General features: G+C 33.5%; 3 protein-coding genes across 5 annotated transcripts; 2 read left to right on the top strand and 1 right to left on the bottom strand.

Annotated features, from left to right (window-relative positions):
- Window positions 1-3,623: 3,623 nt before the first annotated feature.
- Window positions 3,624-10,122, bottom strand: NUFIP (GATA zinc finger protein). Of its 2 annotated transcripts, none has more exons than XM_012213112.4 (9): window positions 9,948-10,122; window positions 9,129-9,239; window positions 8,449-9,033; window positions 7,542-7,648; window positions 7,376-7,452; window positions 6,640-6,709; window positions 5,323-5,413; window positions 5,182-5,244; window positions 3,624-4,442 (listed from the first exon to the last, which is right to left on the bottom strand). In XM_012213112.4, exons 2-9 carry the CDS (start codon window positions 9,207-9,209, stop codon window positions 3,867-3,869), a joined length of 1,650 nt encoding a protein of 549 aa, XP_012068502.1. In that variant the 5' UTR covers window positions 9,210-9,239; window positions 9,948-10,122; the 3' UTR covers window positions 3,624-3,866. The 2 variants fall into 2 exon arrangements, with proteins under 2 accessions (XP_012068502.1, XP_020533824.1); XM_020678165.3 differs by having other exon boundaries at window positions 9,129-9,203.
- A 29,654-nt stretch (window positions 10,123-39,776) lies between these two features.
- LOC105631109 (disease resistance protein RPV1) lies at window positions 39,777-45,118 on the top strand. 2 transcript variants are annotated; one of them, XM_012213110.4, is made up of 5 exons: window positions 39,777-41,157; window positions 41,722-42,817; window positions 42,926-43,222; window positions 43,314-44,264; window positions 44,358-45,118. In XM_012213110.4, exons 1-5 carry the CDS (start codon window positions 40,679-40,681, stop codon window positions 44,907-44,909), a joined length of 3,375 nt encoding a protein of 1,124 aa, XP_012068500.1. In that variant the 5' UTR covers window positions 39,777-40,678; the 3' UTR covers window positions 44,910-45,118. The 2 variants fall into 2 exon arrangements, with proteins under 2 accessions (XP_012068500.1, XP_012068501.1); XM_012213111.4 differs by lacking the exon at window positions 43,314-44,264 and having other exon boundaries at window positions 39,779-41,157.
- Window positions 45,028-46,172, top strand: LOC119370046 (protein VACUOLELESS GAMETOPHYTES). The gene is made up of 2 exons (XM_037637305.2): window positions 45,028-45,033; window positions 45,388-46,172. Exons 1-2 carry the CDS (start codon window positions 45,028-45,030, stop codon window positions 45,724-45,726), a joined length of 345 nt encoding a protein of 114 aa, XP_037493233.1. The 3' UTR covers window positions 45,727-46,172.
- Window positions 46,173-72,089: the final 25,917 nt, after the last annotated feature.

Below are 72,089 nucleotides of genomic sequence, written 5' to 3'. Positions count from 1 at the left end.
ATAATACAAATAATAAATTGATATCATAATTAGAGTTGGATTAAAATTAAAAATTTTTAGTTACAATGACATTAAATTTATAATATTAATAAAAAAGAGCCTCCAATAAGGGATTAATAAATTTAATATCTTATCTTATAATATATATAAAATGAATCAATTAATTAAACATATATATTTTTCTCTATTATTTTACTATATGTGTTAAGTAAATCTTTTATAAATAAATTTTTTCTATTAAGTAAAAAATGAAAATATTAATTAAATATAAGAAAAAATATTAACTGCTAGTAATCTAATTACTGGATTATTGGTTATGTTTAATGCTATCATTGTTTATTTTTCAGATGGTATTCAGAATTACAACAAGTAAATATCAAATTTAAATCATTTAATTTAAAGATAACATTAATAAAACAATGATGTTTTAAAATTCACAAAATACAAATAAAGTTAAATGTATATAGTTTTTAAATTATTTTGTTTTATTATATTTAATGGCCTTATTAGCTAGAAAATGACTACTAATAAAATCTTCTATTATAACTGTAATAGTAGATCATCAATGATTGAATTAACTAGAAATGAGAAAGTTTGAAAAGAAAAATATAAATGGAATTGCGGAGAGACATAAGTTCGTAAATAAAATAATGAGCAAACATAATTCTTTAAAATGTAATTTTCCCTGTAAACAAGTAATGGATGGGTTGAGTTAGAAGCACCTTTTAGGGAATATATAAAATGTGATTAAAGTCAACAATATACCTGCACAATCAGGATATTCACAAACATGAAGATAACTGTTCCATAAATCACATTATAATATTATTAATTTATGAATAAATATAGTTTAGTAATTAATTAATAAAATATGGTGAGATATTGGATAAAATTAATAATTATACTTTAGATTTTTTCTAGCAATATTTGTATGACTTTTTGATATCATGCAAAACTTACATCCAAGCTATTTGTGGATGATAGAACTCACAAATTTTGTATTATAATTTTTTTTTGGTATGTTCATATCCACTATATAAATACACATAATCACATGATAATGCTATTAATTTATGAATATATATAGTTTACTAATTAATTAATAAAATTTGTTGAGATATTGGAGTAAAATTAATAATTATAAAATGAATTTAAATATGTATACAATAAAAGAGCCTTTATGTGCTTTACCATGTTAAAGAAAGAAAAAAAAGATCCAAATAACAACTGATTACAGCAAGTTTTGACAATGCAAGATCTGATAGTTTCTTTCCGTCTATCTTTCAAAAATTTCTCCTTAAGAAAGGCTTCACTAGAGCCAAACTGGTCATATCAAGTATGATGGAGGATGACTATAACTGTATAACAATTCATAAAATGCAGTCGGTGCTAATCTATATTGTTGTTAGCCTGGCCATACACCAAAATTGTTTTCAATCTATAAATCCTCAACCATCCGTGCTTATATATCAGTGTGTCAGTATAGAAAAATGGATTTTCATAGACAATTAAGAAAAAAAGAAACAGAACTTTCCTGGAATACAAGTGTAAAATGTCATTTGCTTCTGATAGTGTTGAGCAATGGCAGCCACCTTACGATGATGATGACGACGACGGAGTCTCTTGGCATCTTCAACCTTTGTCTTAGTGGTCGCTTTCGGCAAATCCATTACATCGATAATCTGAATCTGCTTCTGCCTTTTAACTATATACCAAATTACTCATCAAAATCCATATAAAGAGAAAAATATGCACTGTAAAAGAAATATTAAAGAAGCAAATAGAGAAAAATATATCTTACCTTTATCAGCTTCTTGATAATACGAATGCAATTTTCTTTTCGTAGACTCCAACTTGCTACAATAAGAGGCCTTATCTTCTTCACGTTTTCTATGTCGTTTGTACATAGATAATAGGTTCTTCAATTCTTTGCTTCTGCGTTCAACCATCACTGGCTGATCATCAGCTCCTGTGAGAGAAAGTTTAATTAGTAAACAAATGAGTTGATTTAGGGTGAGAGAATTTCTGAGGAAGAGAAGCAATAGTAATCGTTATGTGCCTAAGAGGAGTGAATGGAAATAAGCGGCAATGGGATGTATACAGAAGAAGGTTGATTCTTATTACCGCCTGGTAGTAATTTTTGAATTAAAAAATAGTATATATTAAACAATTACTCATACCAATTTAAAAAAAAAAAAAATTATTTTCATCATTACCATGAGAATTAAGAAGTTTAATTATGTTAAATGAAGAAAAATTTTATTTACCACCAACAGTAAAAAATATTTTATTTATTAAATTATGTATAATTTAAAATTGAATTTCAAATACTAGAATAAAAAAGTTGGATTTAACTTACAATTAAAACTATACACAAAATGTGTTAATAGAACTTTTTACTTATGTAAATCAAGTTGAACTCTCGTTACTTTGACTTTGCTTAGATTTGCTTCTAAAATCTAATAAGCATTTAAAATAACAAATAGACTAGTTGCATTTCTGCAAAACACACGGATCGTAATATATGTTTCCCTTATATATTTTTTCTGTTATATAATCAAACGAAAACAATAATTATCTAATCTCTATCGTAATAAATTAGAAACTGTACTCTAATTTCTCACATATAAGATAATTATTTATTAAGGTAAAACAAATTGCAAATCTTTTTCAAGGCCTTAATTTTGAAACTACAGCATTTTCTCTTTAGATTTATTTGGATTACTTGAACTGAACCAATTAAACTAAACGAACTAAACCGATTATATTGAAAAGACAAATAAAAATTAACCAAAATAACCAGAGAAACCTATTTAACCAAAAACTGAACTGAATGTTTAACCAAAAATTGAATCGAATGTTCACCGCTAAGTAGGGCTGCACAGGCTTGTGTTCGATTGGGTTTACTGATTTAAGTACCTGACCCGTATGTACAGGTCGATAATTTTTTAGACCCGATCGAATCCATTAAATGCGTAAATCTGCTGGTATAAACGGGTTGGATTGAATATGGATTCAACGTAAACCCACAGGTCAAATAAACGAAAATAATAAAAATATATAAAATAAAATGCAACTGTTTAAGAGGATTATTAAAAAAATAAAATATACTTTAAACTTAATTATACAATAATTTTCATAAACTACAAATATATTCCAATAACAATATTAAAATTAAATTTCTTAACATCATTGTCATCGTCATCAATGGAAAATTAAATTTCTTATACAAAAGACAAGTAATAAAATTAAAAATATTTAGTAACGTAATTATATAATATGTTTTAAGCTACAATATACTCCAATAACAAAGGTAATATCTACAAAATATGTAATTAATTTATTTTTAAATTCAAAATTGCAAATTAAATCAAATTAACTAAATAATTCATAATTTATTTACAGATTAGATCAAATCTGTGGATTTATCTAATGAACTCATGATCCGATCCAATTCAACCCGTAAATTATAAAGATGATCCTCCTAATCCAACTCATTATATTTTCAAATCTGCTGGATTAGATTGAGTTGGCTTGGATTGCTCAAGTTAGGTTGAGTTATAACAGATCATGTGCAACCCTACTACTAAGCAACTCTAGATAAGCCCAAATTATGACTCAAATTACCAAAAAAATTGTTGCAGATACTCATATATGAAAACTTGTACCAAGCATTCCTTGGACTCCAACCCAAACTCAGTCCCAGCTCAGCCCGTGAACCGGTCTGCTCGTCGCTACAAAATTTCATCATTAAACTCTTCATTGGTTCTGACCCAATTCATGTTGTTAAGCAGAAAAGAAAGGAGTAAATAAATAAACAGTTTCTAATATAATACAAGAAAGCAAGTGATGGAAGGAAGCATTCATTAGTCAATGATTTCTCCCTCCTCTTCTTCAGTTCTGTTGATTTGTTCCACTCTTTCATAATCATGACTATCATCGTCTTCATCTCCACCTCCAGCACGACCAAAACTTGTTACTTCCAAAATATCCTTCTGAGCAAGTGAGGATGTTTCTGCTACCGCTAAGTCCTCCCTCTCATCTTCTTTGACTGCTATCAAAGGAAATTCCAATGGTTTCTCTGGTAGGTCATCAAAGAAATAATTCATCACCATGAACCTAAAAGCCTGCAACAAGCGGTGCTTATCTCTCCTTACATCCGCACTTAGAAGCTTCTGCAAAAGTGTTGGCTTCTTTGTGTTGAAGGAAGAAATTTGTGATGAGTCATTGTTCATTAACTTTTGCTGCTTGGCAGACCGATCATTTTTGTTATATCTCCCTCTTCTATCATGCTTGTTCTGAAATCTACCCTTCTTGCCAACAAACCTATGATTATTTTCCCTTTCATTTACTTGTTTCTCTGAATCTGACAGGTAGTATGGTGGTATTTCTGCAACTTCAACTCCCAACTCAGCCTGCTTTGCTAAAATCTCCTTTAGTTGCTGCATGGAAGGTTCACAAATGTTTGATTATGTCAAACTAAAAATGCATTACATTATGGTGTATGAAAATTAGTCTTTAATGACACTAATTTGACAATTTCAATCCAAACATACAGACATATTATACCTCTGCGCAGAATATAACCATTGAGCATATATTGGTCAATTTCAAATGCCAATTTGACCATTAAAATTATGCGTGTTGGAGATGGCCATCATTCCCATAAAGTTAAATGGTATTTAAACAAGAACGACTTCAAATACCAAGATTATCACCATAAATCAAATGTTTCTATGAAATCAAATTTGCTCAAATATCCAAGATGCCAAAATCTAATTTTGGTACCAAATGGAAGATTGAAGTCAATAAGAACGCTGAGTTGACATGCTTTTACATAAAGCTTTATATTCAAGAGACATATCCAATAAAAATTATTAATTACCAAAAGTGTTAAAGGAGAAAAACAAAGTATCTAGGACTAGCCTTCAGCAAAAGAAAATAAAGATGTGGCTAAGAAAAACTTTCTGCTAATAAAATGTTAAAAATAGGTTATATTACAGGATGGAACTATTCACCCACATCATGCAGTGATAGTAATATGATTGTCCATTTCATGCCCTTACCAACAGCTGTGATATTTTGAAGATACAAAAAATAAAAATAAAAATAAATAAAAATTCCAAATAAATTTCTGATGAAAAGGAAACATTTGAAGTCATTGCATATATACATAAATACCTCTCGGCGTTGTTTGGCTTCTTTTCTACTGACCTCAGAGTTTGCTTGTCTTTCACTACTTTTCTGTGGAGTTCAAGTTAACCATCAGGATGACCATTCAAATACAATTATATGGGAGATAAGTATAGCAGGAAATCAAACCTTATCAATCTTGGCTTTTGACGGGTAGTTCTTCCTTCGATCTTCACGCCATTGTTTGATTTCTTGTTCCGTATAGGTCAAAGCAAGAGGCCTTAACAATGTTTAAGGAAAAATTTCAAATTTGAAAAGAAATAAAAAATGCAAGACTTACTGTTAAATAAAAACGCAAGACTTCATGGAGAATTAGTTGCAGAAATTAGATATTATATAAGCAACAAAGGAACAATGCTAAGAGCTTGTTTAGTGTAAATGGATTCTACAAAATTTTGTGCTAAATGGAATCACACATTTTAATTTTAAGGAATTGATATGCTTGGACTAAATTATACCAAAATTGGTAGATTCACAAATGAATTCTAGACTCAAAAGAAGTATAAACTACTAAAACTAATGAATTTTAAGTACAAACTAGTAAAGCTACATATTCAGAATGAATTCCATGGTTGATCCAAATATGAAAATTTATTTACAGACGAATTTTATCAATTTATTTACAAATGAATTTTTTTTAATGAAATTCATTTGCAAATGAAATAAATTTCACATGGATTTATTTCAAACACTATATAAATCACAATTATGATCAGAACTAATATTCCGTTTAGAAGATGAATCAGAAAACATGACATATATATTGTCTTCTATTCCTTTTTCTGAGCAACTGGCATAACAATTTTGCAATTTTAATCTTTTTGACATTTTTTTTTTCCTTTCATTATAAGGTTAAGAACTTATGTTTCTTTGGTGAAGAAAAACATGTTGAGGATTTCATATAGGTGACCTTATGGACCACGAGCAAAAAGACTGTTGAAGTACCACTATTCAATTAATTCCACAGTCCAAAAACTGGGCATTCAAGCAAAACAATACCTATAAGGTTGCACATCTACATAAGCATTAAATTTTGAACTGTTATAAACAAGGTTATGAAGCAGCATTCATGCATCCCCAAAAGATGACTTTGCATTATTGTTGAGAGAAGAGAAAACATTTGCATCCAAAAAACTCTTATTCCAATTGAAAAGTTACTGTCATTACTTCTTAGAGAATTGATTTAACAAGCTAAAACGAATAAGAACATTTTACAGTTTCAAGTTATCCTTCATCAGGTTAAAGCCAAATGGTGCCTACTAAAAAAGACAAGCAAATATTGTCAATATAAAAGTTCAACTGCCTCTTTCTGTGTCTCTCTCCATCCCCAAGCATTCCTAGCATCTTGCTTTTTAAAAGTTTTAAGTGACAATAAGAGATTAAATTAACACAACTTTTTCTCTAACAAGGAAAAATATTTTAAGATGGGGATTAAGCAGAATTTACCTTTTCTTTTCCGTAGCTTGTTCTGCAGAATTAGTGCGAGCATATTTACTTGCCCTCTCATTGCCATACCCTATTCATTTTTTGAAGGAAAAACATAAATATCAAAACACAGCAAAACAGACATCAAAGTATAGATAAGCAATTTAATTAAATATCATCAGACAGTTATTACAGGTTTACAAGTTTTCACGTTAAAAATGCACAAGCTAATGATTTTTCCTTGAATTTCTTCAAATCCCATTATTCTTCTGATGTAAAGAGAGACGAATATGCAGTATCAAAATAATACTCAGTAGCCAATTAGCCTCGTAAAAAGTGATTCTCTAGTATAATGAGTGAGATCCAACAGGCTTCTTTAATGTTTTAATAGGGCTCCATTTTACCATGCAGACCCTAACAACAGCAATAATGGATACAGACCCAGTCATATGGATGAAATAGACTGATTCAACACCCAGCTCAGGTACATTAACCAGGTTAGGTTTCATTACAAATCTCCATGCAGTGGGTAGCACCAAATGTGGAAAAAACATAGAACCATGACCATGATTAATCTCATCTATGGTTTCACATCTTACACGCATCCCTCACTTTTTCTTTCCTTGTTTATATGGAATACAATTACACAAAAGGATTTTTAAAAACACAAACAAGTTGAGACTTCATGTTCTCCCTTAGACTATTGTCTTCTCTGCAAACATGAAAACAAATTTTTAACTGAGTGAGATTACGGAACCTTTTCCCCTGTGTTCATTAGAAGACCCAAACTTCCTCTTCCCATTATTCATATGATGGAATTGAGATTTCTGATATCTGCAAATATTGGATTTAGGATGATTATAAGCCGCAGATCCAAATCTATAAGTAGAAAAGAATCTAAAAAAGCAGGATAAAGTATGCACCCCAAGTTTGATGCCTCTTTATTTGGATTCTTTTTGAAGTTTTTGCTGGCAAAGTTTTTCCAATTGGGACCTGAAGTACTATTTTGGCCATTATTAACAGGATTACCCTGTAACAAATGCAGAACTTAGATTCACCATTAGTTGCAGCAGGGAATTAGAAATACATCTACAATAAAGAATTAAATCATAACTACTGAGCAAACACAAGGTGTGGACAGAACTTCAGAAAATTTCCAACATAGATGTCAACATGCCAAAATGGCAAAATAATTACCTCACAAGATCTAAAGATTTAAACGCAAATTTAGTTGTATCCTCATATACTAGACTCACCTGACACAGTTGTGATAGTGAAATTTAAAATGAACGATGTTATGATATTAACAAAAATGCATTGTTGTTAGCTCCACCAATAGTATTATTGAATTGAAACAAAATTTGAAATATCATCAAGAACCCTACCATCCTATCTTAAGTTAGCCACATATTGAGGACTTGTGAAGGTCAATTTAGTATAAAATATGAGGAACTTCATTTCTTATTCAACAATACAAAAATGGGAATATCAATTTAATACCACTAGTACATAGATCTAGCAGCTAGAGGATATACCACAAACTGCAAAGAGTGGTATAGTGGCAGCATACCATATCATGCCCGTATGATATAAAACAAACTAATATTATTGCATAAACATGAAGTAATATAGCATCAAAACCACTTTTTTCATTTATAGCAGTCATATGGATCATGGACACAAAAAAAAAAAAAAAAAAAAAAAGTAAACCAACAATTTTCGAACAAAAATTGGGTTTCTGTTATTTTATTTTATTTTATTTTCAGGGGGATGAGTGGTTGTTTGCACTAAATGGTTACCAGTGCTTCATTAAGCATCAAATGTAGTTACCTGCCGCCTAAATGAGCCCAAGGATCTTGAGTTCTGAGTTTGTGGCATTATGGATGAGTTCCCTTGTACTTGTTCAGTTCTTTTATCCTCCACAAAGTTCGGCTGATTTGCATTGCCATGCTGCCCAACCATGAACAAAGGATTTGCGAAAAAGTTGGGATTTTGTGGACCATTGGTTACAGAAGGATTTGGCATTGGGATAGGCATGACAGCACTCAGATTTTGCATTAGATTTTGTAGATTGGGGAAACCCATATTTTGGTTATGATTTTGAGGCAAATTGGAGAAATTAAGAGCATATGGTTGGCCTTGAGGTTGACCCGGGTTTGCTTGATTCACAAACATGGGGATAGTGTTTATATTGTTTAAATGATTTTGTGGAGCAAAACCCATTTGGTTTATACCCATATGATTACTGAAACCAGGTTGTTGAGTCATCAAAGGGGGCATATTGGGCATAATGACATTGGAATTGTTGAAAGGAACTGGAAGTTGAGGATTGATGATGCCCAGTTGAGGTTGCATCGGCATAGAATTTTGTAACATGTTGTAGAAATTTGCTAGAGAAGGATTTGTAGAGAAAACCTATCAATTGAGCAAAAATTAAATGAATAAAAAATGAACATCAGAACAGCCAGATAATTAGATAAGATATAATGTTCCGAAAAAGAGAGATGCACCTGTGCCTGAACTGGAGCAGTAGTACCATTGGATTGGATTTGATTGGAACGTTGAGGATGGGAATTATAATGAGGCTGCATCGCTAGAGCATCAAGAAATAATCTACAATTCTGAAGTTGTTTGAAAAATTGAGTGAGAGAAGAGACAGGGAGCCACTTTTACCCAAAAACCTAATATTCAAGCCATGTCCCCATTCTTTCCCTTAGTTTTTCAGTCAGTAAGTTGGAGATTCTCTTTTTACAAATCAAAACTCTTTATTTTTCTTGTACTGTAAACATCAATTACTAAATTGGGAGGAACAGTAAACAAAAAAACTCAACTAAATGCTCACTTATTTGAAGTGCATTCTAAAACACCAAGATTTGCCATTTCAGTATCATGAGGGATAAAAATCAAGCTCTCCTTACATATTATCAGAACTTTCAGAATTAAAGAAAAATCAAAACGCAATTTGGATTCCATGAATCCACAACAGACATGTAACTTCTAGTTCGCTTCTCCAAGTTTAAAATTCTGGATATTCAATCATCTAAATCAGGGCATTAACTAGCAATTTGCACAATCCTAGTCTTGCTATTTAAATTCACCAAAGAAAGCACAGTCAACCTATCCAACCAATATTAAAAGCTTAAAAGCAATAGCGCAGCTCAAACACCATTTAACGAATTTAAACCACGAAAGCGAAATTGATTTCTCATGAATCTAAACCATTGTATTCAGCACCAGAGATTCAAGTGAAACCAGCGAACCTTAAAACCTACAATGGCTTCCTTATGAAAGAAAGAAGAAAATAGACTCAGAGAGAGAAGAAATCTCACCTCTAATATGAGAGACGAAATCTGTGAGTGAAACACATAAACAGCTCTGCCCTCTGCTCAATCAAGGAGAAGCTCTCGCTAACAAAAACCACCCTAAAACCCTCGTTCTTACTCCTCTGTTCTCTTTCTGCTCTCTTATTTTCCGGGAAAACAAAAATAAAAACCCAATAGGTTACTTTTGGCTTTAGTTTTTGATTTTTTGTTTTTCTATCTTTAAAAATAAATACAACATGATTGTTTAAAATAATTAATTTTTTTTCTAACTTTTTAAAGAAAGGTTTAAAAAAAATTGTATGAAACTATAAATTGTGATTTAGAAAATCTAATTTTCACTTTATATTCTTTTTTTAGGATATATCTTTTTTTTTTCAAAATTTATTTTAAATTGGGTTTATCTTGCTAACTCTATCTCGTTTTTATTATACTATGTAAAAGACTCAGCGTTTTGTGCGGATTGCTTAGATAGTTTATAATTTATAAATACGTATTAAAAATTTATTTTTCTAGCAAATTACTTTATTGTTAAATATTTTATTTTATAAATTGTATTTGATATATTAGTATATAAAAGATTTATTTTTCCTGTGGTTTACTTTATTAAATTATCGTGTTAGAGAAATTTTAATAAACTAGGTAAAGGCCCACGCTTTGCGCGGATTTATATTTTATAAATTATGTTTAATATATTATTAAAAGATCTGCTTATTAGATTATCATGTTATAGAAATTGTAATGTAATTAATTTATTTTAAAATTAAAATTCAATTAATTATGTCTAGGTGTCGGTTAAAGTTTATAATTCAAATGATTTAAATATTGTATACTATCACAGATAATTCTATATAGATAAAGTTTTACGATTCAAATAATTCAATAAGGATAATACATAGATAAATACTATTTTTAATTTAATTACTTAACAGTAAACTATAATTTTATTATTAAATATTATTAAAACATAAAAAATAAAGGAAAAATAAAAAAAATCTTTTATTGATATGTATTGATTCCAAATATAATTTAAATATATTCAAAAATAGCAATTACTTACCTAGACCCGGTGTATAGCCACGCTTTATGAATCAAACCAATAACAGTTAGGATTCTTTAAAATTGTTCCAACTTTATCCTTTTTTTTCTCAGTGTATGGTCAAAAATACTCTCGTTTCAATAAAAAAAACCTTATTCTCATTAGTTTGATCAATGAGTGAGCCATGGACCCATCTAGTTAAAATTTTTCATTAAAAAATGGGAACTTTTACATAAAAGAAAATCATATTTATATATTATTTAAAAATTGAAAAATAAATTTCAGAATTTTGAAGACCTCATTTTAGACCATATTGGCTCAAGGGTCAATTTTATCTTGATATTTTGATGATTTCGCAAAACAAATAAATTTAATATTCTTTTATGTGCTAAAATTATTTTATGCAGATTTTTCATATGGAAATTGCTAAAGAAGGTAAGTTCTTACAAATCCAAGATTCTTTGAAGATCATGAAGATTATTGAAGATTTTTCAATGGTTAGTATCTTACGGTATATTGTAGGATAGAGAGAATATTTTTTTATAAGCACAAAAATATTCTCTCTCTCTTAAAATCATTTTCGAAAATTGCCTTAAAAAGAAGAGTCAAATCTTGCTCTTTTAATTTCACTTACCTAAATGAAAAAGAATTTGGTTTAATTATTTTTGGCAATAAATAATCAAGTATTTATAAGAGATTCACATATCTTTTGTTTTCGAAAAATGCCTTAAAAAGAAAAGTCAAATCTTATTTTTTTAATTCTACTTACCTAAATGAAAAATATTTTTACTTTAATATTTTTGGCAACAAATAATTGAGTATTTACAAAAAATTCTTATATCTTTTTATTTTTTAAAAGTTTAAATGCTCTTTAAAGCTAAAGATCAACGTTTACTAAAAACGTGATCCTCACCCCTCTTATAAAAGACGTTTTTTCTTCTTTTGAAAACATGAGGTTTTTGCAAGAATAAGAGCCCATTGATTAAAAAGTGCAGATCTCTCAAAGCTCTCTTCAAACTCCCTTATTTCTTTTCATCTATTTGCTTCAAGAGATATTTTCAAAGAGAAAAAAAAAATTTAATAACAACATTTTTTGAAGAATAGTTCTGAACTTTATTTCTGTTTTCAAAATCTGTTTTTTGTTCTTTCTATGCTTATAATTGCGTTTCTCTTTGTCTATATAGATTTCGTAGTCTGTTGTAGACTAGAAGTCTTTTAAATGAAAAATTTTTGTGTAATAGCTTAGGTGAAAAGCTTGGTGTAATTGGTTATCAATTGACATTCTCCTTATGTGAGATTCTAATGTCTTGATGTGAGTTTATGTTCTCTGCAAAAACAGAAAGGGTTGAAGTTAATTAGAACCTTTGAAAAATCTAGTGGGATAAATGTTAGATCTAGGTGTTGATCTATTTCCTTGTAAAGTTGGTTTGTCTCTTAGCCTTAAAAAGAGATAACATAGTAGAAGATTTCAAGACGAGTCTTAGGCAGTGGATGTAGGTGAGCTAGTGCCGAACTACTATAAATCTATATGTTTATCTTCTTTTATTTTCTAAAGTTCTGCTTGATTATATTCTGTCTATACAACTGTTAATTCTTTTAGAAATGCAAAGTTGTTAATGAGTTTTTGTTTCTAAAAGTGCATAAGCTTTATCTCGGTGGAACATTAGAACTCTGATTTCTGTATTGTGATTATGCTGAGTTCTAATCTGCCCTATGACATTCAGTACAAATCACAATACAAGTGATAATCAATTTTCTAATATTGCTTAAAGTTTTGTAAAGCAGTGCTAAAATGCAATAATTGTTTTTCATAGAATCTTTCTAAACTAGCAATAAGCTTTGTGAAACAATTCTAAATGCAATAACTATTCTTTACAGAGTTTTTCTAAATTTGCTTAAACTTTGTGAAGCAGTTTTAAGTACAATAACTGTTCTTTATAGAGTCTTTCTAAACTTGCAATGAGCTTTGTCAGGAAGTTCTAAATTTTATAACTAACTCTTATAAATGCTTTCTAATTCCGCTGCAACAAAATTCTGATTTTATTTTTGAAAGTCAAATTTTTAAAAAACTCAATTCACCCCCTCTTGGGTTGTGCCATACATAAACGAGACCCACATACCGTAAATAAAATTTTTTTAAAAACAACTTAGAAGATATGACTTCTAGAATTTCTTCTGCTTATTAATATTTTTTTAAATTTATTCTTATCCTTATTAGTTTTTTTTTCAACCTTTTATGAATTTATGAATGTATTATATAAAACTCAAAATACAAATTCATAATATCTAAATAAAAACTTTAATTAATTATTTTATAATTTCTAAATAATCAACATTTTTAATTTTTGAATAACAATAAAATTAATTCAAAAAATTGCTAATAATAACTATACACAAAATGTCCAACTAACAATTTTTGAATCAAATAAAGAAATAGATAGATATTTTTTTATGACGATTGTATTTATAATTTCACATCACTAGTATCATAGAAAGAACAAACGTATAAAGGAAAAAAAAAAATTTCAATTCATTTCACTGAGAAAGTAAGGCATAGCCGTCCCCAAAAACTGGGCTGATTTGTTGAAACGACCCGAAAATTTAATTTCGTAGAATTTTCATTTAAAAACTAAATTTTTTATTTCAACCAATGAGATTATACCAGCTAGTATTTTATTATTGCTAAACTGGACCCGTAAACCAATTTGATTTTTCGAAAACCAAGCGAAAAACTCAAAAACCAAGCAAATTGAGCCAAATCGTTGAATCAGATCAAACCGGTTCGAATCGAACCGGAATGATCTAGAAAACCGACATACTTTCTTTCTTTCCTTTTTCTTTTTTTTCCTCTTTTCTTCTCCTTCCCTTGGCAAGCGCGAGCGACCCTCCTCTCTTCTTCCTCCCTCCACTGATTTTCCGGCGACCTTGTCACCACCGAACGGTTCCAGTCCTCCCCTTCATCGACGGTGAGCTTCTCCCTCTCCTTCTTCGTCTCCGATTCTGGCGAAGCATGGGAATCACGAGCGAGTCGCGATTCCGTTTCACTCGAGATAGTCGCGTCATCTGCTTTCACCTTCAAGTTTCCGACATTTTCCAGCTGAGTAAGTCAATCCCCAACATTCATCAGTTTAATTTATAAATTCCTTGATCAAAGATGGAGGTTTTGAATCGTGAATAAAACTATTGCATAAATCTAGACCCTAGCTCCTACTGTCATACATTTTTTTTAAGGAAAAATTTGATTCTCTAATTTAGTTTAAATTAGCAGCTAAGTTAATGGATAAGTTTAGCATGAACAAGGGAATTTTAGTTAAGAATAGATATAGCATGATTATGACAGCAACATTATCGCTAGTGCTTGATCTATTGCAGGAATTTATAAATTTAGCTACTGTTTAGGCGAATGTGAATAGAAATTTTGAATTTTTGCTCTTGAAATCGGTATATAAATGATTCCTATATTGGGATGGTTAGATTATTGCATTTATTATAAATCCTTGCGAAGAATTAAGCATTCTTTAGGTTAAAAATAACTAGTTAGCTATATGGTCAAGTTCTCGATATCCTAGGAAGGAGGAATTGAATTGTTTCCAATTTGAATGAGTTATAAACTGAATTTTTTTTTAAAAAAAATGTACAAACCAGGGGATATATTATGGGTACTAAATAGGAAATCTTGAATTCCTTGAGCTAGCAGTAATTATTTAGTTGATTTCTTGAATTATAGTGTTTGGAATGAACATGCGAAGTCATAAACCAAGTTCTTAATGCGATATGAGCTCAAGTTTAAGGAAAAATATATTTTTCTTGGGCGCAGTAGCTATTTCAGGTACTTCGTACCATTTTAAATAATTGGTATGGAAACAGATGTATGTATATATATTTATATTTTCAATACTCTTATGTTGGTTAGTGTTGGTTACTGCTTGATAGCAATATTCTTGCAAATTTAACGATTCAATTGTAAAACTCTTTAGCTATATCTAGAAGTGGTATCTTTATGTCAAGACGGAGAAATTTATGAAGCTTTAGTTATATGTTTAAGTTTCGAGCTGGGTTATCTAGTAGAAGTATTTATTAAATTGTAATTTAATTGAAATGTCAGTTCTTAATAGTTAGTCTAAAACTTTAATAAATGTTTAATGATATTTTATATAACTTAAGCAAAGAATTATTGATAATATTCCTAGATTAGTTGAAGGTATTTTAATTTGTAAATTATGGTTGATTGGTGATATACTATTGGAGGCGGATGGGTATTTGATTTGATCGATTGCCCGACGGATGGGTTGTGTGTATTGATTGATAAATATATAATAATACTGTGTTATCTAAACAGGTGGATAGTCCAAATTATACGGGGGATGCTGCCGAAATTTCGTTAGAACTTAAACTAGTTTTAATTAATAACATAATTAAAAAGTTTATTTAGATTAATTCTATAACCTAATGCATAATAAATAGAGTGCTCTAATTATTTATTTATTATCTTTATTATTCATTTAATTATTTAATTATTTAATTATTTTCATTGTTATTGTTTATTATTATCATTTATTTTATTGTTGTTGTTTATTGTTAATGGTATTTATTTAATTATTTAATTGCATTTGAGAATGGATGTCTAATTGTGCATTGCATTACGATGTTCAACTGATCAATATGTCTGCATTTGATTGCAATGTTTGATTAATTGTGTTGTGAAAATGCTATGCTTTGTTTGTGTGGAATTGGGATGAAGTGGACCACCATGGGTTTGTGAGGACGGTCTGTGATATGGATCCTGAATACGATATGATACTTGACCGTCGGCCGGGAAAATGGGAGATCGGCGCCCCCTTGTGCACCTGATGATATAGATTATATGGGATTTACAGCATGGCTTCTTATTGTTGCGCACCTGATAATCTAGATTTGATTGTAGCCCGTAGAGTGGCCTCCTGTTGTGAGCACTTGATGATCTAGATTGGATGGAGACCATCGGGTTGCCTCCTGTTGATATGGAAAAGAAACAAGAGAGTGGAAAAATAATGAGAGGACTGGTCAGTGAGGATTAGACCAGTTGGCCGTATGGGGGATCGGCTCCCTGGTGCACATGTACGAGAGGGCGAGCCATGTGTGAGGACGACTCGTTGGGGTTTCAGGTGGTGCCACTGACTAATTACCACTTGCTTGATTACTTGAAGGTGACATTACGTGTGAGTGCTGGTATGTGCCATTGGTGTGACTGGCTGCGTGAGCATATAACTAGTCGGATGACTAGATTGAAATGTTTACATATTTGTATGACTGCGTGTGTTGTGCAATAATTATTACTCCTTAGAAAACTCACATGTCTTGTTTGATTTTTCAGGAAGTAAGTTTTTCTTTAATTCGATTTAGGCTATGTTTCTTCGACGCAGGGCAATAGAGAAATTTTCCTAGTTCCATAATTATTTTACTATGTAATTATGTGTATAAAAAACCATGTATACCAAACAGTTAGTGACTCCGCAGTTGTAAGATTTACATATATTTAGTCGTGTATTAACATAGACAAATTAATCCTGTAAGCCCATATTAGAATGTGATGTATTGTAAATTGGGCCTGAACTATGGAATGCTGTAGGAGATAAACTTGGGCCGAGAAATAATAAAATATTGAGGTTTATTTTTCATAATCATATGGGCTGAATGTTGAAATTTATACCGAGATAATAGATTCTAGTGTTTCAAGCTGACTACGGGCCTCGGGGGCCTTAAGCTTACCTGAGCCCTAGTGCCGGTCCGGCCCATGGAATCGGGTCATGACATTTGTTGAGAACAGAAGTCGTGCCTATATCTTATCTGTTATAAAGACTCTAAAATGAAAGGAAAAGAAAGGGTTTAGACTTAAAACAAATACACATCAACAGAGGAGATGACAAAGGCATTTAATTAAATGAGATATCTTCAACTGGACAAAGCTATAATGTATCAAAGTGAAATATTCGCATAAGCACAAAGTCTGCCTCCTTCGACATTGATGGCCCATCCTTGCTCTTCTGCAAGCTTAGCTACCTATGATATAACATAATCAAAATACCCAGATTATCTAAAAACTATGATAAAATATTAAGAGAAATTGATGCTTGCACCTGTTTGTGAAGTGGAAAAAGGAATTTGTTGTACTATAAAGTTCGAAAATGTGGCAACCAGAGGTACCTGTGTTTATGGTGTTTTGAATTAGTGAACGATCGTAAAAAGATAGCACATATGATTCTTAATAGATAAATAGATAAGATAGATAGGGAAAAAAAGATTTTAAAAAAAGAGTGCACATTTTTCTTTCAAACTAAATATACGATGCAATGAAAAAAAAAAAAAATGAATACATAAAAGAAGAGACCATGAATACACAAAAATTATAATAAAAGAAGGGACCAAGAGATTACCTCAATGTCAATTCTCAGATCCACTTACAAAGGAATATCAGAAAAAAGAAAACCAATCACATCCATATAAAAAAGATTAAATCAATATAAATATGAAATGATGAACAAATGATATGAGACTCCCAACGACTAGTACAAAATGGAAAACTTTAAATAGAGAGATTTAGGATGGCATATATATAGATAATATAGATATTATATAAAAAAGAAAATATTTAAAAATTCAAAAATTTGAATAAATATCAAAATTTTTTTAAAAAAAATATATCCAATCAAAATAAAAAAATAAAGAGAAAAAAGAAAAAAAATCCAAAAATTTATAAAAAAAGAAAAAATAGAATACCGAGAAAAGAGAGTGCCATGTCAATATTTTGATTTTTTTTTGTTTGAGGATTATATATATATATATAATGTATTCTCGTGTTATAGAAATTATAATGCCATTAATTTATTTTAAATAATTATAAAATTTGATGAATAATGTCTAGATTTTAGTTAAAGTTAATAATTCAAACAACATCTTAACAGATAAAGTTTTAAGATTTAAATCATTCAACATGGATAATATATAAGTAAATAATATTTATTATTTAAATTATTTAACAATAAAATATAATTTAATTATTTATATTGAATATTAATTCTATGCTATAAAAAAAAATTAAAAATTTCTATACTAGTATATATTAATCTCAAATAAAAAATAATTTCGTTCAAACTTGACATATATCACTTAAATGATTTTAAAAATAGAGTTAAGTAGAGAGATATAGATAATCAATAATTCAAATTTCAAAGCCTAATTATTTTACAGAAATCTAAAATTTCTAATAAAAAACAAAAGAGACATAGAAAAATTTGAAAAATGAAATAGATATATGGATAAAGGAAAGAAAAAATGAAACATTTTCATAAGATAAATATTATATAAAGAACTTTTCATTATGACTCTTTAATACATGAAAAAATAACTAAAACACCCCGTAATTTTATTTTCAAAACTTTTAAATTTTTATTAAATCAAAAATCTGGATTTTTGACTATATGATATGCAAATACCATATAATCCTAATCCGCGCCAAAGTTTACCGGATTGGGCTCAAGTCCAAAATATATTATCAAAATCTTGGATTTGCGAACCTTTAAAATTTTCAAAAATAAATATGAAGCTCTAACTATTAATCTATTATGAATATATATATATATATATACACACACACACACGTGTGTCTACTATTTAAATTAATTATCACAAAAATCAACTATTATTATTATTATTGAGTAAATTGGAGAAATATTCTAGGATCTAATTTACATCGATTAAAATAAATCAAACCAATAGAAATAGGTTAAGAAATCTAGAATTTTCTATTGAATTGAACCAAACCTGAGTTGGACCAAATCAAGTGAATAAACCAAATCAAATGAGGAGAGGGAAAAAAAAAATTTTTTCATCTCCTTCTCCTCTCCCTGACACCGACAGCCCCCTCTCCCTGGTCAAATGGCCATTGTTTTCGGCGAGTTAGGGCTCCAAAATCATCTACGCATCGCAAAGAGGTTGATTCAAGTCTTGGTTTGCGCGATTTGAGCCCGAATCGAGAGAAAAATTGATCAAAATGGTTTGGCAATGTTGTAGCAATTTTTTCGACCATTCACGTCGTTTTCGGTGACTTGAGGCTTCAAGGTAGGCGTCGATTGATTCCTCTTCTCTCCCTCTTTCATTTGACTGTTTCGGTGTTGAGTATGGTGGTCAGAATCGAGAAACCCAAGGTGGTAACCACCAAACATTCTAGGCCAATTTTTCGGCGAAATGGTTCACACCCACCTTGATTTGATCATATATAAGTGATCCCCTTGTCAAGACGAATAAAATGACATATTGTTTCTAAATTTTGGTGAAGGTTCGGTTTTCACGATGGTGGCGGTTCGGTGACCGGAAGGCAACGCTCCAGCGAGGACTAGGAGGCAAAATCATCTTCTCCTGGTGCAGATCGTGGAATTGTAATCCGATTTTCGATTGGTATGCTCTAAGACCTAGTTCCTCATTTTCGACATAAATTCCAAATTTAAAATTGTTAGTTGATTAAGTTGATTTCGCTTAAATAGTTAACTGATTATGGTATTATAATGATGGAGGATGAGCTTTAGATTGGATGGTCTTGCTAGATGGATGAGCTGTGTGTATATTGTTGATATTTGTGATGTGTAAAGTACGGATAACCCAATTTATATGGAGATGTTGCCGGATTTTCGTCAACATATATTTAGATAATTAGATCAATTATATTATTGCTATTATTACTTTTATTTTTATTTTATTTTCATTAATAGATGTTTACGGAAGGTTGTTTGGTTAAAGAATTATAATGAGGTTAGAATAGCGTGTATAACATATAGATTAGAATAGGTAACTTAGGTGTAGGAAACCAAAATAAGGAATTTATCTTAATCTAGAATATTTGGATTAGATGATTAGGGTAAAATGGATACAATATTAAAAAAAATTAGAATTTAGAAAGGATAGTTAGAATTCATGAATAATAAACTTATTTTGATTCTTTCTTTAGATATTATTGCGGGTTATAAGGAATTTAAGGTTGGGTAACCTGATAGAGAGAGAGGATCACAACTTCTAGCTAAACTATAAAACTGTGAGTAGTATTAGATAATTCGCATCATCTACTTGCATTTGCATCCATGCATACACGGCTAAATGCTAGACATGCATTACTCATTAAATTGTTATTTTGTATTGCATTATTTGTTGCTATTGGAAATAATTTGATTAGTTGTGATGTACTTCATGTTTACTTTGCTTGTGTGGTGTTGGGACGAAGTGGGTCACCGTTGGGTTTGTGGGGACTGTCTATGATACCGTCGGCCATGTATGGGGAGATCAGCGCCCCCGTGTGTGTTTGATGATATATGATCTGGAAAACCACAGGGTGGCCTACTGTTGGTATGGAAAAGAAAAGAGAGTATAAAAAAAATGAGAGGGCTGGTCAAGCGAGGTTGAGACCAGTCGGCCATGTGTAAAGGATCAGCTTCCTGGTGCACATGTGATAAAAGGGCGGGCCATGCATGAGGACGGCTCGTCAAGGGTTTTGGTGACGCCACTGACCAATTTCCACGTGATGTGATTATGTGAAGGTGTTAGTATTTGTAATTGCTGTTGTTTTGTCATTTGTGTGATAAACTGCATGATCATATAACTAGTCGAAGGATTAGATTGATTTATTTATGCATTTGTGTAATTGTGTGTGGTAAGAGGGTTATCTAACCCTACTCACTGAGTTTAGCGCTCAACCCTACCTTCTTATTTTTTTTCAAGTAACAGGAGGAAAGAAGAACTCTATAAATCCAACCGAGATGAAATACAAATATAGAAAAATTTTAATAGTTGTATTAAGTATGTAAATGAGAAGGACCGTAAATTATGGAGTTCCGCAATTGTATTCCAAATGAGTTGTAATTAAATAGTATGGATACATATATGAATTATGTGAATTGTGTTTTGATACGTCTGTGGAATACAGTTAATGGGTCTGAAGCCATGACTATGATTGGAATATATGCTGACTACGGGTCTAGGAGGCCTTAAGCCCATGCAAGTCCTAATGCCGGTCAGGCCCTTGAAAATGGGTTGTGACAATACCTATAAATTTAAGCTAAAAATTTAGTTAGATTACTATTCCTATTCTTTAATTAATATATAAAATAATAGGTTTTAATGTTTAAGTAACTCCTTTTATTTAGTTTATTAATGTCACTTTATTTTTGCTATAAAAATATAAGGTCGAGTCAATAAAATAAATTTTCAATAAAAAATAATAAATTCAAATATAAATAGAAGTATAACAAATGACAAAAAAATCCATCTCAATTAAAAAGTCTAGGTTTTTGGAGTACTAATCTGCATATACAACCTCAGCTTCAATTTGCAAGCCAATAAATGTACTGTACAATACAATAGTACTAAAATATATTTAGTTGATCTATTTTTCTAAATTGATACAACATCTATTTTTTACTACTCTCTCAGATTCTACATCTAATACACTTGTAGCCTCATCTAACGGTAATATCTTTGGACTCTTTATTATAGCATGAGTTATGACTACTCTTTGCTTCTATCCCTCGGATAACTGTATTCCTCGCTCCCCTACAACAATTTCCTACCCCTGCATTTTGGATTGACATAGCAATTCCAATCATGCTTAAGCAAAAAATAAAAATAAAAAAGAAACCTTAATGATTATTTTTCAAAGGAAACTTTCGGTCGCTGACCAAGTGAAATTATCTGCTTCTTCTTTATTTACTACATGATCAACATTAATTAGTGACAAAAAAAAAAAAAAAAGAAAGAAATACAAAAACCAAAGAAATACAAAAACCATGGTAAGAAAGGTTTGTTTAATCACCATTAAATAGGATATTGAAAATTACCAAAAAAAAGGGACACCTTCAAAAGACGAAAAAGGGGAGAGATTAGAGAATAGAGATCACTATTTATATATTTATTTAACATATAGATAGTTAAAACAAAATAATAAACTAAGCCTTTTTAAAATCATAACAACATAAGATTTTCAAAATCATAAATAATTTATAATAAATAGTTTGTAAATTGTAAAACTAAAAAAAATTGAAAGAAGTACATTAAAAATGTAGAAAATTTGTAAAAAAAAAAAAAAAAAAACACAAATGCTGAAAAAGTAAAGCGCCAAGTCAACATGTTTAAGATGTTTTTTGTTTCAGGATTATATATATATAATACAAGTTATTTATTTAAATTATTGGAATATTAATCTTATCTTCATTGACAATTCTCTACTCCTGTTTCATTATTTTCTTTATTTATATAAATTTAATATAATTTATTTATTTAAATTACTAATACATTAGTAACGCATTTTGAAATTTAAAATTTGAAGTATAAATTCTTTTTTATTATTATTTTGATATTAAATTAGGAACTTTTTTTCTTGAGAAGGTAAATTCTGGACTTTAACTCTTGTATTATTAATTAAAATTATCTATAGTTAATAAAAATAATAAATTTAATTTACATAATAAATTTGATATATTAAAATTTGTAAATAAAGTATATTTATACTTATGTTTATGTGTCTACGATGTGATAATAATATTATGGAAGACAATGAGTTTGATTGATTTAGAGGAAACTTTGGGTGAAAACGATGTTTTATGAAAGATTTGGAGTATATTTAACATGGAAAATTGGAGGAGAGTAACATTAACGACCATTATTGAGAAATAAGGGTAGTGATGGTAGTGATAACGGAGAAACAAGGGATGGGATATTAGAGATATGGGTAGAGGAGAAGATTAGAGTATAAAAGGAAGGTTGATTACAGTGTGAGAATGACCTTACTAATTATAAAGTTAAAGTGGAAAGAGAGAGAGAGAGAGAGAGAGAGAGAGAGGTGGCTTAGGAGTAAAAATTTATTAAAAAACTCCATGTGTGTTGCCACGTAGCATTTTGGTGAACAGAATGTAGGAAAAATGGTCAAAAGTATTTTTTAGTTTTTGGACTATTTATTTATAAACCCAAAGTCCTAATATATTAATTAAAACAATTAAATTGTCTAACCACATGTGAAAAAAAATATATATTTTATTATAATTAATTTTTTTTAGTATTAAATTTAGTCATACTTTATTCTTTTTTATTCAAAATTATTTATTAATGTTTTATTCTTTTTGTAACCGCCAAATTTGAAACTATTTTTTATTTGATATCAAAGGTTTTTTTAACCTATATTTTTAATTTATTTAATAAATATATTTTAAAATATTATATATAAAAATTTAGTTGAACCGTATTGAATCCGGTCGAACCCTTTAGTTCAGTGAATTCCAACCTTCACTGGTTCACTGATCCGTCCGGTTCTCAGAACACTAATCAAAAGTATTTTTTTTTTATTCATTAGGAGGTCTAACAGAATGAGATAACATGATAGGCTACACAATATGGGTAGTTCTCCCTTGACACACTAATCTAGAGGACGCGAACTCAAGACCTCTCACTTCGCATACTAGTGAGAAGACCAACCAGATTACACCTGGTTGGCTTATAACAAAAATTTTAATTTCTCACATTCATGATTTTACAATTTCATTTTTGTTTTTGTTTTTATTCTTCACTGAAAAATCGATTTTTGTTCTACAATTTTCGTTTTCATCTTCTTTCTGTATTATATTCTGTATGGATTTCGTTCTTCTTTAGCTACTATACAGTCGATTTGATTTTGTTTTTCTTGTGGTCTTCTCCATTAGTGTTGGCTGCAATTCCAGATTTTTGTAGAGTTTTAGGTATCAAGTGGATTATTTTATTATGAATTTTATCTGCATCTATATGCATATATATATATTGCTTCATGAAAGAACAAAGCACATAGACAGTTGATTGTCATGTGCTTCATACTCAATAGGTTGGTTTAATGTCCATTGTTCATTTTACTTCTAAACAAGAACTGGCAGACGTGTTTATTGAGAACTTGAACTCTCCTTTGTTTTTTAATCTTCTTTCCAAGATGGGGTTGGTAGACTTCTCTCCAACTCCATCTTGAGAATAGGGTGAAAGCATAATGATCAATATTTCATCAAAATTTAATTTTGATCTTGTGGTCATAATTTATTCCTGCCAATTATCAAGACAAGTTGTAAATATCTTAGCTAATTAAACCAGTTGATACATACGGTTAATTTTAAGGATTCCACCTCATAGCTCATTAGATAGACTACTATATAATTTAGATTTGATCTCCTTATCATGTATATAGCATTTTGATTTGTATTCAGATTCTTTAAGTATTGAACTGAATCTTCTCAGTCTATGAAAGTTTGTTTTGATTATCATGAATTAGTTCATAATATACCATATTTAAAGAGTGACTGGTTTGTCTCACTGCCACCTCAAAGAGGTTCCTTGACTGTCGATCAACCATTCCTTAAATTCCGATCACCAAAAAACCAACGAGTGAACTACACACTTTGCCTGAAGTTTCTGCCAACAATACATGTGCCGGCGCATGGAGGAGCATACGATGGTTTTCGATGATCGACTCTTAGTTTATGGCATCGACTTGAGGAGTTTAAAGCAACCCCGTGATTTGTTTTTTCATTTTGCTTGAGTTTAGTATGTCAATTTCAATTTCCTCTTGCCAAATATTATTGTTTATCTTTGTTACCTAGAGTTGATAAATGGCTATGTATCCCTTTGATTTAGTTCATTTTGATTTTTGGGATCCATTTCCTACAACTTCAAAGTCTGGATTTAAATATTTTATTACTTTTGTTGATATTTTTCTCGAGCAGCCTGATTATATTTAACGAAGAATCATTCTACGTTATTTGTTTATGTTTTGTGCTTTTTGTATTGAAATTAAAACACAGTTTGATATTCATGCATGCATATTACGTAGTGATAATGCAAAAGAATATTTCTTATAAACGTTTCAGATATATGTTCGAGAATGACATTATTTATCAATCATCATGTGTTGATACTCAGTCTCAAAAAAGGATTGCTAAAATAAAAAATTGTCATCTCTTGAAGTAGCACAAACACTTATTTTATAATCAATCATATGATGTCTTCTTTTCTTAAAGGTAATATTCCATACACTATTTTCTTTTCATCTCAGCCTTTATTTCCTAGTGAACCTTATATATTTGGTAGTACTTCCCTTTATTCCCTGATTTCGTAACAAAAATAAAAATTAGTATGAAATTTTCTCTTATCTGAAAAATAAATAAATGTTTTAGACATTGATGTAAAATAGTACTCTATAAGTGAAATTCACCTTCTGTGATTTTATTGTTTTTATTAATTAAGTTTTTGATTGAGTTTATTTTTTTAACTTTTTAAAATTAGATAACCATTAAAATTAACGTTTGATTTGTAAATATTGAAAATTATTATGATTTTAGTAGATCCAATTCCGAATATTTTTTAAAATTCTATTTTTCCGAACCACTTAACATTTTTCAAGTTCACAAATTAATATTATTTATTACATATTATCCATATTAGATTATTTGAATTGCATAATTCTATCTATATAAGATTATTTAGAAAAAGAATATTGTGCTTGAGATGTTTGAATTAGGAATTCTAGCTAAAACCTAACTAGGATTAATTGAATTTTATATCTACATTTGCATTTGATTTTTTTCTTTATTTTTTATTTATAATTTGCACTATATTTGAATATTTGAATTTCTTCTTTATTTTCGATTATTTGATTGGAGAACTTAAAGTAATTTTTCAAGCTAGCTTTATGAAACATTAATTTTTTTTGATTTCGTACGATTGACTTGCCTATGTCGATCTATGGGCCATCAACCAGACTAATCAGAAAAAAAAAAATTTCAGAAGTTGTTCCCTGTGATGTACAAAAATATGAGAGGAGTGAAGTTTTTGATTTTCAAAAATATTTTGGAAATAGAAATGTTCGGAAACGGCTCGAGAATGTTTCGTTCTCATTTTTGTAAATTGAAACATTGGACATCCGTTTTCTCTCTTCATATACGTTTCTTTGAAGAAAAAAAAAAATAAAAAAATAAAAGGCAGTTATTAGAATCTAAGTTGATTTTGGATGATTTGCAAAATTATTACTGATTTTGGAAAAGGAAAATATAATCTGACTTTTTATTTTGAAATTTCAATTTAATAGAATTATGTATAAGTAAAGACTAAATTAAAATTTCTTACATACCTGTTTCAAATTCAATTGATTGCTTGAAAGCCTTCAATGTAGAGGCAGAGTAAAGAACAAGAAGTATAATTTTAATTTCTAAACTCAAAAAAAAAAAAAAAAAAAAAAAAGAACAGTAGCTCTTTTGGAATTTTAAAATTGAAGGACTTTATTCATATAAATTGACAACTTATTGTGCCCTTAAATACACTTTATCTAGAAATTGAAAATCTCTAAAAATTAGTCCATATTACTAACAAATAGGAGAAAAATAAGATACTGCTAAACTAACTAAAATAAACCAATTCAAAAAACAACCAGCAGTAATTTTGAATCTATTTCCAACGTTCTCCCTTGATTCAAAATTACCAATACTAAAATTTTTGTGTTGGAGCACTTCTCTCCAAATTTCAGATTTTTGAAGCACTTAACTTCACTACATGATGCACTTCTAATCATCTTTCAATTATTGAGCACTTCTGACTTTTGATTTTTTAAGACTTAGAGATATTAAAAGAGAAAGATGAGTTATTGTTTATTGAGGAAGTGACAAAAAATAGAGGAAATAGGAAAATTTTAATCGCAAAAATAGAGAGAAAGTGATATCGAGAGAATTTTTAAAAGAGAGAAACAAGAAATTTTTGTTGTTTGTCATTTGTGAATTGTTTGGTAGAATATTATGTCTGCCCTTCATTAGACAATTGGTTATTTAAATTGATAGAGGTGTTTATGTCAATATTGATAGTGTTATTTTTATAGTATTTTTAATGTAGTTTTTGTTAGGATTTTTAGTATTTTTAATTACTTTAATAAATTTTTGTTTAGATTTATTTATGTTTTTAATTAACTTTCCTTGATTCTTGATAAGCTTGATTTGAAGGATTTTTAATAGGAAAATGGCTAAAATTTGCATCAAAGAGGGTTTGAGCTGAAACATGGAGATAAAAGCTCAACAAGTCAGTAAAGTACACTGTCGTGTCTCCAAAAAAGCCGAAAATTTAAGTGGGCCAAATTTAATTATTTAATCCGTATATTTGAAGCCTGGGCATATCTTGTGCATGGAGCTGTACGAGAATAATATAAGACTTACCTTGTTTGAGTTCCAGCCTTATTTGGTCAAAGAAGACTTACCTTAGAAAGAAATACAATACAAAATCAGTTTCCTACTAAAACAATATTTCTTCCTAATTAGGCCAGCTAGTTTCCTACTCGGATTCAAAGACACCCTACGAAATGTATATAAAGAGAAATCTCTACACTAAAAGAAGGATTCACATCACATCCATTATTCCATATTCTTTTCTCTACATCGTTTCTCTTTACAAGACTTAAAGCAATCAAGTTGCAGATCGAGATTCAAGGAAGCGCTACAAGCTAATTGTCGACTACTTTTTTATTTCTAAACTCTTATTCTTGTTTCTATTTTTCATTATTCATGTTGATTATGATAATATTTATAAGTTTATTTGGGTTTAATTTATTTACTATGTCGAATTAAATTCATATACTAAAGATTTGATGTCGCTTAATTTCGATTTCAATTTATAATATTAGATTTGCTTTTCCTTGTTCATGATATAATTTATTGTTGAACTTAATGCTTCCAGATAGAATTTTTCCCCTGAATTGATTTATTTTATTAATCACTATCGGGAGAAAGGTTTTTTGATATGAAAAAGGTAATAAATTACCTTTTTATGCAATTTATTGATATGTATGAGTTATTCACACTTACTAATAGTAAGATTAACTAAAATTAAGATGTTAAAACGGTTTTAATGCAATTTTTAAAGACATATCAAGCATGCAAACAATCTCATACATTGTACATAAATTAAAACATCCATAAGAAGGGGGAAAGGAGAAAAGATTATAAACCATGACCTATGGCCACGGTTCCGGAACCGGAACCGAACAGAAAAGGTCTGGTTCCGGTTCCGGTTCCGATCCGGTTACAAAACTGACGGTTTCGATCGGTTTTCCGGCGAATCGCATAATTTTAAATTTTAAATTTTGAAGACCGGTTTAAAAAAAAATTATTTGAACATAAAAAATTAAAAAATACACCTAAAAAAATTAAAAAATACTTCAATTAAATTTATTTTTTTAAAGACTTGAACATAATTATTTTTTTTAAAAAAAATTTCAACTTATTTTTTTTTTTTTAAAGTTTGAACATAATTTAAAAAAAAAAATGGGCTTGAACTTAATTTTTTTTTTGTTTTAAAAAAAAATTAAGTTGCCTACGTATCCTCTTGGGGTTTAGAGGAATCAAAGCCCACGTAGTTCTTACTTACCTTATACCAATTTCACCCATTTTACCTTAATCGCTATTTGCACCACCGGTTGATGTTCTCGTTGAGGACCCATCGTATAAATCATATAAATCTTCATTTTCTTTTGGATTTTCTTGGGCTCTTAGTTCGGCCTTGGTCCAATCATCTACGCATGATTGTGCTTCTAATGAATCGGGTGTCATACGAGATCGTGTTTCATCAAGTATGTTTCCTCCTTGACTAAAAGCTTGTTCAACCGCAACAGTGGAGACCGGAGCTACTAAAATTTATTTTGCAAGTAAAGAAAGAATTGGAAAAGTATTTGCGTGACGACTCCACCAATCTAAAATTGGAAAATCAGTATCTGTATAATCATCACTAAACTCAAAAGAAGTTGTTAGATAATTATCAAATTCAGAAATAGAACTGGATTCCCTTGTTCTTTTTTGTCTTTGTAGTAAAACTTGTTGAGCAACACCAACACTACTTACCCTTTGTGTTGGAAATTGTTGAATATTAGATTGAGAAGAAGTAGAAGTAGAAGTAGATGAACTAGAAACTTGAACAAATTCATTATATAATTGCATAATATTTTGTTTAACTTCATGCATTACTACATTTATATTAACATTATCTTCTACATCAAGATTTAATACTTCATAATAAATAGTCAAATAATCACATAAAACATCCATTCTACATCTAGGATCAAATACAATAGCAACAAGATAAAGGGGTGGTAAATTTTTAAAGTAAGATAACCATTTTTTTTTTTCATTGAAAAAATACAATCTTTTAATAAATCATCATTTTGAAATTCTTAGAGTGCAGTAACAATATTAATACTCATAGGTAAGAATAAATGAGATGTGGGATAATAAACCCCACTAAATTTATAGGTAGCATCATTAAAAATTTTTAAAATATCTAAAATTTTTGCACAAATCTCCCAATTTTGTGGATATAAATTAATATCCTCAATATTATTAGTAACAAAAAAGCATAATAATTCTTTATAAGAAAAAGACTCGTTTAGTAATTCATATGTTGAATTCCAACGAGTTGGGACATCCCTTGGAAAACGTTTTGGTCTTTTATTATTTTCTTTACAAAATTTAACCCAACTTTTTATCACTTGGGGATGTGTCCATAAATATGAAATAGCTTTTTTAATTGGAGAAATAAAAGATTCAAGAATTTTTAAACCATCTTATACACATAAATTTAAAACATGGCATGCACATCTTATATGAAAAAATTTTCCACCAATATTTGGTTCACAAATTTTTTTAAGTTCAATAATTGATCTAGTATTTGCAGAAGCATTATCAAATGAAATTGAAAAAATTTTTTTTGTCAACTTATATTCATCTAAAATTGAAACAATTACTCTATAAATATTATTTGCAGTATGTTTATCATCAAAAACACGAAAACCAATAATTCTTTTTTGAATTTTCCAATCATCATCAATCCAATGACATGTAATACCCATATAAGAATGCATTTGCCAATGATCACTCCAAACATCACAACAAATTGAAACACGAATTTTCATTTGAGAAAATAAAAGCTCTAACTCTTTTTTTCCTTTATTATATAAAGAAATAATAGTTCGTTTTACAGTATTTCTTGGTACTCTTTTAGCAGAAGGATTTAAAGCTTTTTGACAATAATTATTAAAACCTACTTTTTCACCAAAACTAAAAGATAAATGTTCTATAGAAATCATTTTTGCTAATTCTTCTTTTTGTATTTTTTCAGAATATTTAAATAAAGAAATGTTAGAAGCGTACCCAGAAATTTGTGTTTGAGACCGATCAACTCCTATTTTTGTTGGATGTTTTGTCTCCAAATGCTTCCAAAATGATCCATAGCCGCCCACTTGTTTAAATTTATAAGATTTTCCACAATAATTGTAAATTACATCGTACATTTTCTCACCTTTGAATTTTTTCGTGAAATGAATGGCGAATATGTCGGAACTTTGTCTTGCTCTTGCAATAATTTGTGCTCGTTGCTCTTGCTCTTGCTCTTGCTCTTCATCTTCTTGTAATTGCTCATTAAATTCAGATTCTTGAGTTGAAATATCCAAATTTTCATTTTGATAATCCTCAAAATTAAATTGGTCGGGAATCATATCATAGATGTCGTTTGTAGGGATAGTTGATTCTCCAATCTTTCCCTTGCCCTTACCCGAATTTGAGTTTCCTCCACTTGCCATTATATGATAATAAGATATAATTTGGAAAATTGAATAAAAAAAATTAGAGAGAATAATAACTTAATAAGAGAGATTGTAGAGTAGAGAAGAATAAATGAATAATATAGAGTAGAGTGTAGTATATTGTAGAGAGAGTAAGTAGAGAGTGTAGTATATTGTAGAGAGAGTAAGTAGAGAGATTTGAGATTTTTTTGTAATGAATTTTTAAATAAAATGAGGTATTTATAATAAATCCAAAAATTTATTTTTCCAAAAATACCCTTGAAACTAGCCGTTATGTAGCCGTTTATGGCTGTTGGGAGGGGTAATTAAGAGATTTCACAACAAAATTTAAAAAAAAAAAAAACCAGGTCTGACAGTTTACAACGGCTAGAACCGTCGGTTCGAACCGGCGGTTCTAACAGGCCGGAGAGCCGATGGTTCTAACCGGCCGGAGAACCGGCGGTTCCAGTTCGGTTCCGACCGGTTCTCTGGAACCACCGGTTCTGGTTCCTAATTTTCTGAAACTGGAACCGAACCGGAATTTTTCGGTTCCGGTTCCGGTTCGGCCCGGTTTCGGTTCTCACCGGTTCCGGTTCTCACCGGTTCCGGTTACGGTTCCGGGCCAGTCCGAACCGACGGTTTCGGTTCCCGGAACCGTAATATGGCCATGTCTAGTTAGGCATTTTCTTTAGGGTAATATGGGAGATCAACATCATGTTCATCTTGTGAAATGGGAGTGTGTTACTAAGCATGTGGATTAGGGTGGACCGGGAGTTCGCACATGTCGTATGATGAATGATGCCTTTTTGACAAAGCTGGGCTGGAAATTACTTTCTGATGATAGTGCTTTGTGGGCTGTGCTATTATGGAATAAATATATGGCAGGTTTGTTTGGTTTGCATCATATGGTTTCATGGGCTAATTCTTCTAATCTTTAGCTGTAACATCCCTTCCCGGTCCACCCGTGAACCCAAATGAACCGAGCCGAGACGCTACAATCTGGTTGAACCTATGTCCTGTTATGCCGATATCATCCTGTATGCTAAATATTATGTCATGCTGTTGCTTTATACATAATTTCTATACAGACATTTATTTAATATATACAAGACATTACACTATTTTCCAAAATGAAATGGGCCCAACTATGTGCCTTGTACATACCACATAACCAAAATATCAAAATGAGTAGTTATCCTCAACACTGGGTCTTCAAAAGATGAACTGCAACAGTCGTAAAGATGACTCTCTACGCTCTAGACCCAAAACCTGCGAGTTAAAATACGTAACTCGCTGAGCAAATAAAGCTCAGTGGATATCTCAACTTAATAAGAATTAAATAAATAAGCATGTAAGCACACATATCATTATATTTTCATGGTCTTACCTGCTATTCATTATGCTGTTTGAATTATGCAATTTTTTTATTAAACATCGTATAATTTATAAATAACACAATTTCATAACTGTATGGCTCCACAAGGTTACAGTGAAATCGAAGTGATAAGAAAGACTGTATGAAACTGGATGAATACTGTATGGCTGAGCTGCTATGACCCGTACATAAATCATATCCACTCAATGGCCTGTAGCCGGAGTACCAAACTGTATGGGACGCAGATCTGCTATCCTATGTCGCGACATAGCCTTATCTATGTGGTTTCTAACTAACCTCAGTGGAGCCTATTATCTTTTCATGCTTTAAAAGGATTTCATAGACAACTATAAGTAATATCGAATGAGTAATAATTCAAACAATTGATAACTTATAAGCCTTAAAATCTGCCAGGGCAGCCTGTACATGTTTCACAAATTCTAGCATAACTCTTTCTTCTTAAGTCCAATTTAGGTCATTCTAAATTCTATGGTTAGCTAACACATTAGGGTACAAATATGTCTTCTATCCCCTCTATGAAATATAGTGGTAAAGTAGTCAAATATTGAATTAAAGTAGCAACTTCCAGTCTGCCCAGCTGTTGGTTTCCAGCCTGTACAGTTTGTACCATATTGGTCATATCTCTCAATTTATAAGGCCAATTTAGGTGATTCTAAATTCTATGGTTATCTAACACATTCGGGTACAAATATGTCTTCTATCACCTCACTGAAATATGTTGATAAAGTAGTCAAATATTGAATTAAAGTAGCAACTTCCAGTCTGCCCAGCTGTTGGTTTCCAGCTTGCACAGTTTGTACCATTTTGGTCATATCTCTCAATTTATGAGGCCAATTTAGGTGATTCTAAATTCTATAGTTAGCTAGCACATTAGGGTACAAATATGTCTTTTATCACCTCTCTGAATTATGTTGATAAAGTAGTCAAATATTGAATTAAAGTAGCAACTTCCAGTCTGCCCGGCTGTTGGTTTTCAGCCTGCAGAGTTTGTACCATTTTGGTCATATCTCTCAATTTATAAGGCCAATTTAGGTGATTCTAAATTATATGGTTAGCTAACACATGAGGGTACAAATATGTCTTCTATCACCTCTCTGAAATATGTTGGTAAAGTAGTCAAATATTGAGCTAAAGTAGCACCTTCCAGTCCGCCCAGATTTTTTATTTCCAGCCTGCACAGTTTGTACTATTTTGGGCATATCTTTCAATTTATAAGTTCAATTGAGGTGATTCCAAAGCTCATAGACAGATAAAACATAAAGGAACAAATAACTCTCATATACCACTTCCTAATTCCATTGGTAAACAGGTTCAAATTTAAGTTGAAGTTACTGGTCAGTTTTCCAAGAAACCTGTTTCAGCATGAAATCAATATCCAATTCATTTATTCAGTGCATCTCATGCTTTATCAACATTCTCAGACCTATTACCCAACATTCAACAACATATCTTATCACTATCATCATACTACACATAATCTCATGCACGAAAATTTGTTAAACTAAAAGAGATATCAAATCTTCAACCAAAAAGCTTTAAACCTTCTTTTTAGCTTCCTTTTTCTTCTCACTTTGAGCTCACCTCTCCTATACATAATAACATCTTATTAATCATCCAAAGTCTCATTAAATTATGAAATTCAAGAAATTCAACTTACTTGGATAGAGTTATAGGTTGAATTTAATGCTTGAAAGGTTGAATATTAAGGTAGAAAATGGAGGAAGATTTAGGAGAAGATGGAGAAGGTAAAGTGAAGGAAGAAGACAAAGGAGAAGATGAAGAAGGTAAAGTGAATGGAATTTTCGGGTAATCTCTAAATATATCTTCTAGTATGTAAAAAATTATCAAATAGTACCTAAATTTTCAATATTTTACCATTTAATACCTAAACTTTATACTTTATTTCAATTCGGTCCTAATACTTATACTTTTATTTCAATTGAGTCTAAATCTTTATATTCTTTTAATGATTTGATTTAAATCCCATTCTACTCGCTCTGGACTCTAATGGCTCGAACCAGGTTCTGTTTTGGTCTGACTAGACTCGACTCTCTCAATGCAACGACTTCATTCAGTAGGATGTCACATTGGCAGCGTATCGCTCAGTCTGTGGTCACTCTATGGGAAGGTCTGTGTCAGGTAGTTGCTAATGGTAGGACAGCTGATTTCTAGTATGATGATTGGGTGGGAATCGGCCCTTTGTCTCCGGTTGCGCATTCTGCTATCCCTGTTGAGCTTGTCTCTCTCCCAGTGTCCTGGTTCTAGGGTCTGGATGGGTGGTGGTGGGAGTACATTAGACCCTATATTGCGGATCATTGTTTGATGCTAGAGGCTGTGCATTTGGATGATGATTTGTAGGCTATGGATGGTTTTGCTTGGAAATGGACCTCGAATGGTGTGTTTAAGGTTAGTTCAGCTTATAGATATTTGGGTAATTTTGGTATTTCTAGTGGTTATTCTATATGGCCTGCCTTGTTGAAAGTCAGGGTCCCATAACGTATCAAGGTTTTTATGTGGTTGGTGTCTCATGGCAAAGTGCTCACGAACTGTGATCGAGTTAGAAGGAATTTTACTACTGACTCTACTTGTGGCTTGTGTGGTTCGGCGGCTGAATCATTGCCCATTTATTTCGGGATTGTATATTTGCTCAGGGGCTTTGGCAAAAGCTTATGACAGGGGTCTCTTGGCGGCTTTTTCAGAGCTGGCATGGGTGGTTTGTCCAGCTTCCTCAGTTGGAGTTTGTATGTCCTATTGCCGCTTCTCCTCACTAGCTTTTGTTTGTTCCATGTTGTTGGGTTTGGAAATGGAGAAATGGGGCTGTCTTTCGAGATCAGTATTATTCTTTGGATGCAAAATATTATTCTATTTTTTCCTATTTGGATAATATTTTATCTACTTGGGATAAGAATGTGTGTCCTCTTCTTTCTTTACCTAAAACCATTAGGCATGTTGGATGGTCTTTTTCGGATTCGGAATGAGTGAAATTAAATGTGGATGGAGCTTCTGAGGATAACCTGAGTAGAGGAGGTGGGGGTGGAGTTCTGCGTGATAATGTTGGCAGGTGGTTGAAAGGTTTTATTGTACGGATGGTTACCTGTAATTCTATGCTTGCAGAGATTACTACGTTGTTTTTTGGTCTTAGGATGGTGTAGGATGCTGGCCACAGGAAGGTTATTGTTAATATGGATTCAATGGCTGTTTTGCAAATGGTGTTGGCACACTCTGTGTTAAATGCTAGGTATTCCTCCTTGATTTTGCATATTAAAGACATGTTTCAAAGATCTTGGCATCTCCAGCTAAGCCACTACTTCTGAGAAGCGAACAAGGTAATGGATGTTCTAGCTAACATAGCAGTTTCTACTGCGGTGCATTTTCAGTATTTTGATGTCCCTCCTGCTGAGGTTGCTACTGTTTTGCGGAATGATATGCAGGGTATTACTCGGCCTAGACTGGTTGGTTCTAGTTAGTTTTGTTTCCGGATGTGAGCCCTCCTTTTTATCAAAAAAAAAAAAAAAAAAAAAAACATTTATCAATGGATAATATTAAAAGATATAATTATAACATATATAATTAAAACATATACACAACCGATGAAACTCAGAAAATTCAAATTGATTTTCTTAGAATCAAGATCCTAATGTTCTCCTTAAGGACTTTTCTTTCTTTACTCTTTTTTTTTTTTTTTTTTTTTTTTTTTTTTTTTTTTGCTAGATAATACACAATAATATAAGCCAAATGTATAAATTCACTTATGTATTTTACATTAAAAAAAACCATGTGGCATCCTAAAATTTACAGTAAATCTATTATGTCATTGAACTTGTAAATTCTAATAACATTTGCTCTTCTCTATTGCAGTAATAACCATTTTTTGGTGTTTTTAACTTTTATTTGCAAAATATGATTTTTTGGTGTTTTAACTTTTATTTGCAAAATATTAATTTGATATGTGGTTAATATAATTTTTGAAACAATAATTTTTATATTTTTGAATATCAAATAAGCGTTTAATAGATCTAATTTTATAAGTTAGGGTATTCAATGAAATAATTTTGCAAATTGAAGTATTCAATAGGTGAAATTTTATAAGTTAAAGTATTTAATTGATCAAAGAAAAAGTTGAGAGCATCACAAAATTTTTTTATATAAAATAAATGGTTGAATTCATGCATTTGGTGGCATAAGAATATAGGAACTTTCGTATTACAAATTAACTAAGATTTTAAATTCTATTTACTGTGAGTTAGAATTTGGTGATGTAATTTTAGTCTTATAAATTCATTTTGCAAAGATATAAACTAAGTTGTGTTTAAATATCATTGAAAAGTTATTATGTATATAATATATTCGTAGATTGATTTTTTTTTTTTTTTTCTTTTTGACTGAAAAGATGGATTAATTATTAATAGCATCATAAAACAGTATATCAAAAATAAAAGATGGAGGAGTAAAGCATCTATTCCATCGGGTCAGGCCTAAAACTAGCAACTCTAGCAATCTCATGAGCTATAATTTTGAAGCTATAATTTTGCAGTCTTGAATAATAGATCTAAAATGAGAAAAATCTAAAGTTTCTCGTGAAAGAACCTGAACCATTAATAAACTATCACTTTCCACGATCAACTGCTCTCCCCTAAAGTGTTGCTTTAACCAGTTCAGTGCTTCACGTACACTTAGTGCCTCAAGGAGAGTAGCATATGTAGTACATTCCAGCCTTAATGCTTTTCCTCCCATGCAGTAACCTGCAAAATCCCTTACCACCCAACCTGCTGCTGTTCTCCCTGTTTGAGTATCAAAACTTGCATCAACATTGCATTTATATTCCACACTGGGTGGTTGCCATTTTTGCTGGATCAAAAGACTGTTAGATGAAGGCTAAGTTTCCTCCATAGAATTCGCAAGACACCATGCATTAAGATAGGCTTGAGCGTGCCTTATCACTGAGAAAGGAGATCCCACCTGCTGTTGCCATATTAGCTTGTTTCTAGCATTCCAAAGGTCGAACCCACAACACAAGCTTCTCCCACCTGAGCTACGTCAACTCGTTGAGTCAGTAGCTCAAACCGTTGATCAAGACATGAAACATATCTCACCATTCGACATGAAAAGATATTCACGCATCTCTTGCAAAAGAACATCCTATAAGGCAATGAAAGATAGTTTCATTACCTTGAAGGCAGCGAGGACAAAGCATAGGCACTGATATGTGCATAATTTGTTACTTTTTCTCAATATTTTTGGTATTTCTAAATTATTTTTAAGTTTAACTTAGTTGGTTAGATAATTTTTATCAATTAGACATGATCTTAGTTACTTTTGGAATAATATCATTAAATTAAGAAATTTCCAGCATTTTTATTGTCTTAACATTTGTTCGGTTTTTCAGGAATATTTGAAGTTGTAGGCCTCCAAACTAGAGTCTGTTTGATTCATTGGAAAGATGAAACAAAACTCTACAAATGTCTAAAAAGGATCAAAATCCAGTTCAGCCTCAATGTTGATCAAAAGTAGCTCTGAATCCAAGAGAAATGTTTAAAATGAGCATGCACAACAGGTTTCAGTGTTTATTTCATATCTGGAGTTTTAAATGTCACAAATAAACTCAGCCAAGGTCCATTTGAACCTTAAAAGCCAGCTCTACAATTGTTATGAAGACCACTAAATGAAATGACATTGTTTTGAGTGTTAAAAACGATAGACAAGTTGATCGTTCTGCTGTAACATATGTTGAATACCTATTTCAGTGTTTTTACCATATCTTGAGCTGTGAGTATCTGTTTTGGGCGAATGATAGCTCGTTGGAAAGTTAAGAAGGAGATCTTTAAGTTTTTTTGAAGAATTAGAGAGAGATTCAAAAAGGGAAAGGCTAAAAAAAAAGGGAGAGAAATTAGAACGAGAAGATTTTCAATTGATTGTTTTCAAAGTCCCTAATTAATTGGGGATTTTCTGTTGTCTTTTGAGTATCTTTCTTAATTCTTTTGTTTTAGTGATTGTAAGCCATGGGCATGAGTGGCTAATTTCTTAGTTCAATTCAAGGGATTCAACATCCATTTATATATTTGTGAGACATGTTCTTACTTTAAATTGATTCTCTTTGAATATCTGTTGTTTCTTGCATTTAAGGTGTTAGTTCTATTGAATGAATTGCTAAAAAGGCTTATTAGTCAATTATTTGGTATGATTAAATGCTATTTCATCTTCATAATCCGTAATTGTTGTGTAAGATTGAATGTTAGTAGCAATTAGGTTTTAATGATTATGTTCCAAGTTTTCGGTAATAATCTAAAGAAACAATAGGGTTGAATTAAACAATTTATGCTTTTTAAATTGTTATGCGAGTTTTACTATTTCTTATTCTTAATGCTTTTATTAGATTAAAAAGGATTGCTTAATTTCGATTCATTTAATAATTAGAGTTAATGAGGGTGTTGGGCTCAAATTAATGATAATAGGAAAGTCATGGAATTTATCATGCGTGTAGGTAAGTTTCAGTTAAGTATTCAAAGAATAATTATTTCATAATTTGTCTGTGATCATTTATGCATTGGATTACAAATCATCTTGAATTGAATGTTTGTTAGATTAAATTCCAATTTGAGTTTATTAGTTACTTTTCTTTTGATTACCTTGAATGAATTTCCACAAACCAACCCCCTTTTTCTCTTACAAAATAACACAAAATTTAAAATTTCAGTCTCTAGGGTTCGACCTGAATTCATCACTTCTGCAGTTAAAATCAGTAATTAATTTTTGGTGGAATCGACAAACATCAGGCACCTCCACATGTCTTCTCAAAACTGAAAACTCAGGGAGAATATTAGTAAAGCTCCCACATAAAATTTTTGACCTTGGGTGGTATCTGTAATCGCCATAGTTGTCTCCATATACCCTCATGAAGCTTTGGAGGAAGGTTTAGTTTATGCTACAAGACTTCGCACCACATATATGCCCTTTAGATTTGTGCTGCCAACACCACCGATCTGGTACTTCAAATAAACTTAAAGGAACATGCAAAATCTGCTCCACCTCTTTAACACTAAAAATTTGATTAAGAGCGTCGGTATCCCAACTTCTAGTACCTTGGTTAATAGGATCAGCTACACGAAGGTCCTCCACACCAGTATTATTAGGAGATGTGATATAAGCATGCTAGAATCTAGTAGCCAAGGGGTACCAAAAATCAAGGTATCTTTTCTATTGCAAATTTTCCGCCTACATCCCTCCTTCAACACTGCTTGACCAGCCATCAACCTCCTCCAAATTTGACTCAGGTTCTTTCCCAACATAGCCCCAGGGAAATCTGCATCTGGATGATATCGAGCCCGATAGAATCGACTCACCAAAGAATTAGGCTTGCACAAAATAAAAATCACTAAAGAATTTATTTTAAAGTGAATATATTATTTTTTATTTTAATGTATTAAATAAATTAAAATATTAGTTAAATTTTTAAAATAATATTTAAGAAAAATTATTAAATAATTATAAACAAAATTATCATAAAACATATTAATTGGAAAAAAAAAAAAATTTTATTAATAATTTTTTTATGAGCTTAACGAAATCCAAAATAATATAAATACGAATTAGTTACCGGTTGATAAGAAAAAGCTCCTGGATTAAGATGTAGTTTATAGAAAATACAGATGATTCAAACTTATTTGGACTAACAACTGCTAATTACAAAAATTTATCAAATACGTATTATTTAACTATTGGGTAAGAATATCAGCTTCATGAATCATCTAAACCAAACGCAACCTTAACCGTTGCAAGGTGAAAAAAACTATCCAATGGAACATCCTCCATCCAAATGAGCTCCTCATCTAACCAAGGGAGAGCATCTTTAGCAAGAAAATGGGCAACTCCATTACCAGTTCTCTTAACATGGCTAAATTGAAAATGCATATATAAAAGAGGAAGTTAAAGCATTCAACTTGAGCAGCCTTAGTACCATGACCATTGACAGAAATGAAAGAAGCTTTCAAACTGTTAATAAGAGTGAGGCAATCTGATTCAAGGTGCAGATTGCTAAAGCCAGTTGCATAGCAAGCTCCACTCTATAGATAGTTGCTTTGAGCTCTGCTTCTTGAGGAGGAAGATTTGATAGAACGTGTCTTACAGCTGCAGCCAGAACGAGCCCCTCTGAATTGCGAAAAGATAATACCCGTACCATAACCATTTGTCGAGTAAATTGCTGCGTCCAAATTCGCCTTCATTTTACAATTGCTTCTTGATTTGATGGAGGAGGAAGAGCATGAGAAACTCTAGGATTGAAAGACTGAAACTCATGGAGGAGGCCCAAAGCACAGTTTAAAGTAAGCAGGTCTGCTTGTTTTACCTGCTGGTTTAACCTAAGATTTCTGGATCTTTAAATCGCCCAGGCAATTGCATTTTCAAGTTTCAACTTGTCAAGATTTTTATATTAAAATTCATTTTTTATAGTTATTTTATTATAATTTTTCTCACTCACTGTACTTTATAATACTATTAATTTTCTTTCTCGTTTTTTCCACGCAAGAATCAGAATATTATGGCTGACTTTTACTTTATCGGTCGTCTATATCTTTCTGTTCTGCTGTCAGCTGTTTTCACTTAAAAATTCTGTCTTTCTCAAATAATTATTAATCATCACTGTACCATTCATATGTTCATTTCATACAACCTTGGTTCCTCTTCCCTATTCCATGGCATCTACTTCGTCCACTGCTGTTCGCAGAAAATGCGATGTGTTCCTTAATTTTAGAGGTGGAGACACTTGCGAGAACTTTGTCAGTGAACTCTGCAAAACTTTAAATCGAAATCTGATCGAGACTTTCATCATCGATGATAAATTTGGTGGCAGAGGAGGAGAAGAAGAGATTCTGCGAAAAATACAAGAAGCAGATATTTCTTCAGTCATTTTCTCGGAAGACTATGCTTCTTCTGCTTTGTGTATGGATGAGCTCCTAAAGATAGTTGAATGTAAAGAGACGAAAGGGCAAACTGTGATACCAGTTTTTTACCGAGTAGATCCAACGCATGTTCAACACCTGAAAGGAAATTTTGGGTTTGGATTTGACAAACTTACTCAAGAATTGAGGAACTCCTTGCCCAAAGTGGAGAGTTGGAGAAGTGCTTTGATTAAGACTGCATATCTCAAGGGATGGGATTCACACTTCACCAAGTAAGTTCTGGTTTTTTATTTCCTTGATTGCTTATTATTATTGTAAATTTTCACTTGCAAATTGAAACAGAGATTTAATTGCTTGGGTTGGGTTTGATTGATTTATGTATATTTACATTTCCTTAAGCCTGCTCATCTTGACCTAAATACCAAATAATTATATGAAAATTAGACCAAGATCTAGTCTTTGGAGGGTGAGTTTCATTTTGAATCACTCATTTGACATCATTATCTGTCAACTGTAAATTTTCCAAATTGTGTATTGATGGAGCTGGCAACAAAGGATGCAAGAAATGATCTCATCTTTGTTAATACTTTGGATATAGATTTACCAATTAATTAGGGGCATAGACTCAGAAAAAATTTATGGTTTGAGGAGAAATAATGATGGATGAAAAAAGCCAAAGAGACAGAACACAACAAAATCTTTTATTTCTATGAAAGATATTTATTTTATCTTTATGTGATATGTACTAAGATACTAATTAATTTTGTAATTCATTTCCTATGTTTCTAGTTGATTTCATGTCAAGTTCCTAAAATTTTGGTATCCGTGTTTTCTAGGCCTGAATCCAAGCTAATTCATGAAATTGTGAATGATATTTTGAAGAAGTTGAATCAAGTGTTCTTCAATGGTTCTGTCTTAGTTGGAATTAGTTCACACATCAGGGAAGTAGAATCATTATTGTCCATTGAATCACAAGGTGTGCGCTCAATAGGAATATGGGGAATGGGAGGCATAGGCAAAACAACTATTACTGAAGTTCTGTTTAGTCGAATTTCTGCTCAGTTTGAATGTCAATGCTATGTCCCAAATGTGAGGGAACAACTGGAAAAGCGTACGGTAGCTCATATAAGAGCTGAAATTCTTTCTAAATTACTGGGAATGGAAAATAGTATAGTCCGCATGCCCTATATATTTCCAAATTTCATTAGGAATAAGCTTAGGAAGAAAAAAGTTCTCATTGTTCTTGATGATGTGGATAATTCTGAGGTAGTAAGGGATTTAGTAGGAGACTGTCATTTGTATGGTTCGGGAAGTAGAATAATTGTAACGAGTAGAGACAAACAAGTACTTAAAAATGCTGATATCAAGGAGTATATTTATGAGGTTGAGAAATTGGTTGACTTTCAAGCTATTCTACTATTTAGCTTGCATGCTTTCAAACAAGATGCTCCACCAGAAGAATTTATGAAGCTATCAGAAAGGGCAATAACCTATGCTCAAGGGATTCCATTAGCTATTAAAATTTTAGGGTCCAGTCTATATTGCAAAAGTGTAAATGAATGGGAAAGTGAATTGGCAAAACTTGAAAATAGCCCAGACAGGACAATTGAGGAAGTTCTGAAAATAAGTTATGATGGATTAGAAAGCAGTGAACAAAGCATATTTCTTGATATTGCATGCTTCTTTAAGGGAGAAGATAGAACTCGCATTCAAAGTATATTGAATGGTTGCGGATTCTTTGCAGATATTGGAATAAGTCGTCTCTTAGATAAGTCTCTGATAACTATTTCATCTAACAATCAGTTGGAAATGCATGACCTACTACAACAAATGGGAAGGAATATTGTTTGCTTGGAATGCATTCATCAACCTGGAGAACGCAGTAGATTGTGGATTCCACAGGATGTCTATCTTGTATTGAAAAGAGAAAAGGCAAGAGTCAAAGGATTTCATCTTTTGTGCTTTTATGTTTGAATTTTATAAAAATAACTAAAACTGACCAGTTGTAAAATTCATTGTTCCCTTGGGTTTTGTTTCTAGGGGACTGGAAACATTGAAGGAATATCATTAGACAAGTCCAAAATCAGAGACATAGAACTAAGCCCAACAGTCTTTGAGAGAATGTATAATCTTAGGTTGCTTGAATTCCACAATCCATTCACAAGTGAATTGAAGATATATCTTCCTAAAGGACTCCAGTTTCTTCCAGACGAGCTAAGATTTCTTCGTTGGGACAAATACCCTTCAAAGTCTTTGCCAACAAGTTTTTGTGCTGAAAAGCTCATGGAACTTCACATGCGTGAAAGCCAACTTAGAGAGCTTTGGAATGGAGTTCAGGTATGTTTTAGCACACTACTTTTTAATATATGATGGGAAATTTAGGTATGTTCACTTATTTTAGCCTTTTTTTTCTTCCCTTTTATTACAGAATCTTGGAAATTTGGTATCTGTTGACCTTAGCAACTCTAAGCATCTAGTTAGGATTCCAGACTTATGTAGAGCCCAAAACCTTGAGGTTTTAAAGTTGACTGGCTGTACAAATTTAGTTGAGATTCCTTCGTCTATTCAAAATCTAAGCAAGCTAACGCGGCTTATTCTAGATGAATGCAAAAGTCTTGATAGTTTATTGAGCTACCTTCCTCAAAATATAAGAAATCTGAGTTTAGATGGAAGTACAATAAAGCAATTGCCCCCATCAATTGGTGAGTTGAAATGTCTTGAAACAATTGTTCTTCGAAGAAGCTCAGCACTGACAATTCTCCCAGACACTTTTTGCAATCTGAAATCTCTTATAGAACTTCATATATCAGATTGTCCAAGTCTCAATGAGCTGCCACTGAACTTGGGGAATTTGGAATCTTTGAAAGTACTGCATGCTAATAGAAGTGGTCTAAAAAACTTACCGTCCTCCGTGGATCAATTGAGGCAATTGGAATCATTGGATTGTTCAGGATGTAAAGATTTAATGTTGCCTCCTTTTATAGATATGCCCCATTTGGAGGTTCTTTATCTAAATGGCTGTGGTATGTCAGAATTTCCTCAAGGTATTTGCTCTCTGAAGTCATTGACCATCTTAGATGTGAGTGGAAATAATTTTGAGAGTATACCTGCAAGCATCAAACAACTTTCTAATTTGGAGAGGCTTCTTTTAAGAGATTGCAAGAGACTTCAATATTTACCGGATCTTCCATTGGCTCTACGATGTTTATATGCAAGAAACTGCACATCTTTGGAATCAGCGTCAACTTCATTTTTAATGGCACAAGAACCAAATTATCAAACCATTTTAGATTTCTATAAATGCATGAAACTAAATCAGGGCACATATAGTAGAATTATGGACGACATATTGGCAACACATTTGGTCAATGACAGACAGGTCCTTGTCTTTTCTCTGGCTTAATTTATTACAAAAATGATTGTGATCTTTTTCACGACAGTTAAATAACTGAATTTGATTTTGTTGGTACAGTCTCGCTACATAGGTGCCAAGATGTATATTGCTGGAAGTGAAATGGCAGAGAATATAAGGTATCACACTAACAATGGATCATCTCTGTCTTTCACAATCGACCAGCAGCAGCCTGACCTGATTGGTTTCTCTTTATGTGCTGTGGTTGCATCCAATGGTCATCCTCCTCCTCATGACGTCATAAATATTAGATGTAGAGCCCTTCTCACAGGCGAGTCTGGACATAGCCATATTGAAGATTTGTACTTTTTTAGTTATCCAGATGAACTAGACATCCAATCGGAGACTCTGTTTCTGTGGGCTAATTCAATCTCTTGGGACTCCGAAGACGGTTTGAGCAAGGCTTCATTTCATTTCTTCATGGATTATCATAATGAAGAAGACGAAGACTATTATGAGTGCAAGGAGGTGATAGTTAGGTGTGGAGTTCATCCAATTTTCAAAGATAAGAAGAGCAAAAATAAAGATGAAAATGAGGAATCTCAGCAACCTCCTCTGAAAAGATTGAAAGAGGAACATCTAAGCGCCGTCTCTTGGATGACTACAGATTAATTCTCCGTCATTCCCTTTAGGTAAAGCCTAAAGCTTATGAGTCTTCACAAAACTACTGCTTATCAAAATCAATAAATTTTAGGAATTAGTGTTTGTACTATAATTAACAGCAGTATGGATGCATGTTCGTTCAACTTTTCTGGTGTATATTGTTCTATACCTTGCGAAATTAATTTAACCTCGCATCATATAGGATTCAACTAGGTGAATTGCGCATTTGTAATATTATAATGTATGCATACCCATTATGCCTGAACACCAAGAAAATAAATAGTGAAAGACGAGATCGAAAGCTGAGAGGAGGACAGCTTGGATATGGGGAAACCATCTCCCAAACCTGAACCAGCTATTCAACATTTCAGCCATCCACACCCATTATAGCTCTCCAATCAGCAAACCCATCAGACATCATGTTCTGGTTGCAAGCTAAAAGCCACAGGATGGGTCTACGCTTGCCCCAATTGCAACTACTTCCTAGTTCCTCCATATCTCATGTTCCCATTTGCCTCATCAAATAACTCACCCATTTGACCAAAACCATATACTGTCTTTCCTCTGTACTCCCATATACCCAGAAGGCATATTCAGTAGTGATGCATGTGGCAAACAACGCAATGGCTTCTCTTACCACTGTGGGATTTATAATATTGATCTCCACACCCTATGTGCAACCATGCCATTGCTTCTAAACCATCAAACATACCACCATCATAACCTCAATCTCACCTTCTTCATTCCTTATCCTGACAAAAGCTTCATTTGTGATATATGCAATAATTTGGGCTCAAAGCAATGGTTCTATGTGTTATCGATGTGAATTTGATGCTCAATTGAGCTGCAGTACAGAAGAGCCAAAACCAGCTCCAATAATCGAACGAGGTCAGTTGCAATATTACCAAAGAGCACCAATACCAGCTATTACTCGGTATCAAATTGTTGGAAATGCACCTGGTAACAATTTGGCAAGGAATGCAGCCTCAAGTTTATTCGGGTATCGTCAGGAACATCCTTTGTTAAGCCAGCAGTTACTGCAGAATTTGGTAATCGGTTCTTCTCAGAGTTTAGGGCAACCTTTAGTGCAAGGACTACTAGTTGGTGTCGGCGGGCGTGGTGCAATTGATCTTGGAGGAGTAAGAGGTGGAAGAGTATTCTTAGGAGATTTTATTTTTAAACTAACCAATCCAAACCAAAATTATTTTGGTAACTGAATCTGACGGGACAGCAAATTGTGGTTCGGTTCGGTTATCTAGCTTTTTTTTTTTTTTGCAGCTCTGTCTTTTGCCCATGAAGTTAGACACGGGAATGTCTTACTTGCTGGAGCTCAAGTTTGTTCGCCGAGGAAGGAGATTTGGATTAGGTAGGAGTTTCCGCCGAATGGTTGGTTTAAATTAAATACCGACGGAATTGTTCGGGGTATGCTTAAAATTGAAACTGGCAGTGGAATTTTGAGAGATAGCACTGGACAATGGTTTTCTAGTCTTGCTACTTGTTGGAGTTCATGTTCTGTCATTCTAGCCGAATGATGGCTACTTGGGAAGGGCTTAAAATTGCCAAGATTATAAATATTGATAGACTCATTTTAGAGTGTGATAACAAACAAGTTGTTGATCGGTTGTTCTCTGAAATTGAGCCTTCTAATAGTTATAAATCTATTGTGAGAGCTACTAAAGCATTACTTCACGGAGTTTATGACTGTTAAGGTTTGTCATGTCTATAAAAGCTAATTCACTATGCTGATTGGTTAGCTTCTCATGCTTTCTCTCTTGGCCTTGGTGTTCATCTACTTGATTCTCTTGGTATTTCTTCTTTGATTTTTAGTGATTGCTGCTCTATTGCTTCTAGGCATTTTATCGCCTCTTGCAGTTCATGTTGAGCCTTAGAGCTCCTTTTAATTCACCAAAAAAAAAAAAAAGAAAAAAAGAAAAAAAATTGAGTTAGTAATTTCAGATTTGTTTTCAAAACTATAAAGTCTCGGGTTTAAATTTCGGTTGAAGATCAATTCTATTTTTGAATGCATTGAAATATCATAAAGGATCTCTTTCTCCTAAGTGTGGCCACGGTTCCGGAACCGAACCGAAAAGGTCCGGTTCCGGTTCTGGTTTGGAACCGTCCGGTTCCGGTTCCGGTTCCGGTCTGGTGACAAAACCGACGGTTCCGATCAGTTTTTCGGCGAATCGCATAATTTTAAATTTTGAAGACCGGTTTAAAAAAAAATATTTGAACATAAAAAATTAAAAAATACACCTAAAAAATTAAAAAATACTTCAATTAAATTTATTTTTTTAAAGACTTGAACATAATTATTTTTTTAAAAAAAATTTTTCAACTGAATTTATTTTTTGTTTAAAAAAGTTTGAATAAAAAAAAAAAAAAAAAAAACTGGTCTGTTGGAGCCATTTCATTTTGGTTATATTATATCAACAAAAATGTGTCAACGGCTAAATGCCAACTGTCATAACATTTCACCGGTTCGAACTGGTTCGAACCGGCGGTTTTAACTGGCCAGGGAACCGGCGATTTCAGTCCGGTTCTGGCCGGTTTCGGTTCTAGAAAATTTAGAACCGGAACCGAACCGGAATTCTCCGGTTTCGATTCTAGTTCTCACCGGTTCCGGTTACGGTTCCGAACCGGTTCGAACCGACGGTTCCGGTTTCCAGAACCGTAATATGGCCATGTCTACTTTCTCCCCATACAAGATAATCCATCATTAACGTATGTTTGCTCTCTAATGATTATAAAGATGTGAGAATTCTGTTTATTCAGTTCTAATGATGAATGAATTGAAAGGAATTATGGAAAAGGACAAAGATACCCTTTGTCGTACAACTTATTTAAAGTTCTGAGATAAAAAAAAAAAAAAAAAAAAAAAACTTATTTGGCGAATATAATATAGAATGAAAAGTACTTCATACTGTGTGATTCATAATAATTTATTAAGTCTCCTAATAATTTTAATTCTTGAATAATATTATTATTAATTATCATTGTAAGGTTACAATTATTACTATTATTTTTTTGGTACAAAAAGGAAGTAAAGCTCATAAACTACAAGTTGTCTGATGAGACACCACATTAAAATTATACAATAACCACTTCAAAATCTCAGCAGGAAGATGATCAAAAACTTAAGTGAGTGACTAATGGAGTAGAACTAGCAAAGTTGGCTAAATTATTTGCATGCAAAATATGAGCTGAACCATATGTTTCACCTTGATCTTTTTAAGTTGTTTCAATTTCGCCTGGAACGATCTTTATACTCTAAGCGTAATATTATTTATATTTACAGCTTTAATATACTCTAAGCTTTTTAAGGATAAGACTTGCCTACACTTGATGTATGAGATCGCCTATACATCAATCCAATTAAAAAATGATTTTTTTTTTTTTTTTTAAATTGTTAATGTTTTATTAAGAGATATTCTCCAACTTCTGTATAACAAGAGCTTGTATCTTGTAACAATCTAGATTTGGTAGACTTCAGCTCAACAATGATAATATAAAATACAAGTTCTCTAACGTAATATCAGAGCACAAACGCCTTCAACTGACATCTCTCAGCTCCTTGCTTCTCGTCTCTACTTCTGCAACCCAAATGTTGCTCAATTATCATTGTTTGTTAAACTCAATTCAACTAAGTACTCCTTTGGAAAGATCGGATACTTCCCTTGTTGAATGGATATAATATGGCTGCTCATTTTGTTCTTCTTCTGCAGCACCAACACTAACACCGGTTGATGGGCAATTTAACCCTGACTGTCAACATTAGTATTGTCAAGACCAACTATTCCTAACTCAGTTGTTTGCCTCAACTAATTTTAATCATTTGTGAGACTTTTTGGATCCTCTAATTCTTTTTTGTAACAATATCAAAAGCAAATCTATAAAACCTAAAACTCAAAATCAATATTGGGATAATTGCTGCGATCATAAAATAGAGGAGCTTTTCTAGATAGTAGTCAAGCATTTGGGCGCTAAAATTAGCATGCAGCTTCTCATATAACATATCAAAGTTTATTTGGTTGTTCACGACTCAGGGTACTCCTCTATTCTTAACACTATTTCTTTGATGAGCACTAACAAAAGAAGATCCCAAAGAGGGGTGTGTATGAAATAAACAACAAGGGGGAAAAGGAGCTAAGTGAAATAAGATGTAGAAATTTTTTTTTTTTAAAATAAAAACCTTACCTTCAGTATCAATAAAAGCAACTTTTAAAATATCATTATGCTTTGTATTATGTTGTGCTGAGATGTTTTTTCAATCACTTTTCAATCTTTTCCTTATCATAATATTTTGATTGGTTATTTTTTGTGACAACGATATAATTAAGAGAGACAATAGTGGAGAAAGAAGAAAGAAACATGAGCTTCAAGTGTTGACAAGTGCTGGAGTTCAGTCTCAGGATGATGCAAAGCATGAACCTGACACTCCAAAGAGTTATGAAGCCTCTTACATCGACAAGAATGATGATAATAAAGTTTCAAAAGATATATTCTATAAAGATATAAAACAAAAGAGAAAAGGTTATTATCCATGATATATGTTGGCCTACGCTAATGTTTGCTCACTAGGGCATGATGTGATGAATCCAAGTTACTCTTGCAATTGACATTTGAATGGATGCTCCTATACCAGTTTGCTACTGGGGTTTTTCTTTCTTTCTTTTTTTTTTTTTTTTTTTTTTTTTTTTGAAATAAGAAGAAAGAAACAACAACAACTAGATCAAGATATTCCTGGGGTAGGCTACCCCACTACTATCATGCAGAAGAAACCCAGCCAACCCTTGAGGAGGAGCTTTGAACTGTGATTCCCTATAGGTAGAGACAATGTTGAAAGGCAAAAATTACAGCAATGGAAGATCAAAGATAACAGAGAGAAAAAAAGGGGAAGATGATGAAGCAATCTCTTCATTCTATTTTTCTTAGTTACAAAATAAAGCTTTTATATCAAAGCTTTTCAAAGAGTCAATACCTAACTTTTACTAACTCTAGCTTTTACAAAGCATAATTCCCTAAAATCTAGAATACAACAAACTGGATATTAAATTAGCTAGATTTAGGTTAGAATTAATACAAAATATTTTTGACTAGTTTTCAATGACAATCTCAATCATCTCAATTCTCCTCCATGAGATTGTTCTTGGAAACACCAAGTAAATATCTCATAACTTCAAATTTAGGCAAAGCTTTTGTGAGAATATCAGCTGCTTGTTCTTCAGAAGCACAATGAACAAGTTTAACTTCACCATTTTTCTCAGCATCTCTCAAGGCATAGAACTTCACATGAATGTGCTTTTTCTTGCCATGCTGAAGAGGATTCTTAGCCATGGATATGGGTGATTTGTTATCAACATACACCACAGTAGCTTGATCATATTGTTGCTGTAAATCACAAAGAATTGTTCTCAACCAAATGGCTTGATTTGCTGTTGAAGCTGCTGCTACATATTCAGCCTCTGCAGTAGATTGAGCAACAATGTCCTGCTTCCTTGAATTCCACGAGAAGACTCCCGAACCAAAGGAAAAAGTATAGCCTGAGGTGCTTTTGTAATTATCCAAACACCCAGCCCAATCACTATGTGAATAGCCAACAAGAATAGCATTCTCCACATAGGAATAAATAATACCATGATCAGTTGTACCTTTTATGTACTTGATAACCCTCTTTGCTGCACCAAAGTGCTTTTGGCTTGGTGACTGCATAAATCTTGATAAAAGACTTGCCGCAAACATCAAATCAGGTCTTGTAGCAGTCAAATACAATAGACTACCAACCAAACTTCTATATACAGTAGCATCCACCTTGGCTTCACCATCTTCTTTCTCTAATTTTTCATTAATTACCAATGGAGTTGCAACAGATTTGCAGCTTTCCATAATAAATTTTTTCAGTATATCAAGAGCATACTTGTGATATGAAATGAAAACTCCATTCTCAAACTGATAAACTTCAAGACCGAGAAAATATTTCATCAAGCCAAGATCAATCATATCAAACACTTGCATGACTTGCTCATTGAAACTCTGTATTAAATCCAAATTATTTTCGGTCACCAGCAAATAATCAACATACAAGGAGACAATGAGCAAATTTTATCCTCACTATGCTTCACATACAAGGTGGGCTCATTAGGACTTCTATGAAATCCTTGATCGAGTAAATGGGCATCCATTCTATTGTACCATGCCCTTGGGGCTTGCTTTAGGCCATACAAGGCTTTATTGAGCTTATAACTTTATCTTCACTTCCAACAATAAGAAATCCTTCAGGTTGTTCAATAAAGATTTTTTCCTCTAAGAAACCATTAAGAAAGGCTGATTTGACATCCAAGTGATAGATCTTCCATTTCATTTGAGTAGTAAAAGCAATTAATATTCTCACAGTGTCATGTCGAGCAACCGAAGCAAATGTATCTCCGTAGTCAAGACCAGGAAGTTGTGCATATCCTTTAACTTTCAATCTTACCTTATGTTTAAATATGATTCCATCAGGATTCAATTTCAGCCTATAAACCCACTTAACTCCAATAACCTTTCTATTTTTAGGTCTAGGAGTGAGGAGCCGAGTTTCATTTTTATTTATCATCTGAAGCTCCTCCTGCATTGCAGTTACCCAAGCCTCATTTGTTGAAGCTTCTGCATAACATGTAGGTTCAGAAATTGCAAAGCTGTATTTTTCATAAATCTTAGATAGAGATTTGGTCTTGGGAGGTGATGAGCTACTTGATGAAGCATCATCTGTAACATAATCATCAAGTTGAAAAGGCATTTTTGCATTTTTCAGATTTTTGTTAAATAACACCAGATTGCTTCTCCACCGTATTTGTCTCCCAATTCCAATAAGCACTTTCATCATACTTTACATCTCTACACACAAGCACTTTGTTTGTTTTAACATTGTACACTCTATAGACTTTTGATTGAGCTGCACATCCTAGAAAAATATCAATTTCAACCTTTTCATCAAGTTTCCCTCTCTTTACTGTAGGGATGTGAACGTAACACACAGAATCGAACACTCTCAAGTGCTTTACCGAGGTTTGGAACCAAACCAAGCTTCAATCGATGTCTTCTCCTTAACAAACCTTGAAGGCAGCCTATTAAGAAGATACACTGATGTGTAAATTTGTAACATCCCTCCCCGGTCCACCTGTGAACCCGAATGAATCGAGCCAAGACGCTACAATTTGGTTGAACCTATGTCCTGTCATGCTGATATCAGCATGTATGCTAAATATTATGTCATGCTGTTGCTTTATACATCATTTATATACAGACATTTATTTAATATATACAAGACATTACACTATTTTTCAAAATGAAATGGTCCCAACTATGTGCCCTGTACATGCCATAGAACCAAAATATCAAAATGAGTAGTTACCTTGAAGACTGGGTCTTCAAAAGATGAACAGCAGCAGTTATAAAGATGACTCTCTACGGTCCAGACCCAAAACCTGCGAGTTAAAACAGGTAACTCGCTGAGCAAATAAAGCTCAGTGAATATCTCAACTTAATAAGAATTAAATAAATAAGCATTAAATAAATAAGCATATAAGCACACATATCATTATACTTTCATGGTCTTACCTGCTGTTCATTATGCTGTATGAATTATGCAATTTATTAAACATCGTATAATTTATAAATAACACAATTTCATAACTGTATGGCTCCATAAGGTTACAGTGAAACCGAAGTGATAAGAACGACTATATGAAACTAGATGAATACTGTATGGCTGGGCTGCTATGGCCCATATATAAATCATATCCACTCAACGGCCTGTAGCCTGAGTACCAAACTATATGGGACGTAGATCTGCTATCCTATATCGCGACATAGCCTTATCTACATAGTTTCTACCTAACCTCAGTGGAGCATATTATCTGTGTTATTCATAAAATGAATAAATCATACTGTTTACCTGTATGCTATCTCATTCTATACGTCGCTAACCTGTTTCATATTTTAAAAGGATTTCATAGACAACTACAAGTAATATCAAATGAGTAATAATGCAAACAATTAATAACTTGTAAAGGAACTTGCATGAAATTAATCTAACTGTTGCACCCGCGACGCAACTCTTCCTAATCTTTATGTATCTTAATTTAGAACATTCAGATTAAGGAAATTTTTGATTTTAATTTAAGTACTAATTCCAACAGCATTTCTAATGTAGCCTTAAAATCTGTCAGGGCAGCCTGTACATGTTTCACAAATTCTAGCATAACTCTTTCTTCTTAAGTCCAATTTAGGTCATTCTAAAGTCTATGGTTAGCTAACACATTAGGGTACAAATATTTCTTCTATCACCTCTCTAAAATATATTGGTAAAGTAGTCAAATATTAAATTAAAGTAGCAACTTTAAGTCTGCCCAGCTGTTGGTTTCCAGCCTGAACAGTTTGTACCATTTTGGTCATATCTCTCAATTTATAAGGCCAATTTAGGTGATTCTAAATTCTATGGTTAGCTAACACATTAGGGTACAAATAGGTCTTCTAACACCTCTCTGAAATATGTTGGTAAAGTAGTCAAATATTGAATTAAAGTAGCAACTTCCAGTCTGCCCAGCTGTTGGTTTCCAGCCTGCACAGTTTGCACCATTTTGGTCATATCGCTCAATTTGTAAGGCCAATTTGGGTGATTCTAAATTATATGGCATTAGGGTACAAATATTTCTTCTACCACCTCTCTGAAATATGTTGGTAAAGTAGTCAAATATTGAGCTAAAGTAGCACCTTCCAGTCCGCCCAGATTTTGATTTCCAGCCTGCACAGTTTGTACTATTTTAGGTATATCTTTCAATTTATAAGTCAAATTTAGGTGATTCCAAAGCTCATAGACAGCTAAAACATAAAGGAACAAATAACTCTTCTATACCACTTCCTAATTCCATCGGTAAATAGGTTCAAATTCAGGTTGAAGTTACTGGTCAGTTTTCCAACAAACCTGTTTCAGCAAGAAATCAATATCCAATTCATTTATTCAATGCATCCCATGCTTAATCAACATTCTCAAACCTATTACTCAACATTCAGCGACATATCGTATCACTATCATCACACTAGACATATTCTCATGCAAGAAAATTTGTTAAACTAAAAGAGATATCAAACCTTCAACCAAAAAGCTTTAAACCTTCTTCTTAGCTTCCTTTTTCTTCTCACTTTGAGCTCACATCTCCTATACATAATAACATCTTATTAATCACACTAGACATATTCTCATGCAAGAAAATTTGTTAAACTAAAAGAGATATCAAACCTTCAACCAAAAAGCTTTAAACCTTCTTCTTAGCTTCCTTTTTCTTCTCACTTTGAGCTCACCTCTCCTATACATAATAACATCTTATTAATCATCCAAAATCTCACTAAATTATGAAATTCAAGAAATTCCACATACTTGGATACAGTTATAGGTTGAATTTAATGCTTGAAAGGTTGAATATTAAGGTAGAAAATGGAGGAAGAGTTAGGAGAAGATGTAGAAGGTAATGTGAAGGAAGAAGACAAAGGAGAAGATGGAGAACGTAAAGTGAATGGAATTTTCGGATAACCTCCAAATATATCTTCTAGTATGTTAAAAAAATTACCAGATAGTACCTAAATTTTCAATATTTTACCATTTAATACCTAAACTTTATACTTTATTTCAATTAGGTCCTAATCCTTATACTTTTATTTCAATTGAGTCTAAATCTTTATGTTTCATTCAATTACATCCAAGTCTTTGATTTATTTAATTTTTATGGCTCGAACTGGGTTCTGGTTCGTTTCGACTCGACTCGACTCGCTAAATGCAACGACTCGATTCAGTAGAATATCACATATACAGCTTCAGCCTAGAAATTCTTTGGCAATTTCTTCTCAATCATCATGCATCTAGCCATTTTCATAACCGTTCTATTTTTTCTCTTTGAAACCCCGTTTTATTCAGGTGTGTAACTGACAGTAAATCGATGCTTCATTCCCAAATCATCACAAAACTTGTTGAATTCAGCAGAAGTGTGTTTAGTACCATTATCCAATCTCAAGTTTTTTAGCTGAAATTGACTTTCCCTTTCAACTTGAGCTTTAAACTTCTTAAATAATTAAAAAAACTTGTGATTTATTGTTGAGGAAATAAACCCAAGTCATCCTTGTAAAATCATCTATGAACAAGATGAAATACAAATTATTACTAAAAGAAGTAGTCCTCATTGGTCCACATACATCCGTATGGACCAATTCTAACTTTTCTTTTGCTCTCCATACTGCATTTTTAGGAAACAGCAGCCTATGTGACTTCCTAAGTTGATAACTACCACAAACATTGCCATCTTTAATGACTTTTGGCATGTCTCTAACCATTTCATTTTTCTGTATAAACTTCAGAGAATTCAAATTATAATGGCCGAGCCTTTTGTGCCACAAATCAAATTCATCTTTTCTAACCACAAAGGAGCAATGATCAACTGAATACTAATTTGTAGGAAAACTATTAGCCACCATACTGATTTTCATAATTTCAAAACCTTGAGGATCAAAAATAGTGCAAGCTTTCCTTTTAAAAGATAAGGAATACCCTTTCTTCATTATTGAAGCAACACTAAGTAAGTTTTGATATAAACTAGGAATGAAAAGAACATCATGAACTACTTTAGTACCTTGCTTAGTTTGAATTAAAACAGAACCCTTGCCTTCAGATACCACAATATCTCCATTTGCAACCTCACCCTAACCCTCATAGATCTATCAAGAGAAGAGAACATGTTTTCATCTTATGCCATGTGACTAGTGCATCCACTATCCAAATACCAAGTATGTTTTTCGCTGGTATTTGTAGGGTGAGTAGCAACAAAAACATGATTTGTATATTGAGGCTGCTCATCAACATAATTGGCTTTCTGATTTAGTTGTTGTTGCTGGTTTTGATTTTGGTGGCTTGACTTGAATCTGCAATTTTTCTCTGCACGTCCAAATCTGTTGCAGTAGTTACATCTAGGTAGTTTGATCCCATTTTTCTGCCAGCAGTCTTTTTTAAATGATTTGCTTTATTGCAGGTAGGATAAGGTGGGAACTTTGGTTTCCTACCACCTCTTATTTTGTTTGCAGGTCCTTTGCCCTTATTTGCCTTGTTGTTAGCAATCTTCTTTGCTTCCTCAGCTTGCTTTTCTTTTTGATTAGCAATAAAAGCTTCTTCAGATTACTCCTCCATTCTTATGGTTCTTCTTTGTTCAAGGGCTTGAAGAGCATTCACTAACTCTAAGAGAGAAATTGTATTTAAGTCTTTGGAATCTTCTAAAGAAGAAATTTTTGGTTCAAATATTTCTTGCAGGCTAACTAAAACCTTTTCAATAACTCTTTTGTCACTAAGTTTCTCTCCCAGTTAGGCATGGCCGGCTCAATGAACCGCCGATTCCAATTTATTGAACCGCCGGTTCAAGATGTTTAAAATTTTGAACCGAAATCGACCCTTGAACCTCTAGTTCTGGTCCGGTTTTGGTTCCGGCATGATTTTAATGAACCGACGGTTCGAATTACGATTTCGATTCGGTTCAGGTATTACACAAATTTTTAAAAAAATAATAAAATTTTGATTCCGCATTCATAAATAAATAATAATTTTAAAATGTTTAGATTTTATTAACTAATTAAATTACTATAAAATTTTAAAAGAAAAACTTCTATTAACTTGGAACTATTATTACATTAAATTTACAAATTTTGCTAACTCACTAATATAGAAAATTATAGTTTTTTTATTTTGGGCTTGAATTAAATTAAAATTGAAAAATTTTAATTTAATTGCCTATGTATCTTCTTGGAAATTAGAGGAAATCAAAGCCCACGTAGTTCTTTTTTTTATTACAATGGAAAATAACCTCCCAATTATTATAATTAATTTTAGTCATCGGTGCCACTAGTCCCCGTTAATGAGCCGGAATCATCATCATCGCTTGAATTTTGTTGGTCTTGAGTTCTCAACGCCGCACTAAAAGCTAATAATTTATTTAGTTATTAGTGATAATCTTGACCGTGTTGGATCTAAAATTTGTAAATTTAATGTAATAATATTAACTCGTTAATAGAAGTTTTTCTTTTAAAAACTTGTAATAATATTAACTTGGAACTATTATTAACTCGCTAAATTATTATAAAATTTTAAAAGAAAAACTTCTATTAACTTCTATTAACTTACATTTCCACATTATTTAGCGATAATCTTGACCGTGTTGGGTCTAAAATTTATTCACCCGCACTAAAAGCTTGTTCCACTATAACAGTAAAAATTGGACAAATAAGAATATCTTTTGCAATTGAAGTTAAGACTAAAAAGCAATTTGCATGACCAACTCAAAATGTCAAATTTTGTCGGGTCTTCATCGCATCATCACCCAAAAAAACTCAAAATCTGTGCTAATATATGTCTCAATTTCTGTGTATGAATATGGATCCTGTGAATACTCAAATTTTGAGGCTCAAAAAGCCTGTTGGTTGACTTTGCTACAGTAAATTTGACTGTCCTACAATGAATTTGCTACAGCAAATTTAATTGTGCTACAGTGCATTTGCTACAGTAACTTTGACTCACAAGGCTCAAAGAGCCAATTTTCCCGGACTGCAAACAGTCCGGCCGGACCGAAGGCCATTTCGGAAGTTCACCGGAAATATGTCAATATGGTACTTGAAACGTCTGGAATTTTACGAGGATCGCGGAACAGGTCCCGGAATATTTTTCGGAAGTCTGAAACTCCCAAAAAGGCTCCCGAAGCGAGGCACGGTGGCCACACCGGCCACGGCGGCGCCAGCCCACGCCAAGCGCAGGGCGGGGCCTGGCGCCCAGAGCGGTGCGAGGCCCTCCCGCGCCGCGCGCGGGCGAGGCCTCTCGCCCGCTCGGGCGAGGCCCCCTCTCTCCGCGCGCAGGTCGATGCCTGTCGCCCCTCGCGGCGAGGCCTCTCGCCCACGCGGTCGAGGTCCCTCGCGCCGCGCGCTGCCGAGGCCTGTCGCCCCGCGCTGGCGGGCCCTCTCGCCCCCGCGCGGGCGAGGCCCTTCTCGCCGCGCGCGGGCGAGGCCTCTCGCCCCGCGCGGGCGAGGCCCCTCGCGACCGCGCTGGCGGATGCCTCTCGCCCCGCGCGGGCGATGCCCCTCCGCCGCGCGCGGCGAGGCCTCTCGCCTCTCGCCCCGCGCGGGCGAGGCCTGTCGCCCCACCGACAGGGCGGTAGGTACCGCCTGGCCTGGCGGCAGCTACCGCCCAGATTTTTGAGCGGTGGCTACCGCCATGCCTAGCGGCAGCTACCGCCCGGGACCCGAAAATGGCCTATAAATAGGCCATTTTCAGGCTGTTTTTGGCACCTCTTGTCTGTATTGACGGACGAAACCTTCTCCCTCTCACGCTCCTTGCGTTTTCTTTACCGCTTTTTGCATTTTATTTAATTTTTATTGCCTTTTTGTTGTGATATTTGGACACTAAAATTAAACAAATTAAAATTAATTAATATTTCCTAAGCAAGGAGCTTAATCTGGAGTTAAGAAGTGGCCGACGATTAAATCAGGTACGTAAATAAAATTCTGCCTATTTAATTTTAGCACTTCATGCATGCTTCTCTTCTACTCTCAATCATTCTATAACTGCATAAAAAGCATGCACGTCAACTAAAATTCCGCTTAATCAAAAATCAAACTTTTTACGGCCAAAAGTCGTAAAATCGAACCATTTTTGGTGAAACGCCTTAAAATCAACACTTTCGACTAAAAGTCATAAAATCAACCATTTTAGCGACAAATCGCTTAAAATCGACATTTTTGGCAAAATGCCTTAAATTAATCATTTTCGGTTTAAAACCGTAAAATCAACCATTTTAGCGACAAATCGCTTGAAATCGACATTTTCGGCAAAATGCCTTAAAATCAACCATTTTCGGTTTAAAACCGTAAAATCAATCTTTTAAGCGACAAATCGTTTAAATGAACAATTTTGGCACAAATGCCTACATCAATCAATTTTCGGCAAAATGCCTAAACAACATGCACGAAGCATACACACACCCATGCATTAAGCATACCATTCAAAGCCCTCTAAAAGAGGCCTATCGAACTACGTTGACTTTGATCTTCCATTCAAACGGAAGTACGTAGGCACGTTCGGGATTTCACCCCGGATGGCAAGTCAAAATCACTCAAATATTTCATTAATCCATCATTCACCTTGCAAAGCATTCATCCATCGGTTAGTTCATCAGCATGACATAGTCTCGGGATCCACCTCGGGTTCGTAGATTGTGCCTTAAACATTGGGATAATTAATCTAGTAACTAGGTTAATTAAAAATGGAGTCACTTAGGGTTTTTTCCTAGTTTGCCCTAAAATAATTAAACAAGGTGGCGACTCACACACTCACGTGCATTTCTGTCCTTAGTCACATGCATTCATATGCCGGTGATATTTTGGGGAGGGGTTCACAGTTTGGCGACTCTGCTGGGGATTTATGTAATTAATTTGCATAAAGTGGACTACAATTGTTGTGAAAACTAACCGGCCTTTCTTTAAGGCATCATTTTATTATGTTTTGTTCTGCAGGGTATCCTAATACGAATCAAGTGTTCTTTCCTTAAGAATACTTGATAAATCCGGACTTAATTGAAAAATGTGATTAAGACGTTAAAACTTGTTGATTTATTTGCACGATTGAGAATCCTTTTCTCCATTGCATAAAAAATGAACTTCAAATGAATTTCTTCTCCTTCTGTTCAAACTTCTGAGTCTGGATAGCAAGTAGCGCTGATCGACAGGTCTCTTTGATTATGTCGACGGACAGCCAAAGCGTCCTCCCTATTACCACAAACCGTCCCTAATCCTTTTGGGGGTGGCCCATGAGTATGCGTACCGTCGGACCCACGTGAAACTCTTTGTTTCACATGTGGTTAGGTATATCCTTACTCAAGGTTCAAGGGTCCCTTAATAAGCCGATTCTCTATTTGTGTCATAGCCTATAGAACCTATCCTTTAGGACTGTATGCACCCAATGAGGAAGAATCATTCCATTAAAATGAATTATGTCCTGATGTTGTGTGCATTCAAGCATTCATTCCATACTTCACAAAAAAAAAAGAGGTCTGCAAAATGATAAAAAGAGAATTTTTAAAAACAAAAAAAAAAAAAATTTTTTCTATTTTAAAGTTGAAAAATCACATTTTGGTCCGTGAGGCCTGAAAAATCACATTTTGGTCTCTGAGGCCTGAAAAATTACATTTTTTGACCCAAAAATTCCCAAATTTGGCCCGTAAGGCCCAAAAATTCAAATCTCGGCCCGTAAGGCCCAAAAATTCAAATCTCGGCCCGTAAGGCCCCAAAAATTCAAATCTCGGCCCGTAAGGCCCCAAATATTCAAATCTCGGCCCGTAAGGCCCCAAAATTCAAATCTCGGCCCGTAAGGCCCAAAAATTCACAATTTGGCCCCTAAGGCCCAAAAATTCACAATTTGGCCCCAAAGGCCCAAAAGTTTACATTTTGGCCCCTAAGGCCCAAAAGTTTACATTTTGGCTCCTAAGGCCTAAAAATTCGCCACTTGGCCCCAAAGGCCCAAAAATTCCCGATTTGGCCCCTAAGGCCCAAAAAAAAATTTTTCTTTGAGAACTTAGGACCTTTCGAAAAGTCGAGGTGTCCAGCCCTAAGCACTCTACCTTACATACCACTTGCACAGGTACCCCTCCAAAGACCACCTGTACTCGAAACACCAACCGAGCTTTCACCCACAGGTCCAACAACCCCGACTGCACCAATGGCATCACTCTCTGACATCCAAAATCTCATTGAACAACTGGAAGCCAGAATGGAGGCTAGAATGAATGAGGCATTGGCTGCCCAGAAGACTGCCATAATAGCTGAACTAGGTGGTGGTAATGGAAATAGGGCTTCAGCTGGGGGAAGTGGACCTGCTACCTCCAATCAGGGTCCTACTGCTGAACCAACAAACCCTGCCCTTAACCTGGATGACATGCCCTCCAGAATTGCTTCTGAGCTGGAAGCTCAGAAAATGAGAGAGAAACTAGAACTCCTGGAAAGGTCTATTACTGCCCTTAAGACACACAAGGAAGTGGTGGACATGGACTCCTTGTCCTTGTTCCCTGAAGCAAGACTGCCCATGAAGTTCAAAATGCCCAACATGGACAAGTTTGACGGAACCACTTGTCCCAAAACGCACCTGAAAATGTATGTGGGTGCCCTCAACCCGTTTGGCCTGAACAGCGAGCTCCTTGCTCAGTTGTTTCAGCAATCTTTGACTAGTGCTGCATTAAGATGGTTTGTAAGCTTGGATCGTTCCAAAATGAAGAATTGGGAGGACATATGCAATGCTTTCAACATGCAGTACCATTATAATATCGAAGTGGATGTTACCCGGAGGGAGCTGGAAACCACTAAACAAAAGAGCAATGAGCCCTTCTCCTCATTCCTTTCGAGGTGGAGAGCCAAAGCTGCTCAAATGATCAACCGACCCTCTGAACAGGAACAAGTTGACATAATAATCAAGAATTTACTGCCTGTCTATCAGTCACAGCTTCAAACACAGTATTTGCCTACGTTCCAATCGCTCATTGCGACCGCAACTAAGGTGGAAGATTTAATCCAGTTGGGTCAGCTCAAAGAAGACTCATACAAGAAGCAGAATCATGCTGGGTCCAGTGAGACAAATGAAATAGCCAGTATAATCCCCACGAATCCTTTACGTGTTGGGAATTTAGGAAACAATCAGCCAAGAAGGCAATATACTGATCTCGGCATGCCAATCCTTTTGGTGTTCCGAGAAGCAATGAAAGCAAATTTACTGAAGCCCTTAGAAGCAAGGCCATTGCCAAACCCCCTGCCCCGAAATTTCAAAGCCAATGAATACTGTGAGTACCATCAAGGACATGGGCATAAGACCGAATCATGCTGGACTTTGAAAAACCGTCTACAAGACCTGGTTGACAATGGGTCTATCATCCCCAAGAGCAAGCTGAATAATAACCAATCCCTTGCCTAACCATGGGATTAATGCAAAAAAAAAAATTGTTGAACAAGAATCGTTCGATCCTTTTGAACTTTTCTTAGAAATGAATGAAGTTTGTGTCCGAGAAGGTTGAGATCAAACCTCCAAAAGAACAAAAGAATTGTTCAAGACCAACAACAACATGTCTGATTGATTGATGCATCAAGAAGAACAAAGTCACTACAGTCAATCCGATCCTAGTCCATCATAGTCCACCTTGAGTCTATCTTTTAGGGCCTAGTTTTCTTTTTTCTTTTCATTTTCATTTCCATTCAAGTTTTCATTCAATTCAAATTTGTAAATCTAAGTGTCTTTTGTACACAAATTTTGTCTTATCAATAAAAAGGGATCAGTTTACTCTCTCTCTATCTTTTCCTGCGAAAGCACAAAAAAAAAAGAAAAAATAAAAAAATAAAAAAAATAAAAAAAAAAAAATTTGAAAAAAAAAATGATGACAAAAAAAAAGATAATAAAAATTGGCAAAGAAAAAATGCATTCATCCATTCATTTGCTCTGCATCAATCAAAGCTGGGGGCATCTTAAGAAGCACCATCAAAGGGGAAGTTTTGAAGGGTAATCATGGAAAGGATCCAGCAAAGGGTACGCAAGACTTCAAACAGTACCAAGACAAAGCCGATTGAAGGGGTTAGGGCCAGAATGGTTTCTCCGAAAACCCAAGGATGGAAGATGCTCCGACAGAGAGGTGTCTGAATTTTGAGCTTAAAAGCGACAGAATAAAGACGTTATGTTTAGAATTGGATTGGGCCTGCACGAAGTCGCAATACTATCCATACACTACTCGAGTTATCTCAGAATCAAGTTGCCTCGAAATTCTTTATGGAGAGGATGCTTCTAAGCAAGAAAAAGGAAAAAAATGGGTCAAAAGGAACTTCTGCACAAAAGAAAGAAATCAAAGCTACAGGAAATCAAGTTGTCCAAAACGGGTCAACTACAAACTCTCTGACAAATTCAAGCCCATCAAGGGTAGAGGACAAATCATTTCAGCCATAAGGACAAAGACCAAGCGGCTGCTCACATTTTGAAAAAGCAAGTTAAAAGTAGTCATTTCCACAAATTGGATGACAACAAACACCTTGAAAATCAAGCACCAAAAATGGCACAAATACAAATGTCCTTATAAACAAGGATCATTTCTCAAAACAAGAAAAAGGAAGAGTCTCCTCAAAATTCCTTATGGAGAGGAGAACCATTGAGGAAATAAGTTTCACATTCAGAGGAAGATAAAGTTCAAGAAAAGGAATCAAATTAACCTCAAGAATTCAAACATGGCGAAGCCACAAACTCAAAGCATAAAAGCTTCTTCAAGCCAATCAAGTTACCACCACAATGTGGGTATTCAAAACTCTTTGTGATGAATACAAGTCATATTTCAGTCAACCAGTGGTAAAACCGCTACAACAACACAGCCAGATTCGCCTAGGGTCATCACTATCATGCGAGCTCGAGTCAATAAGTTGATTCAACATCATCAAAGTCAGGAAGGAATCCCGCAAGGACATCAAGCCGGGAAGGAATCCCGTGAAGAAATCAAGTCAGAAATGAACTCTGCATCAACATCCAGTCGGGAAGGAATCCCACAAACGACATCAAGCCGGGAAGGAATCCCGTGAAGAAATCAAGTCAGAAATGAACTCTACATCAACGTCAAGTCAGGAAGGGAATCCTGCAAAGACATCAAGTCGGGAAGGGAATCCTGCAAAGACATCAAGCCGGGAAGGAATCCCGTGAAGACATCGAGCCGGGAAGGAATCCTGCGAAGAAATCAAGTCAGAAATAAATTCTGCATCAACATCAAGTCGGGAAAGAATCCCGCAAAGACATCAAGTCGGGAAGGAATCCCGTGAAGAAATGGAGTCAGACATGAACTCTGCATCAACATCAAGTCGGGAAGGGAATCCTGCAAAGACATCAAGCTGGGAAGGAATCCCGTGAAGACATCAAGCCGGAAGGAATCCTGCGAAGAAATCAAAACAGAAATGAATGCTGCATCAACATCCAGCCGGGAAGGACTCCCGCAAAGACATCAAGCCGGGAAGGAATCCCCGAAGAAATCAAATCGGAAATGAATTCCACAATCAGCATTAAGTCGGAATTGAATTTTGCCCCAACAGCAAGTCATTCCGCACCAAGTCGGAAATAAATTCCGCACCAAGACGGAAAGGAATTTCGCACTAACATCAAGTCGGAGATGAATTCCGCATCAGCCGAGCACGAAGTTCGCATCCCAGAAGGAACTACGAAAGACCTGATTCTCCCCATCCCCCGAAGAGTTCTTGGAGATACGTAGGCAGCCACAAAGGCGCGGTCACAAACATAAGTTTGCATCATAAAAAGCATTTTCTCTTTGCCAATATAATACAAAAAAATAAAAAAAAAGAGAAGAAAAGAAAAATAAAAGCTGGAGTTGAAAACCCGAGAGGGCGGCTTTAGGCAAGAATTAAGCCCGCTAGGCTGAAAACCCGAAAGGGCGGTCTAGGCAAAAGTTAGGGCAAAGAGCCTGCTAGAGTCGAAAACCCGAAAGGGCGGCTACTAGGCAAAAGTTAAGGCGAAAAAAAAAAAAAAAAAAAAAAGTGCTTTCAAAAGTCTCCTTGGGAGTATATAAATCATTTTTTCCAGGAATCACTGAGTTCCTTCGAGTCAAATTTCACTACAAGAAAAATTTGAGTCTCTAAATCGAGTCTCCAATGAGTCAAGTCTCCATCACCAGTGGTCATTCCACAACGAGTCACAAAAATCGAGTCACTCTCAAAAGTTCGTCACTATTTGAGTCATTCCAAGAGACAGAGAAAGGAAAATGTCAATTCAATCCCCGGGGTTTCCAAAATAACCCTAAAAATGTCAAACATAATCGTTGAGAGGTAATTCTTTAATACCTCGTCTCCACTCGGACCATCGTTTCTTCGATCATTTCTGACGAGCGATGTCATCAACATTGTCTGTTTCCTTGAGTCATATAAGTGGCTTTGTTCTCTTTGATTCCTCAATCGATTAGATAAGTACAACACCAATGTTTTGAAGTATTCCATGGTCAGCACCATTCTGGGGGCAAGAAGTGATAAGAACCTTCACCATTCTCCCATCACAGAAGTAATCACGGAATTTCTAGTCTTTCATTAAGAAGAAATTCTATTTCAGCTAATAAAGGCATCAAATAGGGGGCGAAATCCTCCAAGTCGGATTCAGGGGCAAGTGTTAACATACACAACCCAGAGTGAAACCCAACTATTGTCAACCTCTTTTTACATAAAACCTAGGGTGAAACCCTAACCAATAGCCAACCATTTTTCATCCAAAACCAAGCCATTTGATCATTTCGACTTTAAGTGGACCCTTGGTTCTCAAAGAAAAAAACAAAAATAAAACAAAACATCTTTTCAAGTCCTCTAAGAGGCAAAATCTCTTTTCAAGCCCTCATTAAGAGGCAAAACATTTTTTCAAGTCCTCTAAGAGGCAACATCCTCAAAATTTGCGTTTCAGACAACCACCGACTCCCATAAATCATTTTTATGGTCGGCGGTGGGGGGCAACTGTGAATACTCAAATTTTGAGGCTCAAAAAGCCTGTTGGTTGACTTTGCTACAGTAAATTTGACTGTGCTACAATGAATTTGCTACAGCAAATTTAATTGTGCTACAGTGCATTTGCTACAGTAACTTTGACTCACAAGGCTCAAAGAGCCAATTTTCCCGGACTGCAAACAGTCCGGCCGGACCGGAGGCCATTTCGGAAGTTCACCGGAAATATGTCAATATGGTACTTGAAACGTCCGGAATTTTACGAGGATCGTGGAACAGGTCCCGGAATATTTTTCGGAAGTCTGAAACTCCCAAAAAGGCTCCCGAAGCGAGGCACGGTGGCCACACCGGCCACGGCGGCGCCAGCCCACGCCAAGCGCGGGCGGGGCCTGGCGCCCAGCGCGGGCGGGGCCTGGCGCCCAGCGCGGGCGAGGCCTCTCGCCGCGCGCGGGCGAGGCCCCTCGCGCCGCGCGCGGGCGAGGCCTGTCGCCCCGCGCGGGCGAGGCCCCTCGCGCCGCGCGCGGGCGAGGCCTGTCGCCCCGCGCGGGCGAGGCCTCTCGCCCCACCGACAGGGCGGTAGGTACCGCCTGGCCTGGCGGCAGCTACCGCCCAGATTTTTGAGCGGTGGCTACCGCCATGCCTGGCGGCAGCTACCGCCCGGGACCCGAAAATGGCCTATAAATAGGCCATTTTCAGGCTGTTTTTGGCACCTCTTGTCTGTATTGACGGACGAAACCTTCTCCCTCTCACGCTCCTTGCGTTTTCTTTACCGCTTTTTGCATTTTATTTAATTTTTATTGCCTTTTTGTTGTGATATTTGGACACTAAAATTAAACAAATTAAAATTAATTAATATTTCCTAAGCAAGGAGCTTAATCTGGAGTTAAGAAGTGGCCGACGATTAAATCAGGTACGTAAATAAAATTCTGCCTATTTAATTTTAGCACTTCATGCATGCTTCTCTTCTACTCTCAATCATTCTATAACTGCATAAAAAGCATGCACGTCAACTAAAATTCCGCTTAATCAAAAATCAAACTTTTTACGGCCAAAAGTCGTAAAATCGAACCATTTTTGGTGAAACGCCTTAAAATCAACACTTTCGACTAAAAGTCATAAAATCAACCATTTTAGCGACAAATCGCTTAAAACCGACATTTTTGGCAAAATGCCTCAAAATCAATCATTTTCGGTTTAAAACCGTAAAATCAACCATTTTAGCGACAAATCGCTTAAAATCGACATTTTTGGCAAAATGCCTCAAAATCAATCATTTTCGGTTTAAAACCGTAAAATCAACCATTTTAGCGACAAATCGCTTAAAACCGACATTTTTGGCAAAATGCCTCAAAATCAATCATTTTCGGTTTTAAAACCGTAAAATCAACCATTTTAGCGACAAATCGCTTAAAACCGACATTTTTGGCAAAATGCCTCAAAATCAATCGTTTTCGGTTTAAAACCGTAAAATCGACATTTTTGGCAAAATGCCTCAAAATCAATCATTTTCGGTTTAAAACCGTAAAATCAACCATTTTAGCGACAAATCGCTTAAAACCGACATTTTTGGCAAAATGCCTCAAAATCAATCGTTTTCGGTTTAAAACCGTAAAATCAACCATTTTAGCGACAAATCGCTTAAAATCGACATTTTTGGCAAAATGCCTCAAAATCAATCGTTTTCGGTTTAAAACCGTAAAATCAACCATTTTAGCGACAAATCGCTTAAAATCGACATTTTTGGCAAAATGCCTTAAAATCAATCATTTTCGGTTTAAAACCGTAAAATCAACCATTTTAGCGACAAATCGCTTGAAATCGACATTTTCGGCAAAATGCCTTAAAATCAACCATTTTCGGTTTAAAACCGTAAAATCAATCTTTTAAGCGACAAATCGTTTAAATGAACAATTTTGGCACAAATGCCTACATCAATCAATTTTCGGCAAAATGCCTAAACAACATGCACGAAGCATACACACACCCATGCATTAAGCATACCATTCAAAGCCCTCTAAAAGAGGCCTATCGAACTACGTTGACTTTGATCTTCCATTCAAACGGAAGTACGTAGGCACGTTCGGGATTTCACCCCGGATGGCAAGTCAAAATTACTCAAACATTTCATTAATCCATCATTCACCTTGCAAAGCATTCATCCATCGGTTAGTTCATCAGCATGACATAGTCTCGGGATCCACCTCGGGTTCGTAGATTGTGCCTTAAACATTGGGATAATTAATCTAGTAACTAGGTTAATTAAAAATGGAGTCACTTAGGGTATTTTCCTAGTTTGCCCTAAAATAATTAAACAAGGTGGCGACTCACACACTCACGTGCATTTCTGTCCTTAGTCACATGCATTCATATGCCGGTGATATTTTGGGGAGGGGTTCACAGATCCTCCCTTAGTTTTTTTGAAACATTTTGCATGAAAGTAAATTGTGTAGAATGAAATTTAGTGGATTGTGTAGTTTGTGGATATGATACTTGAGGAAAGGGAGATACTAATTTAGAATACTCATCATATAATTGACGGACATACCTTAAAACATTATTAGTAAGAGAAAAATAATTTACTTCAATATTAAAAGATCCATAATAAAGATGAAAAAATTCTTATAACGCAACTAACTTAAATCTAGGACAAAGAAAAAATACAACTAAATTTAAATCTGGAATTTCAGTATAATATTTTAACCATTTAGTTTTCATCATAAATATATATTCTTGTAAATCATCATCATTTTCATTTTCAATTATGGCACTACTTATGGCCAAACAATGAAATGGAAATAAATGGGAAGTAGGATAATAAACACCACTAAAAATTCTTGTACAATTTTCAAAAACTTGCAAAATATCTAATATTTTTTTACAAATAGTCCAATTGGTTGGATAAAGTTGAAAATGTGATGCATGCAATTGCATAAATCAAAAAAGAATATCTTTCTATTCATAAGACTCATTTAACATTTTATAAGTTGAATTCTACCTTGTAGGAATATCTCTTGAAAATTTTTTATATTTTTTTCCCATAGAGTGACAAAAATTTTGAAATTCTTTTATAACATTTCTATGTATCCATAAATGATTTAAAACATTTTTTTATTGGACGTAAAAATACATTTAATGTTGTTAATGCATCTTGAACACATAAATTTAAAATATGACATGCATATCTAGTTTGAAAAAATTGTCCACCAAATTTAAGTTGACAAAGAGTTTTTAATTCATTTATTGATGCCGTATTTGCACTAGCATTATCAAAACCAATTGTAAAAATTTTTGTAGTCAAAACATATTCTTCTAAAATAATATTTAACATGGTAAAAATATTATCGGTGGTGTGAGAGTCATAAAAAACTCTAAGTACAATAATTCTTTTTTGAATTTTCTATTCATTATCAATCCAATGAGAAGTAATACCCATATAAGAATGAGTTTGCCAAACATCACACCAAATATCACAACGAATAGCAATTTTACCATTAAAATTTGTAAATACATTTTTTAAAATTTCTTTTTCTTTCAAATAAATAGATAAGATAGTCTTTTTAAGTGTATTCCTAGGTATCTTTTTTGCTAAAGGATTTAATTTTTTTTTACAATAGTTATTAAATTCAATTTTTTCACCAAATAAAAAAGATAATCATTTCATACAAACCATTTTAGCCATTTCAATTTTATTAGTTTCATCACTATATTTAAATAGAGGAGTGCTAGGATCACCATACCTTGATGACGATAATTGAGTTTGAGTTACATTTATTCCTACCTCACTTGGATGATGTGATTTTAAATGTCTATTGAGAGTGCCATAGCCTTCTCTAAGCTTGAATGCATATTCTTTTTTGCAATAATTACATCGAACCGCATTGATTTCTCCGTTATCTTGAACAATTTTTGCAAAGTGCTTCTTGAAAATATCTGATTTTGGTGGTTAACCTATTGAAATATTAGGAGATGTTGCTTCTTCTTGTAGTGGATGACGACGAATATAACGTTCCTCAACTAGAGTTTGATATTGAACTTCATCATTAAATTGTGGTAAAAAATCAATCAATGGATTGTTTGAATCAATTTCTTCCACGCTTTGAGCAACTCGCTTTCCCTCAGAGCTTTGTGAATTGTGTGCCATGTTTTTAAATGGAATTATGGAAAAAAAATGAATAAATGGAATATGAAATTAATGGAATGAGTTGGAAATTATTATTTCCAAATACTAAGAAAATTATTAAAAAAAATCAAATGAAGTAAATTTATGAATGGAAAAATTGAGATTAGAAGGAATTTAGAATTGGATGCATGAAAATAAAAAAATAAACAATAGATAATTCCAATATTAAGAAAAATAAAGCAATAGAAAAAAATAACAAACTATGTAAATTTGAGAGAATTTTGAATGAGAATAAGAGGAGAGATAGGATATAATTGGTTGTGAAAAAAAAAATCATCAACTCATCATATTTATACATATTTTTCATTTATTAGTTTCCCAAATTGTCCCTTATAACAAAAAAATGACAACTGTATTTTTGGATAATTTAGTAAATTATAATAAATAAATAAATAATTGATTAAAAATGAATAAAATTTATTTATCAAAAATAAAAAAATTAAAAGTCACCTCAACTAGCCGTTTGTACCTTTTTTTTGTACACATAATTTTTTTTTTTTTTACAAATCAACTATTCATGTACCATTTTTTGTGCAAATTAAGTCAAATCATGTGTACTTTTTTTCACTACTTTTTATAAATTATGTACCATTGTATAATTCTCATTATCATAAATCAAATCAACTACAATCAAATCAAGTGATATAAATATTTTTATAAAAAATTTTAAGCTACAAGAATAATTTTGTTTGTGCATCTGGTTCAGGTTCATTTTTTAACATTCATATGAATCTTAACCGGTCTTTAAACCGCCGGTTGCTGTTCAAAATTTTGAACCGCCAGTTCCTATCCGGTTTCGGTTCGTCTACAGTACGGTTCGGTTCTAGTTAAAACCGAACCCGTGGCCATGCCTACTCCCATAGCCTGATTTTATTTACAATAGCCAGCAATCTATCAGAATACTCTTTAACAGATTCTGACTCCTTCATTCTAAGAATCTCAAACTCTCTTCTCAGATTTAGGATTGCATGCCTCTCATTTTATCACTTCCTTGAAATTCTGCCTTTAGCTTGTCCCAAGCTTCTTTAGCAGTTTCACAAGACAATATCCTTGTGAAAATAACATTAGAAACAACAGAATGAATGGCTGAAAGGGCTTTGAACTTCTTGGCAACTTCTTTGCTATGATTATCAATTTGAGCTATGGTGGGATTTTCTCTCAAATGAGTTGTTTCTGTACCTGGTTCTCTCAAATGAGTTGGTTCTCTATCTCCTCAGGCCTAAGCGAAGTAGAAACCATAGTCCAAAGTGGTGGAACATCCTATAACCACTGATGATGCAAAAAACGAATGGACTTTCCATTGCCTATGGACCCAAAAACCCCCTGAAGCATGGTAGGCCACAACCGAACGTTATTACACCAAAGCCATGAAGTCCCCAGCATCTTAAAATGCGTAGGAAATAGCTCATCGCCTTTAGTATATTATTTCTTAAAACTTGCATCCATACAGTGTTTTTATTAGAAATCAAATTCCAAGTCAGCTTAATAACAAACACATTCGTTAAAAGAATGCAGCTTCTTCCACTCAAATCTTTGAGTTGACATATACAATCTCATGTGATTAGAGAAAGACTACGCTTATTTAGGTTCCAACCCCATATAAATTTTCTTCAATGCTTTTCAATCTCCATACAAATAGAAATTGGGATGGAGACTTGATAAAACTCAAGAACAAAGAATAATGAAGGAGATAAACTGAAACTGCATATCGCAAAAATCAATCAAAGAAACTGTTCACAGATACATTTATAGTGACTAGAGTATTGTTTTACCTAAAACTCTATTATTTAAACTACTATTTACATGGACTGCCATTAGATAATGAGCTGGAATATCAGCTGTATAGAGATATAAATAAACTAAACTACTATTTCTTCATCCCCCCCTCAAGTTGGAGGATGCAAGTCAAGCAGACCCAACTTGAACAGAAGATCCTTGTGAGCAGCGGAAGTAAAAGGCTTCGTTAACACATCTGCTAACTGGAAAGAAAATGAAACATGAATAGGATCAGTAAAACCTTGCTTGAGATAGTCCTTAACTAGATGACAATCAATGTCCAAATGTTTGGTGCGCTCGTGAAAAACTAGATTGGCTGCAAAATGAAGGGTAGTCTGATTGTCGCAATGTAAAGGAATGGGCAGATGTAAAGGAATATTCAAATCCTTCAAAATATATGAAATCCAAAGTAGTTCACAAACTATAGATGCCATACTTCTGCATTCAGCCTTTGCAGAAGATCTAGAAACAGTATTCTGCTTCTTAGATTTCTAAGAAATAAGAGCACCCCCAAGTAAAACACAAAACCCAGTCCAAGACCTCCTTGTGGATGAGCAAGAAGCTCAGTCAGCGTCACAAAAGGCATGCAGTTTCAAATCATTAACAGCAAGGAAAAATAAACCTTGTGAGGGACAACCAAACAAATATTTACAACCTACAAAGCAAAAATCATATGA

The sequence above is a fragment of the Jatropha curcas genome, chromosome 6 (assembly GCF_041381405.1).
Source record: "Jatropha curcas cultivar XTBG-Jc1 chromosome 6, XTBG_Jcur_1.0, whole genome shotgun sequence".
In the NCBI taxonomy this organism is placed as follows: Eukaryota; Viridiplantae; Streptophyta; class Magnoliopsida; order Malpighiales; family Euphorbiaceae; genus Jatropha; species Jatropha curcas.
This window is presented reverse-complemented; position numbering and strand designations above follow the sequence as displayed.

Coding starts and splice junctions, on each gene's coding strand:
- LOC105631109 (XM_012213110.4), top strand. CDS start 40,679: ATGGCATCTACTTCGTCCACTGCTGTTCGCAGAAAATGCGATGTGTTC. Junction 43,223..43,313: donor AGCTTTGGAATGGAGTTCAG/GTATGTTTTAGC, acceptor CTTTTATTACAG/AATCTTGGAAATTTGGTATC. Junction 44,265..44,357: donor ATTTGGTCAATGACAGACAG/GTCCTTGTCTTT, acceptor TTGTTGGTACAG/TCTCGCTACATAGGTGCCAA.
- NUFIP (XM_012213112.4), bottom strand. CDS start 9,209: ATGCAGCCTCATTATAATTCCCATCCTCAACGTTCCAATCAAATCCAA. Junction 7,649..8,448: donor TGGGCTCATTTAGGCGGCAG/GTAACTACATTT, acceptor CATTTGTTACAG/GGTAATCCTGTTAATAATGG. Junction 5,245..5,322: donor CAAAAGCCAAGATTGATAAG/GTTTGATTTCCT, acceptor TGAACTCCACAG/AAAAGTAGTGAAAGACAAGC.